This window comes from Myiozetetes cayanensis, unplaced genomic scaffold (assembly GCF_022539395.1).
Source record: "Myiozetetes cayanensis isolate MyiCay16 unplaced genomic scaffold, myiCay2020 scf7, whole genome shotgun sequence".
NCBI lineage: Eukaryota > Metazoa > Chordata > Aves > Passeriformes > Tyrannidae > Myiozetetes > Myiozetetes cayanensis.
In genome coordinates, this window is record NW_026087964.1 from 44,069,451 (window position 1) to 44,141,539 (window position 72,089).

Sequence of the window (72,089 nt, forward strand, 5' to 3'; positions counted from 1 at the left end):
GAAGTTTCCAGCCCAAGAAAATCCCACAAACAAACATTCCAATAGCTATTATAAAGTAAAGAATCCTTTATACATAACAGAATTTTACAATTGTGCAAAATCAACTCATCTTTATTGCCCACAAGAAAAAATACTTATTTGTATTCATTTCTAAATGCATTACAGCAGTGTTAACTACAGATTTGAAAGCATCAGTAAATGAGAGAATAGAAACCAGAGACAAATAAGAGTCAGGATGCCAGATGTCTATTTCTGCTCTACCACTTCGCTGCTTTGCAACCCTGGGTATGTTGCTTAACCTCCCCACCTCAATGAATCTATATGCAAAAGGCAAAAATGCTTTATCATTCACAGAAAGATTTTACTTCTGGTGCAGATCCAGACCCTGGACCCTTCTAGGGATCTGTTTGTGAAGATTTTGAGACAAGTTTTTTTTTCTCCCCAATGAGTGTGAACTCTACAGGATCATATTCAGTAGACTAGATGTTGCCATCAAAAAGAAGAACTGCATGGAAACTACATTCCTAAGATGCTGCTTTTAAGACCTGTGAGGTCTTGAGGGGGAGGACGATGCTGGTCCATGATGAAGCCCCAGATCACACTTTATTCTTAGACATCTCCAAGCAAGCAGAGGAGCCACTGGCATTTTCACCTGCAATTCAGTTGGTTTCTCACCCCTGTAGCTGCAAGAAGGGGAAGATGGGAATGGGATAGGGACAACTTTATTTGCCTGTGTAGGAGAGAGGAAGACAGCACACAGGATGTTCTTTGGATGACGGGATCTGAGCACTTGGGAGAAGATTCCACTCTGAAGCATATTTAAGTTCACTGCTAATGGGTTAAGAAAAATGAGATAATTTTTAACATACTACTTGTGAAACGATTTTCCTTTTCCTTGAAGTGCTTTAGCGAAAGATGTGACACAGATGCCTGTATTAGTAAATGCTGTTACTGGGAAACATGGCACTACATTACATCCATAAGAATGTAAAGTTGCCTTATGTAAATGACTATTTTAGGCATTTCAAATATTTCCATGCTTTCCTTCATACTAAAAACATCCATGAAGCATGTCTATCTTAAGTTGTTGATTTATTTATCTCTTGGTTAAAGATTCAACACAAATGGCTCATCCAGTGTTTCCAGGGATAATGAAATTAATCTATTCTTTGGCTCATTTTCCAAAGGGAGAAAAACACCTTCATCCTGCTGCAAAGCACTGGCCTGTGTGTGCTTAGGAGCAAGGATGTGAATTTGCTGAGAGGGGTGCTCTGGTGTCAGAAACATAAGCAGGGATGTGAATTTGCTGAAAGCATTACTCCGGTGTCAGGAACATGCCCTTTCCTTCCCTAAATATTATCAGCCACATTTGTGAAATTCTAGTTTGGACGTACTCTAGAGAGACTTCCTGGAGTTTGGCAGCTAAATTATCTGAAGCTTACATGTGTGGTAGCCCCCATCAGCTCACATCAAACTATGGCTGCTTTAGGAAACGTGTTACAAAGCCAAACTGCTGCAGTATGTCCCAGCCATACTGCGCTGATGGCAAGGCAGGGGCTGCTGCTTGCTTCACTTCTCAAAACCACCCAGGCATCTGTCAAACAGACCCGCAGGCTGTCCTGAACCCCAGCTGTCCAGCCCAGGCTCCACTGGGCTGGGCAGGCTTTTCCTTGGCCAGCTTGGAGGAACTTAAGGAGACTTTGTGGCCAAATGATGGCTGGAATCACCACTTTCTGTAAAGCAGAACTTGCCAAAAGAATTAAATAATCCAGGCCAGGCTAAAATTTAGGGAGGACTGAGTGCTTTCTCCATAGAGATGGTGGGGAACTAAACAATGTTTGAATTAGAAGAACACTCATAGCCAGAGACCATGAGAGAGAGCACAGACAAGGGCACCATGGCATTAGGAAGAACTGTGATGAGTCATATTCCCTCTGGAGTTTGTAAGTGTGAGTAGTGGACAATCAGTATGGCTAAGGAAGGTGACACAGGTTTTGGTACGAGAAGATTTTCCATTGTCATGGTGAAGAACATGCTGGCAAAAAGCTCAGCGTGAGTAATCCCCACTGCCTGCATCACCTCTGCTACAGCCATGCAAAGCCAGATGGTTGCTGCTTCCACCCAGGAAGGGCTCAGGGCTGAGGTGAGAGCAGCTGGGGCTGGCAAGGAAGCAGGGCTGTCACTATCAGCTGGTCTGGGAGTGACATGCCTCTGTCCCCAGGATTTTGCACACAGGAACCCAGTTTCAGTCCATCACATTTTTCATTCCCTCTGTATGGCAAGATAGGCTGCCTCAGTCTTTGTCTTGTTATCCGAGGAGAAGAAAACGTTGTTTTGCTACACAGCTGAGAAGCCTCAAGAGCGGTATCGGTGTGCAGCCTTCAGCTGCAAGGATGGTGCCTACATGTTCGGGACTGAGAGCACTTTATACTCACCCAGTGCACGTATGTGTCCCAGAGATGTCTCCAGGCCATGTTGGATCAGGATCTTGCTGTGCAATACTTCCCATGCCTGGCATGGAGCTGCAATAGGCCCGGGGATGGAGACCTAAAGGCGCACAATGCCTCTGCCAGAAGTCAGAATTGGAAGTTGGTAGCTTATATCTATACATGAGCAGTTCTATACCTATGTGTGGAGATTATTACTTGTTGTCACAATGGCTAGAGAGGGAGATGTGGGGAGCTGGAGTTTGGCAAGGTTTGTAATCAGTGCCACCCAGATCCTCATACGACAGAGCAGGAGATTATTGGAAGTGTTGGCCCTAAGGTAACACTCAGCAATGCAGTTTTCTGCAAAATCCTTCTTCAAACCCCATTTCATCCAAATATGTTACTAGTGAATAATGCCAGTGGAATTTTTATCATGTTATAGAAAGTATCTGAAGAATACAGTGCCACCTCTCAGATATCCCAGTTGTGTGGAAACTTCTTGACTTTAGCCTCTCTATGCTTACTTCACTAAGATAAAAACAAAGACAGTACTTTTCCTTTTTGTCTTCCCTTGGAAAATTTTATCCATCTGCTAAACTCAGGAAAATAGAGACAGGAACAAAGAAAAAAAGGAAAATGAAAATAAGCAAAAAAAATTAGATTGTTTTTCCCTTTAAAATGTTGAACATTTTAAAACCCAAATATTTTTCACCAAAAAAAAGGGCTCACATCTGTTATTTATAAAATGCCATTTTTTTATGTGTGGGTTTGTTTTTTTTTTTTTACTGTCTCCCATTCAGATGACAAAAACGCAAATCAGACACAAGAATTACATGTTGTACCAGTAAGTACTAGATTCCCTGAAAGAATATAGCAGCGATTAGTTTTTTTCTAAAGATTTGGCAACAGAGGTGTGTTTGGAAGAGGAATAGAAGGAACAGAGGCAGCTCGAGAACAAAGAGAAGGGTGATTAATAGAATACAACCCTCTTTATCTTCTTTGCCTCCAGATACCAAAAATATTCAGGTGAGCAATGAAACTGGCAAGTATGCTTTACATCCCTGATGAGAGTCTCAGTCAAATGAAACAGACTTTCAGATAAATCCCTTCTCTTCTTCAGATGAATATATTCAAAAAGGCACAATCTTGTCTGCTTGGGCACTAGACTTATTTTTAAACATTTATCTAGTCAGCATGCCAAGCTCCTAGATATGCTCACAAGCAAAATTCTTAAGCCCAGTGGTTTATAACGGCAGAATGGCACTGTTGTCTTCCTTGGGAAATGCATTATTTGGGCTGTGTCTGCACACAAGCTGTGTGGCTTCGACCACTCGGGCATAAGAACACAAGCACAACCATTCCCCTCTCCCCCAGATTGTGACTGCCATTATACCAACATAAAGACCCCATACCGATGTTGTTATTCCTCACCAGGAAAAGGAATGAATTGCAAGCACCTTCCTGCCACTGTAAGTGAATTGATACCAGGAGCTGTAGATGAAGTTAAAAGACCCCCGTTGTGCTTCCCCTGCACCAGGTCTCTCGCACAACTGACACAGTTACACTTGTACAAAATCTAGCTATAGAGCAGGCTTTCATGGACCAGGAGTCTTTACCCTTATTTAATCCACTTAGACTAACAGCAGTGCACTGCTAATTCACATGGCAAAGGGCAAAGGACTTTTTGCAAAGAAAAACTTTTTCTTGTAACAAAAATAGATGAATCCACTTTCCTACAAAGAATTGATTACTGGATGCCTTTGTGGATTTTGTACAGCAATCTGGTTGTGTGAACTAGGTGTAGTTTGGTGGATGCAAAGGCTTAACCCCCCCTTCCTCCAACCATATGTGGGAAAGGAAGGAATTTGTGTTTAAGTTTAGGATTGCAAAAAAATACAAGAGTTTTTTTTTTTTTTTTTTTTTAATCACATAACCTACTTGATTTTACACGATACCAAACATTTTAAAATAATAGCAATACAGAGCCCTCTGAAGTTTCCCTAAAACATTTGTTGTGCTAAGAATCTCAGTCTCCATTAACCTGGCAACACATTTTAATGGGAAACAAATAGAATCATAAATCTGTTATGTTAAGTGCTAACTTTGTCCTCTTAACATTACTGCTAATCCAAAGGAGCCTTGGTCCATAAAGAAGTTTCTTAGAAGATGGACAACTAAATTTTATGGCTTTTTTAAATATTAAAGGATTATGTACACTTTATGCACATACTTGTTTAAATTGGGTTTTAGGCCACTTAGGATTTTCACTAATTGAAATCAAGTATTTTGGAATCCAGGTTATTGCTACTGTCCCAGCTGTGTTAAGCTGTGAAAGGAATTTTTAGGTATGATGTGGTCTTCTATGTGCTGCTTACAATTCAATTATATTGAATTTGACCAAATGCAATAAAGACCCAATGCAATAGAGATAGGTGCTGCAATAATTCTAAGAGAACAGAAATATACACATATACACACAATGGCAGGTGCCGCTAGAAATGATAGAAAGCTGGAGGCGAGGCAAGTGAAAGCAATTTGTACCCATGTTTATTTAATTTTTAATCTCCTTTAGTATTCAGAATTTTCTTTCAGCAGTGGGAGATCTTTCAGCAATTGAATGAATATGCAAATATTTTAAAATTTCTAACACTAGGTGTACATAGGAGCTCAGTGACATTCACAGAGTTAGAGTTAGGTTTGTGCTTCATTGCTTTGTTGAAAGAAACAAACAGATTTTTTCCCTGCTCTCTTAGCAAAGAAGTTACATCAATATTAACAAAAAGACTTTCTGTATGAACTGATTATTAGTCACGATCTGTCAGTCTGTCAGATTTTGCTTCCTCCTTGCCTGACACCACATCCACTAAATCTCTATTCACCTGTAGGCTGAGGCAAGTAGAATAAACCAGGGCTTGATTTCTTTGTATAAAGGACTACCAGAAAATCTCAGTCTGCAAAAAAACCCAAAAAACAACCACACAAAAAAACCCCAACCTTGTGGATTAGTGGAGATTAAAACTATGGAAAGTTATTTTCTTCCACTATTCAATCACTTTTGAAGGTAGCTTTAAATCTGCACTCACACCATTCTTTTCAAATTTTCCTGTGAAAACCGAGATTTGATTTTCTTGACAGTAAAATGTCAGCAGCAGCAAAAACGAGGCTTTTCTTCCAGGCTGTGATAGAGATGAAAACTGAATAGCCCTTCTTTTACTCTTCCCTTCCTTGGGCTCAGTTTCTTACCCTGTGATAAACGGCACTTAAGTCCAGGCAGATCCTGCTGTATCACAAGCACGGCTTCCTCAAGCACGGCTTCCTCTGTGCCAGTGCGTGGCCAGAGTTTGGGGTAGTGTGGAGCCTCCTGAAATGCAGCAAGGATATGGGTGTAAGGCATCCATTTTGTGTGTGTCAGATCTGGAAAATAACAACTGATTTTTGTTTCAGTAAGGCATAGAGTCAATATCATCTCCAAAACTGTGGGGTTTATAATTTCTGCTCATAGCAATAATTTTGGTCTAATACATATTGGACAGGTTGGGAGGTGCTAGTGATGTTATCTCACATACTAACACATAGAACCTTTCAGCTCTCATCCTGCAAATTATATCACACAGTTGGTGCTCCATAAAAAGAAAGCTCCTCTTCAGCAGACCAGATGGCAAATTTAGGGCTTTTAACGATTGTATCCAAAACCCACCAGACCAAACAAACTCAGTGATTTTTGCACCCAGAGACTCTTCTCTGAGCACATGAAACAAAGATCCAGATTCTGCACTTAAAATAGATGCACAGAGCTGATCATTTTGCCTTTGTGAGGAGGGATTAATTCCTGGTGGCTGTGTCTTGCCTGTGGGACAGGGGTGCTCCACATTACTGCCCGTCAAGGAGGTTGTTCTGATTGCCTCCTAGCCCACAGACCCCCTTTCCTCCCTCCAGACTGGGCAGGGGGCAAAGCAGAGGAATCACATTCCCACATTTCACCCCAACACAAAGTCAAGACATAGCTGAGCCAGACAGCAGGACCCAGGAGCTAAGCAGTACTCAGGGTCAGACTGCATAAACACAGTCAGTATTAAATCTGTATTATTTGCTTTTGCTGCAGTGCCTCAGGTCTCTGAGAACCTTACTGTGCCAGGCACTGTATGAGTCCAGAACAAACTTACCCCGACATGGAATTTGAATAAGGACAGTATTGAACCATGACAGATTTAGAACACAGCTTTTAAAGATATCATTAAAAATATTTTAAACCCCTGTTTTTTTTGAACAACACCATCCCCCACTGCTTTAGAGGGGAGACCTTGTCAGGCACTAAATAAATGTTTACAGAAAGGTGTTTATGACCCAACATTAAATAATAGTTTAAGATGGAAATGTTGACAGAACCTGAGTGCTAGCAATGCTTCGCAGAATCTCGATGCATCTGGGAATTTATTTCCTTTTACAGCCCATGATAAAAAAGAGAATAGCTCTATCCATGTTTTAAAATTTTGCATCAAGGGCCAACCAAAATGATCTATAATCCCTGAAAACAGGAATCTCTACTGGAAACAGGAACAAAACCTCTACTGTAGATGTTTTAGCAGGAAAAACAATATAAAAATCATCTCCATATGTCGCATAGATTCCTTTTTCTGTTTACAGCTCATTGTTTCAGAAGCTGGGATTTTTAACTAGCACCGTCTTTTCATTTTTCTATTTCCCTTGTTTGTCTTTTTATCTTAAAATGTGTATTTGCTTCAGAAAAGTCTTCTTAATTTTGACCCACTGGTGGCCTGGCTAAGCGCTGAGCTAATATTGACTAATATTTCAAAATAAATTGCTCCCTCTAGTGAGATCACGGCAGAACTGATGTTTAGCAGATGTGTGACTGAAAACTGCTTGAATGTGTTTCTCCGAACCACTCGATTAAGCAGTTGGGTCATTATGGATTTGAGTCTGTGCTTCTTACCCCCACAAAACTCCAGATGATCTCAAGAGGAGACTTGCCTGAGCAAGGAGTGCATGATAAGGCCTTTTGCATTTAAGATAATAATATTTACAATGGCTTATGCCTCCTACACCATTAAATTCTTCCCTTAAAGAATGCAACAATTAACTGGCAGACCTTTGGAGGAGCACTGCTTGCAGAATGCTAAAGCCTTTGCTATGAATAAGTTTCATACAAACAATACTGTTATCACCATCTCCTTCATTTCTTTCAGCTCCAAGTTGTTTAAAAGAAATATCCAATTAAGGTAGATTTTACTCCAAATGCAAGCTGGATGTTTCAGTTTGCTTCCCTATATCCAGCAGCTTTAAAAGCAAAAAAAAAAAATTAATGTGGCATATTTTATGGCATCTTCAAAAGTCTTCTGAGAAAAAAGAAATTTAAAAGGAACAGCATTAGCATTCTTTTCATCACCTTCTAGCACGCTGGCATGGTAGTGTCAGAAGTAAAGCATTTCATAAGGAAATGGGTGCCCTTTCTCTTTTTGACTAATAGATTACTCAGGGAATGCTTGGGATTAAGTTCCAGAGAGGTCAGAACCAGGGTGCTGGGATGCTCCCCTCTAATTTGTGTGAGCTGTTCATTAGCAGCGTTATCCCAAAGCTGTCTATGCAGTCACTGAGTGCTGCAGACGCCAGCTCTCTCCCTGAGCATCTGAACCACACAGTCCAGGTAGGCCATCACCTAAAGAGGGCTCAGCCTCTCCTCCCTGCACACAGGGGCAGCGGCTTCCAGAGCAAACCCATGCTGTCAGAGAACTGGAAAACCAGCTACTGGCACCTTGTTAATCAGCCCATCCTGCTCTCTGCTCCCTTCTGCCCGCTGGCAGGGCAGGGCTGGCTGTGGCAGAGGCCTTGAGGACGTGCTGCTGGAGTGGCTGGCTGTGAACCTGCTGCCTGTCCCCACCTGCGGGATTAGGTCTGGGGGGCTCTCGGCAAAAGTTACCCACCAAAAGGAGCAGGCCTGGGGTGCTCTCGGCAGAGGTTACCCACGAGCACACCGACTTGATGCTGAGAGCAGCAGCGTGATTTCATTAGCAGCACAGCCTGATTTCATTACCAGGATGATTGGATTAGCTTCCGAGGAGTGGAGTGGCTGTAACGAGCGCGGCCCGGCCACCTACCCCTGCCTTCCCTCACGCACCAGCAGTGTGGGGCGCTTGACCTGCGGGAAGTTTGGGTGCTGCCCAACCTCATGCCGGGAAAAATGGGCACTGCAGACCGTGCAGGACAGGGATAGGGCCTTACGTTCTCCCTCCCATGGCCCTGCCTACTGCGTGGAGAAGGCACGAACACTTGGTAGCCTCCTGGCTCCCTAAGAGAGGTCTCTCTCACAGTGGTGACTTTGGAACAGCCAGGGGCAAGACGTGAAGCCAGAGCTACTGTGGGTGCGTGAGGGGCGCAGCCGCAGGGGATGCCATGCCATGCTGCACAGACCAACTCAGCTGTGGCCCAGAGCCCTGTGGCAGGGCCGAGCCTCCACCTGTGCTCTCAGAGAGAGGCTTTATACTTTAAAACAGTAAACCAGCAGCTCGACTGGTGTGAGATGAGCATGTGGAAGAGACCTCAGCCCCCTCAGACCGTGTAAGAGCAAGCCTACTCCATCAGAGGAGGTAAGTATGAGCGGAGGTAGGAGACGTGCCTGAATACAGGGACCTGGTGTTCCAAAACCTTGTTCCCGTCAGGCTAAACACTGCTTCACCACTGGGATCAAGGCTTTGTTCTCCACACCCTGTGGAAAATCAGTCATGGGAGGGACCCCATCCCTCTGGCAGCTTCTTCTAGCCTGGCTGTCTGAGGGAGAGGGGCTGCACCGTGTGTGCCAGGTGCTGAGAAGGCAGGTGACCAATGCCTTGCTGCTGTCCTGCCTGAGACACCATTCCCAGACTCACCCTGGCTCTTCAGCCTCCCTTTGTAATGCTGCAAAAGTGTCACTGAACTGCTGATGCTACAGACACTATTGTGACCCTGAACCTGGGTTCATTTTCTCTAAGCAAAGCTTGACTGGCTGGAGCAGTCCTCCAGAGGTCTGTGCAGAGCCATGTCTGCAGAAGAGTAGCCACCATAGGCAGTAGTGGATGAGTCCTTCTTGTGTACACGAGATAATGACTAAAGGCAGATGCTCAGGTTTCTTAAACAAATATTTCCCAACTTCTTTTCAGGGAGGAATAAAAGAACATATGACTCCCCAAAGCAGTGGATTAAAAAAACAAACATCAGCCTGTTTTGGAAATGTTGAGGTCTTTGTTGTGGGCTACTGGCAGGGCTGTGGGAGAACGTTGTCTCTAGGGGGAACTGGCTGTGCCATTCCCTGCCACACCTCTGACAGCCAGAGCTTGTTCTCAGCTGCAGCATGGGTCCTTCCATGGCCCATCAGCGTTTTGCTGAGCACAGTGAGTTACGCAGCATGATCGCAGACAGACGCTTTGATTCCACAATCTCTCAAAGCATAAGTGTGTGTATGTGTGTGTGTGCGTTCACAAAGAAAGTCAAGTTTGCAAGGAGATGTAATATCTTCCTCAGTTGCTATAGGTGAAATAAGCTAAAAAATAGCTGGCTTAGGGTGACGTAAAGAAGTTTATGGGCATTTATGATTGCTGTAAATTACACATGACTGTTTTTGCTAGGAAGCTTGTTTTAGTTGTAAACAAATGCTTGAGGTAAAATAGCCGTCATGCCAGAACCCAGCACACCTGTTGTATACAGACATCTATGCAAGCTCGCTGTAACTGTCTTCAGTTCTGAATGTTTGGCCTTTTGGTTCTTCGTGGCAGTGCCCACTGCTTTTTGAAACTTAACTTACATTTCTCCATTTCTGATGACAAGTGGCCAGTGGTCAGTAATGGGACTAGTGCCATTTAACATCTTTGTCAGCAACATGGACAGTCTGATTGAGTTCACTCTCAGAGAGTTTTCCAGTAACACCAAGCTGTGTGGTGCAGTCAGAATGCTGGAGGGAAGGGATGCCATCCAGAGAGTTCTTGACAGTCTTGAGAGGTGGTCTTGGGTGAACCTCATGAAGTTCAGAAAGGACAAGTGCCAAGATCCTGCACCTGGGCTGGGGCAATCCCAAGCACAAATACAGGATGAACAGAGAATGGATTGAGAGCAGCCCTGAGGGGTGTTGCTGGATGAGAAGCTCAACATGACCAGCAATGTGCACTTGCAGCCCGAAAACCAACCGTGTCCTGGGCTGCATCAAAAGAAATACGGCCAGCAGGTCAAGAGATGTGATTCTACCCTTCTACTCCACCCACATGATACCCCATCAGGAATACTGCATCCAGATCTGGGACACCCAGCATAAGAAGGGCATGGACCTCTTGGAGTGAAACTGGAGGAGGGTCACAAAGATGATTCAGAGGGCTGGAGCACCTCTCCTATGCAGGCAGACTGAGACAGTTGGGGTTGTTCAGCCTGGAGAAGAGAAGGCTCCAAGGAGACCTTATAGCAAACTTCCAGTACCTAAGAGGAGACTACAAGAAAGCTGGAGATGGACTTTTTACAAGAACAGGTTGGGATAGGACAAGCCATTGCTTTAAGCTGAAGAAAGGTAGGTTTATATTGGATATTAGGAAGAAATTCTTTATTGCAAGGTACTGGGACAGGTTGCTCAGGGAAGTTGTGGCTGCCCCAACCATGGAAGTGTTCAAGGCCCAGTTGGATGGGCCTGGTCTATTGGAAGGTGACTCTGCCCATGGCAGGGGGGTTGAACTAGATGATCTTTAGGATCCTTTCCAACCTGGGCCATTATGTGATTAAAATGGCCACATGTAATCTTAAAAAGTGATATAGAAGCTTATTTTACAGGTTGATTCTTATTTTTTTCATACCTATAAATTTTAGAATGCCATTTATTCTAGGTTAAGTAGTTTTATGTGAAGTTACTTAGAAGACCCTATGTGCCTAATGACCGGTGCTGTTCATAAGGTCTCTAATGCAAGTATGGGGCTATTTTGTTTATTTTTTGAAGATGTATTATAAATAGTTAAGGAACTGTTTCTGTAGGCATGCACGCTGTTTGAAGGCAGTTATAATTAAATGTAATGGCTACTAACTGTCACTAGAGGCCGCTCTTAATACGCTGTGATGAAGTAAAAACAGGGAAAAATTAACTGCACGTCTCCTATCTCCTATAAAGTAGACTTTTTTCCTTTCTTTAACAAGAGCGAAAAAATTAATCACAATGCTGCATCTGCATGGCTGTCCTATTTATTTGCATCGCTAAATACTCGTTTAACCATGAAATCATCCTAGCTATTATAATCCAGTACAAGGAAAAGCCATATTTCCCAGACCACCAGTATTCATTGTTTCTCTAGTGCACACAGAAAATAGATCAAAATTTTGGTATTGCATTTGAAGAAGTATTTGAGCAATAGCTCCTAATTATAGAAGGAAATTTTTTGTTTTGGAATAATATATTTCCCATAGTAAAAAATTAATGATACTTCATTAATATGTTTTCTGGTGCTTGCTTTTTTCTGTTCCTAATCTTCTCCATCTGATATGTCTTTGACAGATTGCATTCATCTCCTATGCAAGGAGTCCTAGCTAAAAGATAAAAATGCCTTCAATATTTTGCAAAGAACTCTTAAATATTTTCTGCAGAACTGTTAACCTCTAGGCCAACTATGTTTAAATAAACAAACAAAAAAATCAAGCTGTTTGTGTCTCTAGGACATGGGTGTCAACCTGCTTTGGTAATTTTACTGCCTCTCTGTTCCCGTCTCCCATTGTTTTCATGTTCATTTGGACAGCACAGAAGGTATCCCAAAATGTCTTTTTCCTTGGTAACCCCACCCATCTGTTAGGTCAGAAAAAGCAATTTCAGCCAAATGAGTTGTTCTCCATTCATTCAAAATGCAAAGATGTTCAAACATTTCTTGCCCTGCTCTGTTGTCTTCTAGCTGTGCATCTGTAGACATGAGTAGGGGACAAGGGGAGAGGTCAGTCCAGGGTGCAGAGCAGAGGGTGCCGTATTGGTGTGTTGGTGTAGCACCATGATGGAATGAATAATGCCAGATAAGACTTTTTTGGTGTTGTACCTGATTTCCTGCTCCTGCAACCTGATTTTAGCCATGGCTGACCTTCCCCTTGGTTGTGGTGTTTTGATGCTAATTTTGTGTTGTTGGCTGTGTTGGCTGTTCCATTTTTGTAATACTTGGTGTCTGACTCAGTGTTCATTAAAGCCAGCCCTGGCTTGCACCAGCTCTTCCGAAATTGCTCAATTGTGTGCAACTGTTTTGTGGCTAAGGTGATACCTGAGGGGGTAGTTTGCTCTGGTTTGCCTCCCAGTTTGCACTGGTTGACTTTTATGCCTGGAGCTTGTATTTCCTCTGTTGCAGTCTGGCTGGGGAGCTGAGCAACTTGTCTGTGAAGCCAGCAGTCTTGTTATTTTGGGGCATTCACTGGAGAGTACAGTTTTGTTTGTTTGTTTTACTCCTGAACTAGGGAGGAGGGGAGTGAACCTGTACAGCTTGAATGAACCTTTGTTTTCTGCTGAGGAAATGAAAAGTTGAAGTCTTGTCTCACCTGACACAGAAATACTCCCTTTTGCAGGACTGAGTCTTTTGGTTTGGAGTCCTTGAGGTGGTAGAGTAAAAGAAGGAATGTATTTACAAGAGCACTGGAGAGAGGAATGCCCTTACATGCAGTGGTTGGAGACCTTGTGTGGGAAGTGGAAGGCTTGGTGAATTATTGTTTCTACTGAAGAGAATTTTAAACCATGTCTGCCCTTTTAGGCTATTACTCAAACCACTGTACTGTTGAGTGGTGCTCCCTTACATTTCTAATTACTGGAGCCTATTGATTCAGAACTCAGCTTATTAGCAGCCTCTGTTGAAGATACCCATCTTTACTTAAAGTAATAATAAAGTATTCTGTTATAAAGTATTAATAAAATAGTGTGGCAATCCTGTGTTCTCAGATGCTCATGTGAAACACCAAATTAGGAAGCTATAATTTGCTTTTGATCGTGGCTGCTGTTTAAGTACCACGAGAGAATGTGAAAGACCAGTCCCAGTATAGTCATGTGGAAGAGTTTGTGTGCATTTCTGTGGGGGAGGCAGAGCTGAGCCTTGATCTGTTTGCTTTCTCTGCAAGTGCTTCAGCCCAAGAAAAAGTGGGGATGATGACTTTTCATCAGGGTTTATGTAACTTCAGGTCCATAGTGTTTTCTCCAGCTGAATTTGCTTAAGGAACCTGGGTGGGCCAGAATTTCAGTTTGCTGAAAGTGACTGTTTGCTAAAATAAATGAATCCAATCAGATTTTGGCTACTCACCAGACACCTGGAAAATCTGCCTCTCAGACTGCCACAGCAATGCCTTTGGCTTATAAGAACTTGACCTACAGCTTAACACCTTTTTTTGCCATGATGGTCCACAGCTTTTGCTCTGGCTAACAGCTGCATTAGCTACCCTTCAGACAGCATCCTGCAGTTGCTTGATTTCAGGCTCCCTCTTTGAGAAAGTCATGAAAAATAGCCCCAAGTTGCAGAGCTGCTACAGGTATGAGCTCTGTAGCTCAGCAGTATGCAGTTCCTGCTTGGAGAGGCTTCTTCGATGACCTGTGGTGCAAAAATGGATTTGTCAGAAGGCAAAACAGAATGGAAAATCTGGAATGGCAGAACCTCGTCATCTACGCTTGGCCTTGCACTCCTTGTAAGAAATCATATTCTGTGACCAGTCCCTTGTCCACTGCAAACTGTTGAAAAAAAATTTCAAAAATGTCAGAAAGGATATTTAGAAATCAGCTGGCAATTTCATTAATGTCCAAAAGGAAATTATCGTTGATGGTTTAAGCTGGTTGAAGGTTATATGGTAGATATCACGCATATAACTGTAGCATCTATTTCAAATTAACTTTTGATTCTTACTAAGAATAATGACCCTGTATCCCCAGCCTTCCTTTTGAAGAGTTAGGCTTCAGTCTTCTCTCATGCCTGAATCTCTTCCTTTCCCTGATTACCTGGTTCTTGAGACCATCCATACACATTGTTTCAGCATCATTAAACCACCAGCAAGCAGATACCAGCTGGGTAGCAGTCTCTGGTCACCTCTTTGTGAAGAAGAGAGGGTTAGTATGAAAAGGTTTTCTGCATGTGAGGGATTACTGAAAGAAATTGTGATTGCTACTTAGAAATGGTGTCTCTCAGATACTATGTCATGGTCAATTTTTTCAGAATTTGCTCTTCCCTCATGACTCTTTAGAATATACACTGGGAAGCCAGAAACTCTCAGACTTATCGGAACCATGTACATTTTAGATGCTTTTATAAATGTACTTGGGTACTTTTCTGAAATGCATCCTGGAAAAGTTCAGGTATTTGGGCAGCCTTACAAACCACTGTAGTCCCTGTGAGCTGGAGAACATTTCCTTTGTCTCATGTAGCTATATCTTTCTGTACCAGTTTTCTACATACAGGTCTACATTCGGCTGCCATAGGTGTGGATCTGAAATCGAAATACCTGCAGGTCAACTTGCTTCTGTCTAAACACTTGGGAAAGCAAAGGCTACCTAATTTGACTAATTTTCATAATTGGATACATATAGCAGAAGACAAAGTTTTCATCTGGCAGTATGGTATTGCTGCTGCTGGCAATAGGATAAGGTCCTATCCTTCAGACTCTGTTTCACAGGCTTTCCTGTGCCCATCATAGGTTAGCTTTTTCCCTTTCACCTTGAGTCCTAAAAAGCTGCTGGAAGATGCTGTCACCCAAAATGCCAAGAAATGGCACTGGTTATTGTGGGGTACTTTGTCATGTCTTATTTCAACAGACATACTATATGTATAAGGTAGGGGTCATTTCTTATGCCTGCATACTGTGTAGGGATCTTAACTGCTGTTCCAGGAACTGAGTTAGCTGGGGAGTTGTAGACGCCTTGGTGCTATTAATTTTTTGCCCTGTGCAATAATACAATGTTTTCAGTTGTTTCTTTACCTGAGTTATCAAGATAAAGCATTTTCATGTGCCTATCAGGCTTACAGCCTCCTGAGGCCCATGGGCTCAGGCTCTATAGGGTGCACAGCTGTGGCTGATATGAGAAGGATTTACAGAGCTGGTGTAAGGCAACACTGCTACAGTTAGAAGTGGCCCCTCTAACTTCACCACATTGCACTTCAATTACTCAAAGTGTTTCTCTGCCTCACTGTGTGCAATAACTTTTGCTGTGGTACAATAGGAACAGCAGAGCCTCAAAAAGCTGTGTGGATCTAAGGGGCCAGCTGGTTCTGCACTCCCTCACTTGGCTTTATCAGTAGAAATTCTTTCCTCGCTGATCGAATGACCGAGGGAAAATTATCTCTTTTTAAAACAGTTCACATTTCTTCGGATTCAGTTTCAAATTGGCATTCTTAAGCTTATCACAGACCATTTGTAAATGCACTAGTTCCTGACTGAAAGATTTAGCATGTACCAGATTTGTTATCCGTCTAGGACAAACAGTCTGAAAGAGGCACATGCCATACAGTACATTCTCCATGAGCCATTTAAAGGTAGCAAGAGCACTGCATAATCTAGAGGACATTATTTAAAATTGACAGAACCTTTACCCTACCATAAAAGCAGCTGCCTTCTGGGGCTTTTGGACTTAATTCCATGTCCACCTACCCACTTAAGATCAGTGTGGAAATCCAGCTAACCCTTCTATCAAAAGAACTAGCCAAGTGTCTCTCATCCAGTGTGGCTCATGCACGAAGACTGCACTTGGTCCCACCCTCTTTAATAGAATGAAAATCAAATGACAAGAGGCAAAACTCTGCCCCATTTATCCAGGATCATGAGTCCTGCAGTTGTTCAGGCTTACCCTCTGCTTCTCGTCCTCTGTTCGCCTCAGTGGTATGTTTCTGTTCTCTCTCTCCAGTTGACCTTTTTTTTTTTTTCTACTACAGCGATACACAATGCTACCAGTATGTGTCTTGTCTGAAACAGTGGTATGTCTGCATGATTTGGATGAAGGCTGTTTTAGCTATGGCTTTCCAGCATCATAGAAAATCTTTATTACTAGCTCTGTTTCTTTGATGAAAGCCTACTACTGTAGCTAACAATACTGGCCAGCCTGGGCCCGCTCAGTGGTAGTAGGGACTACATGTAACAAAGGATAAAAATCTCTTAAGGTAACTACCTAATCTTGTATCACTCCCACACTACTCATACTTTTCTTTCTATGGCAAATTATAGCAGATGTGCATGAATAATTAAAAAGTCAGTTCTTTTTGCCAAATTTCCTTAAATCATCTCTGAAAGGGAAAACAACTGAGCTATATGCCTGGATATCTTCATATTGGTTTTGGGCTGTTGCACATCATGGCCACCTGGAGTTAAAAACTTTCAATCCAAACATACTGACAGTGTAATGAAAATTTTTCTGAAATGATGTACTATTGTATAGTCAAAGTGATACAGTGTGCTGATAGTATTACAGTGTGATGCTACCAAACCATTTTGTGACCTTGAAACCAAGAGAGTTGTTGTTTGGCTTCTACTCCTTCAATTCACTCATCAAAAATGTAAAATAGTAAAATAGTGAGGTTGAGTTGTCATATGTTGTACTGAGTAGGCAGCTGCCCAAGGACAGTCTGGTCCCTGTGTGCTGACACTGCTTCACATTCACTGTCCTCTGTGTGTGAATCTGAGCAACAACAAAAACTGGAAGAAATTGCATGTCCCTTTGCCACCTCCTGACCTTAAAGAGCAGCTGCTATCTCTAGCAAGTTGTAATCACTGTTAGTAAAAATCTTGCCGTATTCTGTTTGCAGAAGGCAAATGACTGACCTTTTTCTTTGGAAAGTCTTGTGTTTTAACCCCAGTTGGCAACTCAGCCCCACACAGCCACTTGCTCACTATCCCTCAGTGGGATGGGGGAGAGAATTGAAAAAGTAAAATTGAGAAAACTTGTGGGTTGAGATAAAAACAGTTTAATAACTAAAGCAAAAGCCACAGATGCAAGCAAAGCAAAATAAGTAATTCCTTCACCACTTCCCATGGGCCAGCAGGTATTCAACTATCCCCAGGAAAGCAGGGCTCCATCACATATAGTGGTTACTAGGGAACACAGACGCCATCTCTCTGAAAGTCCCTCCCTTCCTTCTTCTCCCCTGCATCTCCATATGCTAAGCATGACACCATATGACATGGACTGTCCCTTGGGTGAGCTCAGGTCAGCTGTCCCAGCTTGTGCACCCCCAGCTTCCTCACTGGTGGAGTTGGATGAGGCCTTAACTCTGTGTAAGCATTGCTACACAATAAGGAAAATATCCCTGTTTTATCAACACTGTTTCCGGAACAAATCCAGAAAATAGCCCATACCAGCTACTGTGAAGAAACTTAACTCGTATATCGCAGCCCAAACCAGCACAACAGGACTACTGACTTGGTCACCAGGTTTGTCTGGGCTTGTTGCAGCTAATTGGGTGTCTAGGGAGAGACCCAAAACAGTACCAGCCCTGAGTCTTCTGTGTGAGTGGGGTAAAATGTTTCCATCTAGGACTGTATAAGCTTCTCTGCAGCCTTCTGTGCTGTACCAAGGCCCAGAGGCAGGCAGAGCCTGTACCCTGGAATTTCTATACCTTAAGGCTATCTCCTCTTCCCTCTGAATAGCACTGCAGGATGAAGAGAACTGTTTTTCCACACTTCTGTCCTTCCATCCAACTGCAGAGTTTCCTGACAGCTGTGCCTAATCTCTCCCAGTAGGGCTACCTACTTTAAGATGCTCTGCTATCCTGCTCCCAGGACATCCAGACACTGGCTCTAGCTGGTTATGTTGTGCTTTCCACTCAGGAGACCTGGGAGAAGGCAAGGAGACGCTTACTTTTGCCTCCCATACAATGTCAGGACACAGCACATGGAAATCTGGGAGCTCCAAAGCACCCTGGCTTCCAGCGTGGGAGGGACAGACAGAGCAGCCCCATGCCCTTCTCCAGCATCACAACAGCACGGGGATTTGGGACTGAGAGTTGTTTCTTTGTGTCTGTACTTCTGCAATAGACTGAATTGCAGCAGTGGGACTCATCTGCTCCCTCTGACTGCCTTTACCATTTTTTTCTGTTTTCTCAGAGGAGATAATAGATTTTTCCCCCTCAAAAGTCCCTGAGGCTATATGTACAGCATAGCTGGGCTGTGTAACAGCTGCTTTCTTTCCTAAATGTCATGCCATTTTAGAACTTTGTTATGAAAAAGGCTGAGACTTCAGGTAGATTTTTTAATTTTATTTTTCCATAAGAAAAGAGACAGTGAGTAAAGTATATGTTGTTTGCAGTATTGGCTACCCCACGTTCTTCTTCTTCTTCTTTTTTTTTTTTTTTTTTTTTTTTTTAAGAAGATTTAGAAATAAGACAAAAATAACCAAGACAACCCTTACCCTAAGCTACAGAATCACAACTAATAACATTGAAAAAGAAGCTGGTAATATTGATCCCTTGTGTACTGGTAGTTAAACTTAAAAAATCAATGGAGAGGAAAGCTTAACTGGCCTTTCTGAAGTATCTGTCAGAAAGCAAATCTAAATCCCAAATGTAAAATTTTTACAGCTATAAATATAGAGGATGATTTTCAGACAATGTTAAAATTACTGCTTAATTCCCTTTCCTTCAGGAGAAAGCTCCTATGAGGTGCACTTGGAAAGGAATCCCTGAGAGTATTAGATATACTTCTTTGTGAACCAAGAGTAGCTTTTCAGAGTGGTATGTGTAAGGAGTGAGACCAGAATGATCAGCAAGGACCTCAGTTCTGCCATCACCTCTGCCTTGAGTATCTTTAAATGTTTGTCCTGTTTGTTCAGGCAAAATCAGCTCTCAGAATATAAAGCTATTTGTGCTAAGCAACTACACAAATATTGCTCTGGCAGTGGTCTGCTGAGTTTTGGAGAAAAAAATATTAAAAAATACTTGGTCCTCTAAGGTACCTAGGTGAGAGATCCACATTGCTAAACATCTTTGAAGACCTGACTGCCTGGTCTTTTTAACAAAGTAAGACATTGAAGTCTTACTGTTCTTCTAGCCACGCTCGTATTTCCTCCTTGTTTTCTTTTAGCCATTCAATGTTGCTCTTCACCTGCTCAAGTGACTGACTCCTGGGCAATTCTCCTGCCCCAGCATTAGGATATTTTTCAAAGAAATTTTCCATCTGGAAAAGAGAAAAATAATTGATGTGAAGTAAATTATTCTGTTATTGGACTAGTGGCTCTTTACAGGGACATGGTCAAGGGCAACTTTGGCTGGGAGAGATATTCAAGCTCATGTTAGTAGCACTGAAATAGTTTTATAGTAACTCCTACTGCTTTACACAGTGGATGAAAGGTCAAGTTTCTGGGCCAGGAGATTGTTAAATATATTGACTTGAAACCAAGAAAAGTGCTCCACCATACCTGCCAAAGCTGGAGCTCAGTGTTGAAGGTTTGGGTAATAGTTACTATTCGACCAAGGGTTCTGTCATTGATAGTGAATCTAGAAAAATAATTTAATAAATGATGCTTGATACAAAACTATTGAAAGAGAAAAGACACGAGTAATTATTTGAAGCTTAAAGTCACAACTGTGCTACAATAAAACAGATACATTGAAATTTTAGTAATTTTTGAAATTCTTGAAAAATAGCATTCCTACAAAATATTTGTGCTGTACTTTAATATGTTTACTAATGGAGTGATCTCTTATGGTGGATTTTTTTCTTTTTTAAATAATGACTAATTGTCTCAAGCTGGAAATTAGGTATATTGCTGCCCAGCAATACACATACTGTCCAGTTCATGGCTCTAGGCTTGCCGTGTGTGCTGTTTCTGTGCCCCCACCAAGCACTTAGAAAGAAAACCTAAGGAAAGTTGAGTCACTCAAATAGGGATGAGTAAAGCTAAAAGGTTTGCTATTACTTCCACTGCCTCATCTGTATGTCTGCTGCCTGCTGTTACCACTAGATGAAAATTTAAAGAAAAAATGTATACGCTGTCACCCTGTTATGAAATCAGCAACAAGAGTGAAGACAAGACTGACTGACTAATTTCCATGCAATAACCAGATTTCTATGGCCTTGGTAGAATTTTCCATACTTCTTCATCACAATTTACTGGTAGAGATCACTTAGGGAAAGAATGGTTTTCGAGTTAGCAACAAAGTACTTTTTCACGGCAGATGGATATAACTGTGTTGAATATGCTTTCAGTTTTCATTTTGCAAAGGCCAATGATTATAGGTGTATAGTGAAAACAGAGAAAAGCATGGCATGTAACAAGATTTACAGATGGATGTAGTTTCCAGTTGAGTACCTGTCAACTAAGTATTGCCAGTTCAGCCGTATCCAGTCCCAGGCCATTGTTTTCCCATAGGTGTTGTATGAGATGTATCTCAGGACTGTGAACACATCTTGACTTTTGATGAGGCTAGTGTTGTAAATATATTTCAGATACCTAAGGGAAACACCATAAGAATTGATGAGAGCCATTTCCAAACAGGAATATTAGGGGTTTTTTTCTACAGCATTTTAAAGGTGAAGCACATGGATCTAAAACATAATTATGTCAAGAGATAATTGTATTGAAAGAAATCTAGGCAGTTAGGTGTCTCTTTAGAAAGTAGGTAAGGTTTATGTTTCTACTGGCAAATAGTCAAGTGTCATTATTTTTCCTATATTTTAATCAAGTAGGGAAAATAAGATTGGATCAGTCAGTAGTTCAGCCTGTTTGGGCAGCCAAGAGCCGAAAAAGTAGTAGTCCAGGCTATAATGATCTTACAGGACCATGAGTACACACACAGGTGGCTTGCTCACACTGACATCTGTGCTGTTTGTTTGGATACTTTTATCCATACAAAATTAAAATTTATTTGGGCAGAGCATGCCTGCAAGTGTTGCAGTTATACTTCCAGTTACAGCACAAATGGTTTTGACTGACAAAGCGGAGGGATTCCTCCAACGTGCACGTTTGCAGGGAGATGAATAACCTGGTCGTGGCTTCACAGCAGCAGCTGCAGAAGAACAACACCTTTTTAAACTGTTGTGTGATGGGATTAAGTATTGTCTTCTTTTTTCCTATGTGCAAGGGGCAATTTTATTCAATCCGTTTGCTCTTTTCTCCTTACTTGTTATTTTAATAGTAAATTAAGTGACAAATTTTCCATCTTTTAGGGGGGATTTTTTATTTTCTGCAAATACAGGCTGATCTAGCTAATTAATTCATGTCTGAATCATGTCAGTTATTATTTATTGAATGGCTTTAGATTATGGCTGTTGTGATCAAAAGAATTTAGAAATACACCTGCTTCCTACCACTATTTTAATTACTCTAACTCTTATATATTTACTCTTCCTGAACCTCTAATACTTCCTGGTTTCATCTCATTTAAACTTGGAACATTTTTAGGCAGAGACTGCTCCATCTTATTTAGGCAGGGCTCCAACACAGTGGTGAATGGCCCTGGTGAAGATGTTTGCCTGCATCTCAGCGACATTATACAACTACATGCAAAGTTATCAGATAAGCTGAAAGTAGCCAGTGTGTCTATGCAGAGCAACAACCTGGTGAGATACTTGCCCAGTCTGACAGCTGGACTGGCCTGGAGCAGTATCCAGACTCCTCCTCATCACTGCTATGGCAGCACAAGTACGATATTTTTTGTTCTAGCTCAAGTACCTCTGCACAGCACCTCAGGGAGCATTGCAAGTTCACATGGATGCCTTCATAGGACAGTTAGTAAAAATTATTCAAGGTTGTTTGCTTAATTTTGGCTACTGAGAAGGTAGACATCTAGGCTAAGCAAACTCCCTCTGGAGTCAATGGAGGGTGGCTGACAACATTCAAATGCAATTCTTCCCATTGATTTTAAGCACCTTTCCTGGTCTGAGATAAGCAGTGCTCTGGAGGTCCTGCCTCCCTTTACTGACTATACAGGAAATAGATGACTAATTTTCTCCTGATGCATTACTATTAGGCAGCTGAAATTGCACAAAGTGAAGGTGGATGAGCTGAAGCCTGTTGACTGTGTGCAGGAACCTACCATGTGTTCAATATCTTTCCACTAAATGAACAAAGCTTTTTTTCTGCTATATTACAGTCTCAGAGGGGGGTGTTAGATAACTGGTCTTGAAAGTGTGTTGCAATTCCTCATGCTGCGATCTGACAAAAATGGCAGGACAGAGGAGAGGAGAGGGGAGGAGAATGAGCAAACCAGTTGCTTCTGTAGGCAAAGAGAAATTTTTGTGTGTTTAAATCACCTGTCCAAAAGGGTGATGTTCTTCACTGATGCCAGGCCATATAGCAGCTTTTCTTTTTCTTGGGCTAATGTAGTTTCTTGGTATTTCCTGAACATGTAATTCCACGATGACTCATTGCCTGAGTTCTGCATCCCATAACGATATACTATGAGTCGGAGATTTGCAGCAATACTAAAATAAAGAAACAGTGCTTAAATATTCTTCTCCCTTTCCTGCTTGAAATCAGTGACAAAGTCACATGATGTGTTCTTCACCACGACAAAAGCTGTGAGCACTCACGTTTCTCCTTGTAACCATTTATTGAAGAGTTCAGAAGCATTGTTCAAAGAGTCTGTGTCACCCATACTGCAGGCAAAGTCTAGAACAGAAGCACGAAGAAGCCTTGAAAAGAGAAAGAGAGGGAGAAAGAGACATTTTCCTACTGCTTACCATTCTTTGAATCCATCAATAATGTGAGAAGAAAAAAAATAAGATTGTTGCACCTCTCCAAATGGCTTCCGGAATCATTCCAGTTCAGTTCATCCACAGTGGGTTTTACCAGAGAGCGAAAATAACGCTGAGGTAGAAAAAAGGGATTTGGTTAGTTTTGTAGATTTCTTTAAAGAATAATATATATGTGTTCATAGTTTATTCTCCTGGGGTACAGGAAGGACACACTGCCACAATTGTTTTCCACAGATGATGCTGAGTTCAGGGCATAATTGTTTTAGTGACCATTAAATCACATTCAGGATGTTAAGTCAACTAACAAACCTGCTCCCTGCCACATTAAGGTATAGCCATCCTTTGTGCTGAGGACAGGTGTCAGAGATTTTGCTGCCCTATATATGCTTCTTTATTGAATACCTTGACTAATAAATGTCTGTACTCTGCCTTATGATGATGGATTATAAAAATAATTAGGCGTAATTTCTATTCCCCAGGTGCATAGTCCTGAATGCAGAATCTAGATAATTCAGATATCACTACTGAGCAGTTTTTAGCTTTTTTTTTTTTTTTTTTTTAAGAGTACAGTGACTAAAAGTAAATACTGATAATTCAGGAACACTGAAAATCACTTGAACTTCAACATTATTTTTGTTACAAATCCTGAACTGTCAGATTCAGTGTTCTCATGTAGGAATGGTTTTTTTATTGTTTCATCACCTGAAAGATGGGATAGAGATTTGTATCATCTTCAAGCATGTTTGCAAGGTAAGTTACAGCTGATATAGCTCTATTCCAAGGCAAATACTCTCTTTCATTTGTTAGGTATTTTGTGAGGTTCAGGGGAACAGAGTAATCCACGAGTCCAGGTCTGTGGAAAAAAAAACCCAAAACATAACATCTGTTATTTTAATGAATTTGAAGAACTTGCTTATTCAAAGATATTAGATTTGCTATTTACTCTGGAAGGCCTGAAATAGTAAAGTTTGTGGGGGAAAAGTAGTCTGGAATGTAACTTGGAAGGTGTTTTCCAAAGAGATACTGAGGATCAGTGCTGATCAAAGCCAGACTGTAGGAATTGTCACTGTTGTGAGGAGACTGCTCACACTGTGCAGCAGCCCAGTGTGCCCAGAAGTGAGTAGCTCTTAACTGACTACATTAGCACCACACAAAAAGGAATTGCTAACTGTAGGCATCCTGAAAGGCTGAGGAGACTCAGACTTAGAGGCTGTTAAAGAATGTTGCTTAAAATTTATGTGTCAGCGTAGCTGCATACGAGAGCTAGAAGTTTCTGATCAAGTTTCTGAACAAGATAGCTGAGGTGGTAGGTAGCTAATGCCTTGGTATGCATTGTGGGCATGCCTCTGTCTTTCTGGATACCTAACTTCTTCTGGAGTGCTCCTATTATTGTTATTTACGTGATAAAAACACCCTCTTCTAAGACCTGTGCAATTAAAGCCTGCTTCTCTCTTGATTGCATTGGTAATGCAAGTTGCCAATGTATACTTAAAGTCACCCCTTTTGGAGGACAAGGTAAAGCAACAAAGAAATAAGTCTTGTACCAAATTCAGAAAACTTCTTTCAACCACCCAGGTTGAGTTAATTCTAATTATTAGGCAATGGAAAGTGAAAAATTTGTGTTGAAATCTCTGCAGAGAATTAGTTTACCTTGCTAAAGAAAAGGCATCATCCAACATCCCTGCACGATCAGCAGCTGAGAAGTTCTATGTGAAAAGAAGAAAGAGGGATCAAGAGTATATAGATTATTTGCAGGATAAAAACAGCATTTACAGACCTTTTCTAAGACAGCCACCAGATAGGTTAACATTACAATACTCACTTCGTGGTCTAGGCGCAGAAGAGAGGTTAGCTTGGCCCAGTTTTGATCATCGTAATTCACCCGATAGAATCCAATGTGGTCTGGATTGATGTTTAAAAAAGTATCAGGAGAAGCTGGTATTGCAATTCCTGCAAAACAAACCAACAAACAGGGATCAGTTTGTGCATCTTGTATGACACAGAACTCATTGGAGATTCCCTGACTCCAAGAGTATTATTTGGGTTTTATTAATATCAAAATAAGATCCAAACATTAATTTTATTTATTTACTTATTTTTAAATGGCTGTGAGGAAAGGTGAGTTATTATAGACTTTAATGAATGCCAGCACTTGTCTTAGAACAATGAATTGTGGTAATTACTTGGGCCACCTAGTTTGTTAAATTTAAAATGGAGATCATTGTGACTAGGGTGAGGATGGTGAGATTTAGTGTCATTGCAAGAAGTAAAAAATTGCAAATAAACAGGTTTTGCAAATGTATTTTTAAAAAGTTTTTCATCCTCATGTTTACTATTAAAGTTATATTTTATCCTCCATTAGTTTCATTTTTAAGTTTGCTTCAACTAACTTTTTAAGGGTTTTCTTCTCTATATTCTTTACTAATTCATTTTTTGTGGTTACAGATAAAGGAATTACACATTGAGTTTGAGACTTTCCTCAAGGACTCATGTTTAAGGATTTTCCTATTTAAAATGAATACTTGAAAAATGTTCCTTCCTCAGAATCTTGGACTGGTCCAGTTTGTGATGGCAGTAACGAAAGTTTTTCTATTGCTCATTGAATGCAGTGGTCTTTAATCTGTGGTTTTGAGGGTGGCTGCAGTTAAAAGCACATTTCTGTTTGGGTGTCTTATACAAAGTATTTCTAAAGGCATTTTTTCCTTACAGTTGCCGTTTGCCTTACTAGCCAAGAATTTTATGGATGTAGAAGTAAGTGTGTAATCACGCCTTTGCAGGCTTTGTCAAGTTAATAGCCCCTTGCAGCCCACTGTAATGTCATGGGGAAATTGGAGAAAGAAAATTCCTTTGTGCAAACTTCTGACTTGTATCATGACATAAAACTTTTGTTTGTTTGCTTTTGCGTGGATAATAAAAGCAACCTGGTAAAAAAAACAAACAAACCAAAACAAAACAACAGAACAAAACCAAATAATATTTTAAATAGGTAATATTCAAAAAAAACTTGAAGAAAAGATGAGCTGATTATATTTCTGAAATTCCAATATGTGATGTAACTCAAAAACTGAACAAATTTTCCCCCCCATTTTTGTCCCCTAGAGCTACAGAATGAGAAATTCAGATTTGACTGCATAATAGAACAATGATGAAAATTACCCATATAGGTATTTTCTCAGTCCTGAAATCAGCATTAGAAAAGATGTTTAATAATTTGTAGCTATTTTTCTTTGACTGAAATCAGATTGCCAGTTTACCATGCCACAGATGCATTCATCAGCCTTCCACTTCACCTCTTTTCCTATACTCAACAAAGGGCATATCTAAGTCCAACTGATTTTAGCATATTATAATTAAGAGTATGCTTAGATGCTTCCTTGAATAGGACTGTATTTAAATAGATGCTTAAGAACCATACTGTACTGTGCCTAAACTGACATAATGTGTGTAGAGGGGAAATAGTAATCTTATCACAGAAATTACTACCAACTTCAGCCCAACCAAGCTGTGTGCTGGTTCTTGGATCTGAAAACTGAAAAGTATGAAAGCTAATCCTGTGTTATATTTCTTGTAAAGGACACTGAAAAGTTTTATCCATTCATTATCCTTAAAAGAGAATAGGAAGTTTACCTGTAGAATCTGATGCATTGTATAAAGTGTAATTTGTTGAAGTCCCAAGTCTCCATTTCACTGGTATATTCCATTTGTAACTGAAATTATTTAAAGGGAAAGAAAATCAAATGACATTTGAAATAAAATGGTAAAAAACCCTCTCCAATATGTCCAGTATGTGGGATGGAGCCACAGCACAGCCTGACCAAGACTGTGGCCTGGCAGTCAGGGAAGTGGGACAGCAGAGTCAGGGAAGCAGAACAGCAGAGCACGCTGTGAGCATACCTGCACAGCCATCTGCATAGGCCTGCTAAAATTATTGAGCCCTTTTGAGCACTCAGCTGCTGTTCCAAGTTAACGTATAGTTCAATCCCAGGGAGATTTTTCTTCCATCTTAAACCCCTTGGTGACAAGTGCTGTGGGAAAATCTAAGTCATCTTAACAACCCTGGGTTAAGTGAATGGTCATTAACTCCCAGAAAATACAAAAATGAAGGTTATGGTGCCTCCTCTTGATAGAAAGATCAGTTGTTTTGTATCTGCTAAACAAAATATGTTAACAGATTTAATACGCTTCCAGGTTTTACTAGTTCTCTTATGGAGCTAACTGCAATGAAATTTAGAGTTGTCATTGTTTGACCAGAAGCTCCAGTACTGTTTTCTTAAGAGAAAGCCCATACATGATTTATTTTAATACAAACCAAATTTTTGTAAATGCATTTAATGAGGGTGTGTGATGACCCATCCTTAACAGGAAGGATTTTATTTAGTTTTCATGTTCCTGAGATTACATACATAAGGACTTTTCCTGAGCATAAGATATATTGGCTGTGTCCTTCTGTGTCCTAACACGCTGTGCCAAAGCTATGTATTTGCCCAGCAGCACTAGTTTAAGAGCACCAGTTTTTGAACATCCATTTCTTTGGAGTGCCAACATGCAGGAGAGGACTTTTTCAAGCCAAACAAGCTTGGAACAAGCCAGCAGCTTGAAGATTATTCCTGCAGGGTTCAGAGAATAAAGCATACACAGGACATGGAGTTTTCTCTGCTTAAATGAAACCCTGCACCCGCATGTGAAACAGGCCAGTTCCATCTGGGGTAGGATCTCTTTAGGAGCTTCTCATCCCCATCTGCAATGGTGGAAGGAGGAGGTTTTTATTTTTGGTGAATTGACTTTAGGCAGGGGAGTAAGTCTGTTACAGCATAGATAATATCAGCATTATAATATATATTATGGGGGGGTTAATTCATTTATAAAAACTGTATATTCAGAAAAAAACTTTCACTTTGGGGATAGCAGGGCCAATACACAGCTTGTGAACAGATTAAGGTAGGAACAGTGCTAGGATTTCTACTTTAGAAATGAGAAATCGTAATGTAGTGTAAATGCTGAAGTCAAGCATAAGTAGGATTCTGGAGTCTGCTATCTCAGAGCATAGTGCAGTAAGTCAAATTTTTTAATACAAGGAAGTGTTTTTGCCTGAATAGTCTGTAACAACACCCTTCAGATGGCATGGTGCTGTACTTTGAGTCTATGAAATCTTCTGCTTAGGTTGGGAGAAATGCAATGTTGCAAATACATGGTTAGTTATCTCATTCCCACTCTTTGGATACTCATCCAAAACTACCAATAGCATGGGCCTTCTCATTGGTCAAGTTTTTTTCTTTTTAATCAGAAGGAAATAGAGAGGTCACAACTGGTTTTTCTGTTTCTTCATTTTCTTCTTCACAGAATCACAGAATATTCTGAGTTGGAAGGGATCCACAAGGATCATCAAGTTCAACTCTTAAATGACTGGCCCATACAGGAATCAAATCCATAACCTTGGTGTTATTAGCACCATGCTCTAACCAGCTGAGCTAATCTCGGGGTCCTTGTTCTTGCCCTTTGAATTAAAAGAGCTAGTAGAAGTTAATGGAAAAATGCATTTGGGTGGATTTAGTTGTGCTTCATACTGGCCAGTTTTACTGATTTAATTGATTGGTCCAGGGTCCAGTTCAAGGAACAAAACCTTCTTAACATGGATTAGTTTGAATCTCTTTCACTGAAAGGTTAATGAAGTTGTAGTGCCTCAGAACGGGGGCTGGCTAAGAAACTACACAATGCCACATCTGAAAAATTATTCATCTGGTTGATGCCGTGGTGCAGCTGCACCATTTTTCTGTGCAGGTCCACCAACCCACAGGTAGAGTTCATTTCCCTTCAGGTCAGTCATCTGTTATTTAACAAATATACTCTAATACAGTATCCTACCTGTCTTGAACAGGTAGATGAATGTCTGTGGATGGCTGTCTGGTCACCTAAGAGCCCAAGATGGCTAACTTTGACTAGAGAACTATATTTTAAATGGGTAGAATTAAGCAATACGATCCTAAGGAAAAATAGCAAAAAAATAGCTCTTGATAAGGATTAATGAAATTTATACATGACCAGCTACTTCACTTTAATTCATGTTTTTAAGACATGCAGAGAAGACCCTGTATTGTATGTGAAGATCCCATGATACATTATAGATCCTACACCATATAGGAAAGGCAATAAACTACGGTTGTGTAAAATACTTGGGTCATGGTTTCTGGTTTCTGGACAGAGACAATCTTGTGTTAGTTTTCTTAGTCTGAGAGACTATAATTTACAGTGATTCAACAGATGACCTGCAATAATTTGAGCTGTCTGTGTGCAAATAAGGTTCTCTGAGAGATCCTGTCCAATTACTGCATTTCAGAAAGAAACCCTGAGACAAAGGGCTGATGTTGTCCTAAATTCGAAATATTTGTATCTAACTTCCTCCTGTCTTCCTTTTAAAATAAATGCTGAGAGCAAGTTTAGCAAGAATGAGTAAAACACAACCTACATGTATGTCAGATGAAAAGGGTATATGCACAGTATTTCTACCTGTTTTGAACAGACATTTACACCAGGAACTTACCCAAGATCAGATGGAGGATGAGAAGCATTTGCACTGGGATCCAAGAGAAAACGTTTCTGTGTAAGTACTGAATTATCCCCCATTTCCAAAACAGGGTAGCCCATCTGCCTAGTCCATGTGTCCATGACTTCCTTCACAGGTTTATTACTTGCCTATGAATGATGGAAGAAGGTAGCAGTAAAAATGAAAATTCAGTACACAGAGGAAAAAAAATTAAATATCTCTGGTATTGAGAAAAAGAAGAGCAGAAAGGGGCAGAGGAAAGAGCAGGTTCAGTACAAAAAATGCTCCATTAAGTCATTTTACGGTGCCTGTCATTGAAAGAATGAGTTGGAAACACAGACAAGAAATGAGAAGTGTGTGGACAGAAGACTGGCCAATAACATGGACAAGAAATACTGAGGAAGCTTTGAGGCCCCTTGCATGCTCTAAGATCTCTCCATTTTTTCTGAGGGAATAACTGAATAGGACAAAAAAGACAGCTAGACTTTTCAAAGCCAGAGTCTCTTTACAGTGTGCCCTGTTTTCAGGGTGAAAGAACAGTCACTATTAACCACCAGCAGCTGCACTAATGTAAAATTTGATCGTTTTGATTCATTATGTGGACTGTGAACGTCTGTCCTAGAAATAGCACCTGGAGAAAGCTGCCACTGTGTCCTCAGGATGCCACCTGTGAGGAAAGGGAGCTAGGGTTACTGTTTCCTTCTCCAGATGAGGTAGATGATATGGAAATGCAGAGCACCAGAGAGAAAGTAGAAAGAAGTCTTGCTGAGTAGGAAGAAGTCTGGGACTAAGGAGAAGACGGGAACTAGAAAAGAGACACAAAAGCATGACTTGGGTGATGTGAGTGTCCACAGTGGTGGAAGGAAAGGAAATAATATTAAGGAAGAACCTGGTAGTATGTAGGTGGGACTTTGGGGGTAATGAGATAGATGGAAAGAAGTAGCCCAGCCTCAACGAAAAGCAAAGATCAGAAAATAGTGGCACAGACAATGACCCAGCTGGGACTCAGAAGCTAGAGAGGCAGATAAGCACCAAAATTACTTGGGAATTGATACTATTGAGACCTTTCAAGCATCTGAATCTGGTTAGAGAAAAGGAAGATTATGGGGTGCACGTGTGTGGTGGATGAGAGGTGTTTTCACAAAATGAAATGAGTTCAAGGTGTGGGGGAAATTTTTGTGTTTCAGGCTGTTTGTAAACAAGGCCTCCTTTCTTGTTTCTTATTCCACTCCCACGGCCTTATGAAAAAAAAAGAAAGAAAGAAAAAAAAATATTTGGTGGAACTAAGATATGCACTGGGAGGCTGCCTATCTTGTGATCTCTTATTGACAGGAAAGCTACAGAATACAAAAAGTTAGAGAAACTGAAATCAGTGGGTATGATACAAAACATTTATTAGCAAGGGTTTGGATTGATGTAAAACATACCTCTTCCAGAGCTTCCCAAAATTGTTGTGTCTTGGCATTCTGGAAATGGTATTTCTTCAAATATGCCTAGAGAGAGGTAGAAGGTTGTGAAAGTATTGCCAGGTCTTTCTTTTTGGCTACGAAAACAGTACGCATATTCAGTTGTACAGAGAGTTCCAATCAGTTGCACAGAGTATCTACCCATGGGTGGTAGTGTTGTGAGTAGAAGGTTAAATGGATTAATATTCAGCTGATGAAGGTCCTTTGCTCTCCAATGCATCCCATAACGCTAAAAGTCAGCCTTTTCCAGTGTGACTTGTTAGTACAAAATAAATTTGTACTTGAAGAGCTGTTCGTATTTTGTTTGAAGGGACACCAACATACCCTGTTGCATATTTCTGTCTAATGTAAGAGGTTGTTTAGCAGCAGGAAGCTATTTCAGGAGATTTCCCTATCTGTGGACTCGGAGTGGAACTACAAAAGTCTAGTCACTTTTAAGTTGTGATCGAAACGACTTTTACAAGGAACAATGGTATCCATCAAAGTGTTGGCACCACCTAAACGCTATTCCTGTCCTATGTCTCACCTGGCTGCTCAGTGTTTTCCTGCCCTGTTACCTGACCCTGGCGAAGTTCAGTCAGTAGATGGTGCTGTTAGTTTCACTGTTAGCCACAGCTGCCTACGTTGATGCTCGTGAAGGCTGTGAGTGGAAGGGAAGTGCTTGGGCTCTTAGGGGCAAAGTGGCTGTATTTTCCCATCCCGTGTAACTGTCCCGATTGAATATATAGAAGCGGAAATAAAGGAAAATACAGCTGTCTTGTAGCAGCCTATAAAGGTGCTGCCCAGAAGGGAGGGAAGTAAGAGCAAGTGTGGTAAATATGCAAAACTTTGTAGAGACAACCGATGCTGGTTCGGAGGAAAGGACAGATAAACTTTCTCCTTCTGGGAGGGCTCCTTCCTCCCATTTTTTCATTCCATAATTTTGTAGCACCACATTTTTGTCTCCACAAGAAAAGACTATGAACTGTGCAACCCTTTTCTACTCCCTATTACCTTGGCTTTCTAGGGCTGGTAGTGTCCCTCCATCAGGGCACAGGTGAGCTTACCTGTAAATGTGTCCCTACATAACAGGCTTGTGTGGGTTGGAGGATACTGGCCATATAAAGCTGCAGACGTGCTTTACAGCTGAATGAGAGGATCCTAGCTGACAACAGGGTAAAGTGGGGTGGAATAGGTTTCTCCACTAAAAGCTGTCATGAATTTAGGTCCTCATTGGCAGGCTACCAAATCTTAATGCAGTTCACATTCCGGCTTCTGTGGGAGCATGGAACTTCTTCCCCTTCATGTACTCAGTACTGAAATTCATTAAATACTTTTGCTACTAATACCAGGATCTCTGATACTCAGTTTTTGAACAATGGCTTTGCTACTGAGATGGGCTGTATGTCCGGTGGGTTTTGGTGGCAGCCTTACCTGACAGCCTTTCTGGAAGATCTCTGGTGTAATCCAGTCTTGAATCATCCTGAGGATAGATGCACCCTAAAGACAAACAGAAAGGGGAGAAGGTTATTCCACACTGCTCTAACACTGGATTTCTGTTCACCTAAAAAGCAACATGTGAATGAGTATTCTATAAGGCAAAAATAGAAACCATCCATCACCCTAAAGAAGTGTTTTTTCTAATTCCTTTGTGGCATGGCACGTGCCTGCCTGGTGGAGTTTAATTCTGGATGTGGGAATTGGTCTTCAGCTGTGATCAGACACTTGTTTCTAAGTTCAGCCGTGTTTGGTGGGAGGGCTCCCGAGCCCTTCTGCTGGGGGTTACAGTCCTGCCGCTTTACCAGTTTGTGTGAGCAGGGCTCCCTGTTGCATTTTGAACAGGACAGTGGTGAGGGCAGCTGGGGAAGTAGCCCTGTCAGGGGAACAACCTGACAGAGGCAGTCGCTTCTGCTGAACATCCAACAGGTAGGGAACTCCAAAAATGCTGCAGTTCTGAGGCTTTACCCACTGGGGATGCCATCTCAAGATTAAGAATGAGATTTGCTGAGGACTGGTACAAGAGCTTTGGCCTCTTAAGCAGGGTAGAATTGGGATCAGAGAAGTTACTTGGATGTCACAGAAAACCCCCCTGAAACAGTTAGGGTCTTGAAAGAAAATGAAGACAGGAGAGGGAAGTAGAAGAGTCATGTAGAACAAAGAACAGAGTAGGCACAAAATAATGAAAAAAAAAAAAAGCAGTGCAAACCCAGTCTAAAATGCAAAATATGATTTTAGGATTAGCATGTTTTCATTTTCTGAACTAAATCAAAGGGCAGCTGAGACTCTAGTGCTACAAATGTTTAAAAATTTAGTTGTCCCATGAAAACAAGAATGTTATCTGAATTTTCAGTAAATTCCGTTTCCTCTTTATATGTGTCTGAGAATAACGACTGCACAAGTCATGGCAGAGGGACTGTTTGAACAGATATACCTCAAACTGCTTTCCAGGCTATTGTTGCAGAGTCAAGGTGGTCAGCAGATGACTGTTTTCTGATACAGAAATTTAATGTGTTTGCCACAGAACATGTTCAAAAACAATTCAGTAAAATTTAGAACAGATATCCATTACTGGTAATTATAAGGCTGCTTATGATTAATGGTGATCATAAGGCCCACGTGTATGTACTAGGTTACCTCAGTTCCTCAGCTTTGTCTATCAGCCACTTCTTATCTGAAATCACCTCTTATAAACCGTCCCCTCCCATTTATATTAAAATTCAGAGTAGAAATACACACTTATGCATGCATTTGGAAGTAGTGGAGATTTCTTTTGCTTCAGATTGTAATGTATAGTTAGTTCCCTGTATCTTCTACTACTGTCATTCCTTTCTTTCTTTCCATCCTGTCTTTCCCCTCTTCTTGCCATTCCTCTGTAGTCCATGATGGAGTGTGGAGAAAAACTCATCCTAACAAAATTGATTACAGGAACTCCAATGTTTTAATAACTTTCCTTTCTTTCAGCTGTTTTTGGGGAGGTTCAGGAAGTGACCTACTCTGATGGGGATGTGGGGGCAAGTCTTTATCAACATCCACATAACTTTTAGAGAGTCACAGTAATTGCCAAGTATATGACAAGATTTGTTTTTGGCAGAAATATGGAACATGAATCCTAAACTTCTTTAGCTGGGAGACTCTGAAAATGTGGGGGTCCAAGACTAAACTTCTAGTAGAACTTAAGTATCTGTTTTCTGAAAAGATTTGCAAAGTTTGAACTCCAAAGACTGAAATTCTCATTGTTACTTCAATAAAATCTTTGAAACTAAGAGAGAGGATTAGACTGGAAAAGAGGTGAGATGCAATTATTTTTTAAGAGCAGATTAAAAAAATTATATACATTAATTGTTTAGTCACAGGTCTACTCTAGTAGAGCTTTCCTAGGCATACAATGCTCTATGGATCATACAACAGTCAGAGGCTCCGTTACAGAATACACTGCAATGGCTCCATAGACCCTTAGGCAATTCATTAGAGTTTTAGGATTGTATGAGCCCTGTAATTGTTCTGGTAAGAGTAACAGAGAGCATTCCAAGTTACTCTTTATTTGTTTAGTGATGAATATTATCAGGAGAAGATTGTTTTTATAAGAAAAATGCAAAAGAGAAGCCAAAATAAAGCTAAAAAGAAACAAGTTGATTTTGTCACACATTTATATATAAATACCAACAGTAATTTGAGCTAAATCTACGCAAATACTTTCCCTTTCAAGCCAAATTATATCCCAAGCCAAATTATATCCCAAGCAAACTGTTCCCAAACAATGCACAAGTGCTCAAGTGTTTTCGGTTAAAAAAAAAATGAGTTCATGTAGCAATTATCTAGGCATGAAGAGTTGAGTAAAAACTAGGATTTTTTTTTTTTTCTCCATTGTTTTTTCAGACCCTGCAAAAGTATGTCTCGTGCTTAGCTCACCACTGACATACATTTTGGTCCAGAATATTTGATTTAACTCTGTATGTTTCATGACTTTTGTTAGTTTGATTTAAAAACAGTATTACACAGTGCAGGTTTTCACATGGTTTATGATCTGACCGTGAAGCATTTATGACGCAATAAATACTGGTTGTATTGTTGGATAGAGGATTTAACAACTGAAAACATAAAACTGATGGAAATGGATGGATCAAATATAGTTAATAAAGGTAGTAACTACATTTACAGACTGTAACACAGCTAAAGTTAAAGTGAACGCAATATATACTCTGTTTAGCTGATAATGGGAGCTTGGAGGGAAAGCAACAAGCTGGTTTAGTTTCATTTTTAAACCAACAACTCTAGTGGCAGAACCTACTGATACAGTGATTTCCCTGCAGCTCTGCATGCTGTGAGCAGGTCTGCATGGTGCATAGTGGCTGAACCAAGGCTCTGGCTGCACTGCTTCTCCCAACAGTCCCTTTTAACTGCATCATCACTGACAACATTTGGGAATGTCCCAGAAGAAAGGTTTGCACAGACACAGCTCAAATGAATCGGGATTCATGATTACAAGCAGCCCTTACTTTTGTCTCCTCTTCAAAACCTCCACTTTCTTTTACATCCCAAGTCACAATAGGAGGATATCCTACCTTACTGTAGGATATCCCATCAAATACAGAGGTGATTTCAGCTGGAGATGACACATCAACCACAATTGGGTGTGAAGACAGCAGAGAGTCATCCTTCAGTACAGGAAGCACATCGTCAATTAAAACCTGTTCAAGCTGAGAAAGAGAAGACATTAGAATAGAAACAAAGGCAGAAGTATATGCCTAACTTCTCAAATATGTAGCTTGAACTGCAACTTTTCTAGGAAGAGGCATTTGGAAATAGAATGAGATTTCATGCCCTCTAAAGAGGGACTTGCAAACTCCTGCTTTACATGAGTGAGGAGGGATAAAGTTTTTCCCTAGCTAAGATAAACTGCCTTTTGCAAATCCTGTTTTCCTGTGTGTATCAACACAGGGAACACACACAACACAAACACATCCAGGCCACTCTCCCTTTACACCCAGTAAGCAAAAAAAGAAGGCTGTGTTACCAATTTCAGCAGGGTGACAATATTTGTAAAGCATTATGGGCTTCTCTTGCAAAAATGGAGCTAGGTAGGAAGGGAGGAGGAAAGAAGGAGGCAGGGTTTCCTATCCCAAAGTTTATATTTTTTTTAAAGTAAGTTTATTTTTTGTTTTAATATTAGGTGGTCAGCAGTCAAAATCCCCATACTTTCTAATAAATATTGACCAAATAAGGCTAAATTTCAATTTAGTTTTCCTCTTCTAATACTCATTAGGATGATAACATTAAAACGTCTCTAGATCTTAAATTATTATGGTATCCAGATACAAAAAAGGGATTTTAAATTTTAAACTCAGTAATTAAAATTTTTCTCATGTAGTTAGAATCACAGATCCTCTACTTCAAAGTATAAAGTGACCCAGGAATGATTTTTTCTTGGCCTCATATAACATGGATCAGAGAAGATATTTATGGGGAGCAGCAAGGGAGGCAGGGAAAGCACCAAGTAGGCCTACTTCTAAAGTCACTAGGCTAAGGGGATAGTAGATTCCAACAACAGGCCCAACCTATGCAAAACCTTCCCTGCTTCCTTCCACAGGCATATGGTGTATATTTCTTAGTAGGCAGAATCTCATTACACCTGGACACCTGGGGGAAATAGGCATGCTGTGTGCTATCACATCTGTTTGGGAGAGGAGGAAGGAAAGAGCAAGAAACCTCCTCCGAATCTAACGCATGTTTAAGGCTACTCTCTTTGCAACCCCCTTAAAGCGTCTGGAGTTGGTTTTGCTGCACAGTGTGACTGTAGGCCATCCACTGTCACTACCTATTTTTACACTGCACAGATTAGAGATACATCTGAGTTGGAGCATTTGAAATGACAAAATGCTGGCAGAAGCTGAACGGGAGTCTGATGTTTTCCTTGACAAGTAGCCCAAGCTGTGGACACAGACCCAGGTTCCCAACCCTGACCAGACCAAATAACAATCATAAGTCCCATGAAGAGAGTACAGCTCAGCGAAATCTCCTTCTTTCAGAGTTAGACCTTTAAACAACCTTGCAAAGTTGCTAAGGCTCCAGAATCCATCTAGATGTTATTTACCATAATCATAACCAAACACTTGACTCACTTGTTAAAAAATAATTATTTTCCTTGCAGACTAAAACTTTCTTAAGTTTACTTTGACTAGGTAGAGGAAAAAGCTTAAGCCAACATTTTCTTTATGTTGCACTGCACTGTGTTAGTTTTCTACAAATACACTTTGAGTCTTCCTCATCCTTGCCTAATTTTTATTCCCTTCCGAAATGCTCCTCCCAGTCCCGCCAACCCTCTACAAGACAGAAATAATTACCATTTGCCAATCTGGTTCTGTTGCATTTGCTCCCAGGAACTCAAAATAACTGGCAAATCCTTCATTTAACCACAAGTCATCCCACCAGTCCATGGTTACGATATTTCCAAACCACTACAGTTATAAACATAAAGATATAGCGTTAGCTAAATAATAAATGTACATTTCAGTATATCACATCTCCACATACATTAGTCATTTGCTTACTTTTTCGTGTTGCCAGATGAACATTATCATAACTCTGGGGCTTAAATAGAAATTAAGGCCTTGCCTTGTCTTAAAACATCACTTTTATTATAAAATTGCATATTACTGAGGAGATTGCTAATGATTCATGTGCAACAGAAAATATATTTTTAGTTTTTTCCTCTTGATTTGATGATTTGTGTTTGTAAGGATATGTTTTCAGACAGCCTCCACAGTGTATAGCTGTCCTTATTTGCTTGCCCAAAAGAGACATCTGCACATGTAAATGAGTTCCTTTAAGATATTTCAGACAGATTTTCATAAACTGGCTGACAGTCCAGGCCCAAACATCTAACTTCCTGAGAAAAATTCCAAGGCAGTAGTCATGGTATTTTAAAGCTCTAATGGGGAGCAGTTTTAACATGATATTTTGCAATCAGGTTGTGAGCACACATAGAAGATCCTGAGATGAAGTCACTAAGAGTATTTTCAAGATTAAAATATTGTGACTACGTATTTGAAACACTCTAAAAATTAATCATGTCCTAAAATGTACCTGATGGACAAGCTCATGGGCTATCACAGCAGCTACCCTCTGTTTGTTGGAAGTGGCTGACTCCTCAGGATCGTACAGCAGGTTTGTTTCTCTGTATGTGATCAGCCCCCAGTTCTCCATAGCACCTGTCCCAAAATCTGGAATAGCTATTTTATCTGCATTGAAAGAAAGATAACATGATTACCACTGTATCCTTTAAGCCACTTAGCTTGTCCTCTCTCTGTGTATTTATAGCCTGTGTTGCTTATAATTTCTTATTCTAGCTTACTACTGTGGACTGTAGGCTACAGTTTGTATTTCAGAAGCAAGGAACTGGCCTACAGTAGATGGATGATAGCAAGTGCCCTGGCTCTGCTGAGATTCGTAGAGCTGGGATCAGTTGCCCTAGCTGAGGATCTGTCCTGTGAGGTGATGCTATGCCACCTTCTGTGAACATGTGCATCACATATTACTTAATTTTAGCTCCAGAAATCATACTAGTGAGGATGTGCTGCAGGCAGTAGATCTCCTAAAACTATTTGTAGCATAATGAGGCAGGACATTGTTTGTCACACTGTTGTATTAAAAGTATTTATTGACATTTTAACTGAAGTAAATCCCCCCTGTTGTGAACAGCATCTGTTTCTATGCCTGTTAATTTGTAGGGGTCACTCATTTATGGTCAGTAATCAATAGAGATTTAAATGAGAATTGCGGACTTAACTGGACTGGCATTTTGTTCTGCAAATAATGACCACAGCCTTTCTATGTGGGTTAGTGAAAAAGTACATATGGATTTAAAACTGAATGGAATGAACAACTCTCACCCCACCCTAAGAGAAGATAGGAATTACTTACTATAAATTAAACAACTTGATTACACAATCAAAGCTGATAGTCTGGCAAGGGCTTCAGTGATAGTCGAAATGAGGATCACAAGGAGAATGGCAATGCCAGAAGCAATAAATCAATGTGAAATACAATATTTAAATAAAACATTATGCAGAAACATATTTGCTTCATCAATTTTGACCTAGGTGACTTCTAATAATGAGCAAATAACATGGTAAGTCAAGATTCATGATCCAATAAATAGACACTGAGAAAACCAGTATAAAATCTACAAAGGTATCTATCTGCTGATACTTCTGATACTGCTGACCTGGGGATATCAGTCCACCCTGTAGTGCAGACAGGGCCTTATATATACTGTGCCTGGCAAAGTCATCAGGCTTTCGTGGAAATGAAAGTTTGAATGTGAAGCACAGGTGAGATATAGTCCCCATAATTACTCTGGACCAGTGTGTGAAAGAACATGTTGTACTGGTTTCCCTATTCACTTGTCACTGAAATGCAAAAAGATATTTACAGTAAACTCAGATGATATTTTGAAAGGAGGAGGTAAAAATCTTTTGTTAAAGTAATATAGGTTAGCCTGATGGTACAAACACAAATAATCAATAAAAAGTTTGCAAAGTACTATTACTTGTCTTCAAAGTTTTGGGTATTTTTTTCCCCCATTACATTGCTTTGACTTGTTTGCAGTTAGTGTTTTTCCATCCTTTTAATTTCATGAACCTAACTGAATTAACTCTTTTAACGTCTTAGGAGGGGGCATTTCCAAAACGCTGATTACATTCCCAACTTTATTAGTTCAAATTGCACAAATCAGATCCATAGTCCAGATATTACAAGCTAAAGGATGCCCAAATACACTGCTTTCTCTATGCTTGTTTTGTAACCATGGGCAAAATTTGAGAGTGTGCCTGGTCTTGTTTATTTCTGGGTCTTTATTTAGCCCAGCAGTAGAAACTACAAATTAAATGCTGGACCACATTCATCTTTCTAAGAAGTCAATACACACCCACTTTGCACTAAGGTTAATAAATAATATGACATACTCTCTGGCAGTTTACATCTTCACTTATCTCACTGCTGACTTTTGTCCAGAAGTTCCCATGGAAGTTGTACATATTTTTATGAAATTTCTGTCTCTGTTTTAACTCATGATGTTCCTTTGCTGATGACACCAGTGCTTGCCCTGTTTTTCCCCAAGACACTTTAAAATAACCATGCCAAGATCAGTGCTTCAGTTCAGCAAACCAAACCATGAAATCTGGGAACTAAACCATTACTGAGACCAACTCTCCCACCGTGACATTTAGGAACATCTTGAACTACACTGGCACAGTTTGAAAATATCCTGACACAACATCAGCAGTTAGCAACATAGTGCTTTCATACTGTTTTCCAGTAGAGCACAGAGACCTGTAGGAGCAACATAACCATGACACTGCATTAACAAAATGAAAAATATAAATATTAATAATTACCTAGTTTTGGAAGGGAATAGCTCAAATTAAAGTACTCTTCAAAGAAGTCGAATACATCTTTTGTTACATTTGCTGCATATTGTGCCGTGTGTATTTGCTGTGGCTGGGCATAAACTCTCAGCTGTAAAACAGAGACAATTAGAGCAGTTTTCAGTTAAAAGAAATCAGAAGGTGTCAAGCATTGAAAAGGCATTTATTGTAGAAAGCTATAACACAGGAGGTGTTCTGTAAAAGACATGGCCTGAATGCTGAATTCTGAATTCTGTTCCCTAACACATTTATTCAACAGAATTTTTCAAATATTGTACATAAGCCAACATAATCTGTGTACACTTTCCACAGTATACCTAAATTGTAAAACTGGCAAGACGCGTGTCCAGAAGATCACAGCGGCCAAGCTTGGAGCGGGGCCTGGATGCATACCAACCCCCACTTCCCCAAGGACTGGTTTTCTCCAGAAGGAAACCTGGGCAAGCACAGTAAAAAGGGATCCACTTGTTCTGAGCACTTGATTGATCTTGACTGATCCCATCAGATCAATCTTTAGGAGCATATCTGTATTGAAATGCATCTGAAGCCCATAGCACTTAAGTTTTTCAACTTCTTCCTATCTTTTGTACATACTATCATCACAGATTCCTATTGGCCTTGTATGTTTGAAGATCTTAAACCCTCTGAAGACAGTGTATTTACCAGACTTGTCACTCTCTTCCCAGATTCTGGCCCATGCAGGACCTTGGGCCATACAGCCCCCCAGTCACAGCTATGCTGCCCGCTAGGTTGCTGTGCCCTAGGAAAACACAGCCAAAAATCAGCTCTTTCTTTTCCCACCAGGCAATCCAGGAAAAATGGCATGTTTGGTAGTCCTGTGTGTGATGAGAGACCATTTCTGTTCTCCTCTTGCATATCTGAATGAAAAAAAATGGTGTGTTGGATGTTGACCTTTCCATCTCTGAGGCTTGGTGCCTGGGACTACTTTGGCTATTGCTGTCAAGCAACAGAAAAACTCAAGCTCTGTAGAACTAGAGACCTTATGGCATCCATATCCATGAGGAGGAGGTCTACAGCTTGAAAAAAACCTTTTGGGATGTTATCTCCACATTTTGAAGACAAAGTTTGAATTCAGAATTATGGAATCTCTTGAGGGTCTTTCCCTCAGTCTCTTTGTCCCAAAGCTTACAAGAGGTGTAGGCCCTAAATGTTTCCACCCTTCACTGGCCCTAAATATTTCCACCGTGGAAAGTAAGAGATCTCTATATGGAGTGAAGTTTCTGGTTTTAGGAAAAATGATCCATCTCATTTTGCAGCTGTGTGACTGTTATGAATGGACCACATTCATCTGGCTATGTCGGTGTGGCTTGTTTACTCCTCAGTGCTGTCTTACAGCCAGGCATTTAGGGCCCAAGCTGAGCAAAGGAGCTGGTCTATTTTAGGAGCTGTCTTGGAGTCTGACTACACATTGATCTCAATACCATGAAATTACACTTCCTCCAATGAGAGGGGAGGATGGGAAAGTGGTCAGAAATAAAGCTGGAATGAAAAAAACAAACCCAAAAAAAGCTTATGAGATTCAACTGGGAATTCATTCTAGCCAAGGGATTTCCCCCAGGGTCAGTTTGCAATTACAGTCTGCAATTTCCACTTCTGTAAGCTCTTTACCCAATTTAGCAGCCTTCAGTCCCCTAGCTGATCCATATTAATGGTTTCCAAAACCTTCAGCATCCACTACAACTGACTATGGGTCTCATTTGTATAATCTCCTCTGTGATTTTCCAAACCAGACATTTGGTACCTGACAGGTAATCAGCTCAGGAGCATTGTTTCCAGCTGAAGGCACATTTCCCACCATCGATTCCATTAATGTCTTCTTTAGGGCTTTCAGAGTGAATGGCAGAGTTTTTAAATAATTTACCATGCCATGTGAGCTGTATGTTCTTGCTGGTTTTTATGAAAGTAATTTAAGGATCTCATGGATACTTTCTGTTGGACTTTCTGTTGCTAGAAATTTACAAGACAACTATGGAATTTTCTTTTCAGTTGCTCATGAATCTAAATTCCTCATTGTTCAGCTGAGCCTCAAAGTTCTTGGACACATTGGAAAGGTGTTTAGGAAACCTTGGAAAGGTTAGAAGAACGACTTTCTAAATATCTGATTTAAAACTCTAAAGAGTATCTGGTTTTCCTAGGTAAAAGTAATTTTTCTTGACGTATACATGTACTTTTTATTGGTATTTTATATGTCCATGTTAAGAGAAAGGAAACAGTTATGATTTTAACCTCATTTAAACCCCAAGTTTTCTAGTGCAGGCAAGTCCTCAGACATTGTTTAGTGAACAGTATTAATAAAATATGTAGTAACTGAGGCCTGAATTAGAAGATGTTTCTTCAGGCAACCTCTGTACTGACACGAATACCCCTGCTTCTACACACACACACACACTTTAATTACCATGTTTCAGTGAATGCTGCCTTCTATTTAGAAAAGCTACAACCAGTCAGGAACATTTTGGGCTTTACTGTTTTGCTTGGGGAAAAAACCAATATCGACCTCAGCGCCGTACTCTGGAGCGTGGCACGGACAAGCAGAAAATGTAAACTTTTGCAATTAGAAAAGAGTGTTACACACTTCTTCAGTACTTTTTTCCCCTACCACATTATTTTCTGCACAAAAAGCTACAAAATTCTGCTTCTTAAAATAACTGAACTCTAGAGAATATCTATGGATGCCAAATAGTTCAAGTCCTGTCCCTGATAGTAAGTGGATCAACTGCATTGAAGAACAACTGGTTAACAAAATTGTGCAACTGGGTAGCTTAAAAATGTGCTCTTGTTTTGCAAATTATTCAGCCAAACAGCAGGAAACAAAGCATACTACATCTCTATCTCAAACCAAGCTCCATTTGCTTGTCTAAGTGTAATTTAACCTTAGCAATTTGTCAAGAAATAATGTAAGCATACAGCATGATAGTGTTTAGGGCACAGAGGAGGGAGACCTCAGCACAGCACTACCTAGGAAGTCTTTGCTAAGAACTGAATCAGAACCTTGGAGATTTCTACAAGGCAGATTTTCACATCAGTGGACAGCTTCAAGTAGGGAAGGATTGACTGAGCTTTTTTGGATAGGGAAACTCAGGAAGAGCTAACTTGCTAGGTGAATGGTGGCCCGGCTGGGGCTTTGTTATAGATTCCCTGTCCATTTGTGTCGCTGTCTCCAGAAAAGGAGGAAAGCACTGCTGGCTCAGGTGAACCATGAGACCACATGGAAAGAGGAAAGGAAGGGGCAGCAGCAATAGCATAGAGCCCTGGGATCATCCTCTGTGTCAGATGAAGGAAAAAACTAAACCTAATTAACAGCATGTTGAGCATCCCAGTCTAGATTTAGGCTAAATGAGGAGTTTATGTTGAGGGGCAAATTATATTTAGGATTCCAGTTTGTGAATCAACGTAGTGTCTTGTGATTTCTTTATCTCTAATCAGCTATATCTTCAGGAGATTTGAATCTAAGCAAGAACTAGATGGGACTGCCTGCTGCATCTAAGTAAAGGAGCTATTTTAACTTTATGGATTCAGATTCAAACCCATGCACTTCATTAGGGCACCTACCAAATATCCAGTTGTTTAGGCAGACACTATAGCTTCTATACTTATTTGTAAAGAATTTACACTGGGCAGTTTCCTGTAGCAGCCGTTGTAAAATAAAGAATATTAGAGACAACACATGATGGCACATAGCACTGTAATCCTATGTCTCTATGCCTGTGACAATATCAAATGCATAGATTCATATCTTTTAACCCACAGAAATCTATAAAGTATTTGTATCCATGGCCTGTGACTCTGCTGCACCCCTCGACTTGTAGAATCCTTCAGACACTGATCTTCGAGTCAGGGATGAGGTCAGAGAAATAATGCTTCTTCCTCATCTGTGTGCCCATAGGGGTGGCACTGGCTGAGATCTCACAAAGATGGGAGACAGGGAAGGACTGCAAAAACACTATATGTAGCTAATGTCAGAGGGACCACTGTGAACACCTAATCTGATAAAACAGGCTGCATAAAACAGGCTACAGGAAATGGAAAAATATGTTCCTGTTTTTATAAATTGAGATTTTTTTTGTTTTAAATGCAAATCAAGGTACATCTGTCATCTGAAGTATGTTCAGGTTGCAGCAGGACTTACAGGTTTCCCACTACGGGATATTCTCTCTTCATAGGCAAACTGGTGCACTGCAAAGCATACCAAGTAAGTGCTCATGGGAACTGACTTCTGGAAAGTTGTTCGAGTCCAGCCATCACCGAGTTGTACAGTTTGCTGTAGAAATGGAAGAATAACCAGTTTGATTTTTGGAATTGCAAACACATGCCAAAGAGGGTACAATATTTGTATGAAGGCTGCAACTACATGAGAATGATAAATCACCTCTCCAGGTTCACCTCCTCTGGCATCTCATTGCTGAAGGTGCGAGAACAGAAATGGTTTTCCTCTGCAATACTGCAATACATGAAATGGGACTTCATTTTTCTGCACTAAGTAAGTTTAATTTATTGTAATATTCATCAGGGATTTGAAATCTTTCACATGAACAGGAATTTTTCCAGTGTATGCTGCTGTGTTTTGTTCTTGCAATACTTGCATAAAATAACATCACTTTGGACAGATCAGAGAAGAGATTGAATTCTCTCTCTCTTAAATATACGCATCATGTAGGAGTCAGGGGTTGTAGAGATGCTACTTGGGATAAAGACCAGTGTCATGAATCTATCCTGAATTCTTTCTAATACAAGTGAACACTGTTAACTGCTGGGTGGCTTAAACGTACATAAAATGTAGTGCTTTCTTGATTTTCCCAAATGTCCTTAACTCTCAAATGATCTATATGGCCAAACTTTCATCCTGTTGTATGTCATTTATTCCATAAATATTTATTTCTGTTACTCATTTTGAGCTATTGTCTGATTTTTTTTTGTGCTTCTGACTGGATGACTAACTTAAAGAAGACAAAAGCAAAAAGAATAGAAAAGACATTAGCTTTCTAGAGATACAATACTTCATGAATTTTTTTTTATAAACAATACAAATAAAGCTCAGATGGTGAATGTTACAGGTAATGTGATTCTATGAGAAAAAACCTTTTTCACAGACATTCATAAACCTTTTTTTGACAGAGATATTCACAGTTTCCTTTTCCATTAATTGACTTATCTTGATATCTTTTTCTCTTTCTACAAAGTCAGGACTTAAGTGGAAAAAATTTTTTAAAAAATCAAATCCAGTGAAAAATGCAAATGAAATGTACAAGTTTCTGATTTTGCTGAGCTGGTTTTGCCATGCTGATTATATACCTCCACACCACAAAAACTGCTACAGGACGCGTAACACACAACATGCCCTGCATTTACAAACTACTACATTTCAATCTGTTGAAAGGATGTTTCCCAAAGATCTTTCACTACCAAGACCAGAGCTACTGATCTTGTGAGCACACCAGATATAAAAGTGCCCCACTATAATCCCCAGTCAAACTTGAGTATGAACTCAGCATAATCCGCATTTTCTTATCTGTACTTGGTTTTTTAGTAAATTAATTTAGAAACTGTAGAAGAAGCTTATTCTTGTATGTCCATTCTAGAGGCAAGGTTCACATGTCAAGGTGTAAAGTAAATCTCAAAGCCCACTAAATCTTCATAACATCTAGACTCATCCCCTTACCTTCCTTGGTGGTACCCTCCCTTATCTGAGGTCTGTGAGGAAAGGTACAGCACTCTCCTTTCATGTGTTGTTCATCAAAGTGCTTGGTCTCTTTTAGGTATCACAGAAATGCCTTTAATAACAATGGGGCAGAGCTTTAAATTTGCAAAGGGTATGGAAGGCATCTGTATTAGATTGGTAATGGTTATCTCTGCTGCATTTCTAGGAGAAAAAGTTTGGGGGACTAAATAAAACAGTACACGGTAAAGCAGACCTTTGTTTTCTGGGTGGGGAAGCAATTTGGGAAGATGAAAATGCCAAAAGCCTGGAGGCTGGAAGCTCTTTTTTCTTTCTTTTTTTTTTTTTTTTTTTTTTTTAACTTGGTACTTTGTCTCCCACTACAGAATATATTATTAGAAATTACACAATGGACTACACATTCAGTTGAACTATTCATTAGAAAATCTCTCATCTGAAAGCCATTCATCTTCTTCCAGAAAGCCCAGAGGTAGATAAATGATACTGTTGAATTTCATACAAAACTTGGAATTTGACACACTTGGTCCAGAAATGGATTATTTACGAAATTATAGACATGATGGAATGACAAGTGTCCACACCCATGAACTGACAGATGGGATTTCAGATCCTGTATCATTAAAAATAATAATCCTAGACTTCCTTGTTAGAAGGATTCTTTGCCATTAGATTGTGATCAGCAGACCCTCGCTTTGGACCATTATTTAGTTTTAGTGATCATTTTAGAGTTTCCACCTGAGAAAAAGCTGTCTTCCAGACTATTCTTTCTCAGAGTCCATCCAGTTTGACTGGAGAACCTGCCACCATCTATTTATAATTAGTAAGGAACGCTCACCTAGAATATCTGAATACAGGATCAGTTAGCTAAAGACAGGAGACACGTTTCATTTCTGCTTTGGATATGACTCTGTATTGCCATGTTGTGTCCTGGCAGACCACCATGAGTCCTAACCAACCAACCAGTTCTGTTCTATGGAATATTTATTAACCATTAGTTTTGCACTGTCCAGGCGGCAGAGTCTGTGAACACGCAAGGACCTTGCTATCCCCACCATCATTCCAGTGGCTTTGGAGAACCATTCCACTTAGGCAGCAGAGCTGGGAAATACATACCTGTACAGGCATGTTTGAAAGTGCTTGGTATGCATCTTGATGGATGATAGATATGTTGTAAGTTGCCTTTTTGTTTGGCTCGTCAAAACAGGGAAATGACTTCCGTGCATCTGTTGGCTCATGATCAGTAGCTGCAATGCTCCTTAAACAAACAACACATTGGCAAGCCTTCATTATATAGCTTTGAAATATTGTCTGTAATTTCTAAGCATATTTCTTTAGCAATTTCACAAACTAAATTCGACTACAAGTATTTGTGTGTACTTGTCCATTCATAAAAGCAGGTGACATCAGAAATGCACAAGCTGACATCCCATAGGCAAGTGTAACATGTAAGTCAAAGTCTGTAATCAACATTCTCTAGGTTTCAGAGGAAAAGCTAAAGCAAATTGCTTATCATCAAATATTTTTAGGAGCCAGGCAGTAAGATAGGCATGACCCTTCATGGATGGTAAAAATTTTGTTTACTCTCCTCATAAGCTGTTCCATTGATTTACGCACCTAAAATAAAATACTGATGATATCACTTGAAAGGAAATCAAGTCACTCCACACATCATTTATCCACTACAGCATATCTTGGTATTGGAGTTTTGAACGTATCCTGAGACAACACCTTGAAATTGTGTAAATGCCACTAAAATCCCATCCTGCCTCTGCGTTTCTTTTTCTGCATTTACCACATACAGCCTTCTGTTGGTGCTGTTACGCTTCCCTGACTCCATTAGTGAAACTGCTGGAGGAAGCATGGAAAGTTCAGCTGAACGTCCCAGTATATAACTGATGCTGTGCAAGCTGTGTTGGGGGTTTAGAAAGTCATCTCAGTTGTGCAAAATCAGCTGGAGGAGCTGAACAATAGGGGTCACGTAAAAACATAAGGTGAAGGTTGCTTATGTGTTTGCTTCTTGCAGTGACATTGGGCTTTCCCATTAACAAATCATACAGTGACAGAGTGTATTCTCAAGTGATTGATGGTGAAAGGGATCACAGATGCTTCTTCAATTAATCTGGAATGTCGAGCATTTTCTGACAGCACTTCTACAGCTGTTCCAACTATATTAAGGTAGTTTTCCTTTCCAAAAAGTAATTAAAAGTGTACACCATAAATTACAAATCTGCAGCAATCCTACAAGCTCACTTGACAATCAATTTTTCAATGTTTCTGTTGCCCTTGGCATTTCCCTGTGACGGTTAAATACTAAACTGGTCATTAGGAACTTGTAGCAGTAAGGGTCATTTACCAGTCTGACGGAGGTAATATGTCTGGGTTCTCTCCATTCATGTTCATTGGAATAGTAACTTAAAAGCGTAATGAACATTCACCTTAAAATAATTTCAGACTCAATACAGGTTTTTTGCTTGGTGCATTGTTTGTTGTCACTCTCTACTTTTTGTAGGATTTGAAAGCTATTTCACAATTAAATTAACTCCAAGCCTCCAGGGCAATGCTTCACAGCTATTGCTTAAAAAATTGGCTCTATATTTTGACACATTTATGTCTTGTTCCTACAGAGTGATAACACTGTGATATCTCTGTTGATTTATAAGGTGATAATCCATCTATCCTTGTATGCTTGTGAAGGCAGACAGATATTAGGAGTGCAAAACCTTAGAGCTACCATTCCTTTAGGCTAGATGATGAGAACTCCAGACTATGGTATACATAGAAGTGGCATCAGAAGCTCAAAATGTCATAATTTCCTTTCAAACTGCATAACAGGATTCCCAAATGAGGCATTCTTTTCCCTAAGCCTCTCAAGGATCCCAGACTTAAAGGCATGTTCAGCACATGTCTACCTGTTTTCAACAAAACGTAGTGGTAGATTTGAATTTAAGCAACAGCAGAGCCTGGATATGTGCCCAGTTTGTAAACAAAAGACATTATAGCAATGTTTTGGCAAACCTTTGCCTTCAGAAATAGACAGCTGGGGAGCAGCTCAGTTACTGGGAGCTGACTTCCCAGTTGTTATTAATTCTCTCAAAAGATCCTGCTGCTTCTAACACTGCACAGAAGGGAAGGTTGAGTAGGTTAATTACATGTTGGATTGCATTTTCACCTCAGCCGTCTTCTCTTTAACATTTGCTGTTAATAGACTTGATCATCATTCTTACCTGGTCTGATTTGTATTTACTTGCAACATGATAAGAATGGAACTATTTGGGTTGAAATTTTCCAAGAGTGATGTCTACCTCAGGCAAAGACAAAATAAAAAAGCTAACTCCAGTCAGCATTGTTTTTCAGTAGAAAGCCAGGGGGAAATGCAGTTTTACTAAACAATCAAACTCTTCCCTTGCCCTCCTTTCTTACCCCATCTATCACCTCCCCTCATGCTGCAGAGCAGCAGCTTGTTTGGTGGTTGCATTAATTTCAAAGCTATACTTATCACTATGATGTACATCACCTCTTCCATCCCCACAAACAATCTACCACATACAAAACATTTCAGAAGTCACCATTCACTCATTCTTATTAAAGCCCTTCTCAAGCCTAACAAACAAACTCACACGCTCAAGTTCCTTCCTGTATTGAGAGTTTTCAGTCTGCTGGCTAGGATCATCCCTGCAACTGTAGCTTCCAGCCAAGTAGGAACAGTCAAAGTGAGCTCACATTTTATACTTTATTTAGTTTATGAAGTTCCCCTTTCCTCCTGACATCAGATGCTTGGCTGCTGTCTACCTCTACTGTCTGGATTTGAGGGAAAGGCACTTATCTCTCCTGCTCTGCAACTCAGGAGACCTGTGTTCTGGTCCTGCTTTTCTGGTGTTGTGACAGGTCTGGAGCTATTACTTTAATATCTAGGTATCCTTCACCAATAAAAAGGAAGTAACACACCTCAGCTTAGAAGTATCATAAGAAGTTGCACTTCAGAACTGCTGTGGAGATGTCAGATACTCAAAGTATAAAACCAAAGCACCTTTGAAGTCAGAGCAATACTGAAGTCAGAGGAGGAGGAAAACAAGGGGGAAAGAGCTGTCTGGTGTTTGAGCTGTTCACTACATAGCTTCTTCGTAGATCAGATAACTATTTTTAACTAGGAAAAATCAGTGTTTGCTTTATCCTCTGCCTCTCAGATTTGCTGGTGTCAGTACCTGTCACTGCTGCTACTCCTGGCATTGCCTGTCAGTGGTTGAATGAAACTAATTTGACTCTCACTCATGACACCATTGTCCCAGGAGGGCAAACAAGTGCCATGACAACACATCAGTGCTTGTCTCCATATTCCTGTTACAGGAACTTGTAAAAGTCTAGCTAGGTTTACCTTCTGGCTGTAAAGGCTGGAATGAGTTACTTCAGAAATGTAAATACTGGAAAATGGATGAGTGTCCTCTCTATACATTAACTGTGAAGAGAAGCCTTTGAATGGTGGGCAACGGCTTTTTCAAGCTTTCGCTGGAGTGCTAATCTGGCAAATGGAATGGGTTAGCTGAACTGGCAGAGGCTTTGTAATCTTTCAATAACTACTGATATATTAATAAGGAAGAGATGGAGCACAAAAAAAACCCAAAATCAAAGATAACCTTAATTGTTTGGATTTTCCTACACATAATTTAAACCATCTGCAGGAGGGACAGAGAAGTTCTGGTTTGAATATTCCTCAGACTTACAACATCAAGGAGGTATCATATCAGGAAAACTATCAGAAGAGTATTTTACACCAAAATTTTTACCTTGGAGAGTGACAGGAAGAGAGTGGTGATAGTTGTATGCTATATATTGTACTACAGAGATAAAAACAGGCCTCTATCCTTCCAGCTCTCTGAGGGAGCAATTCAAGTTCAAAGGTTCAAAGGTAATCTGGGAGCAATAGAATTTGAAAAGGCTTTTCAGAAAAATAATAACAAACCCCTCATCTGTCCAACCGGCATTCACTAGTCAGCAGCCAAAGGGGTTTGAATACAACATCTTCCTTAGGGGAATGACAAAACTAAAGAACAGCCCAGAAATGTCAGCAAGTTGGTGAGAAGCAAGGGTGAAAAGCTGAAACAGGAATTGAACAGGTCCGAGCAAGTAGAAATTAAGTAAGTTTAGTAAATAAAAGAAAATCTGCTTTACTTGATCTCTCCGTTCTCAGTATAGGTGGTCCTATAAAACCCAACCAGCGAACCATTCAGCCAGCCTTGAAACTTCAGGGTGAGCACATAGGGATCACTTTGATCAGTGACAGGGAGCTCCGCTGCTGCCTTCATCACTATGTATTCCTGTGGGTTGTACTCAAAGCAATCACTCAGAGCAATCTGCTGTCCGGAAGATTTCTGGAGTATGGGCATTTCTGTAATCTTGGTCTCTCGCAGGTGAAGCCACAGGGAGCTGGTAGGTCTTTCCAAAATAATAGAAATATTGACTGTCCCACTGTAAATGTCTGCCTCCATTTCAGGCTTGATTTCCAGATCATAGTGGACAGGCTTGACATAAGTGGGCAGCCTAAAACCTGTCCACTCTCCAGTCTCATCTTTGGGAGGACAGGGACCCAAATCCACTGGGGGACGAGGCTGATCTGTTGTTGGTTGATTTGTTGTTGGTTGATCTGTTGTTGGTTGACCTGTTGTTGGTTGATCTGTTCCATCTGGAGTTTCCTGAGATTTAGGTCTGCTCAGTCCCACACCAAGCCCCACGGCAAGACCTACAACGACCACGACACCACAGATGATAGCCACATGCTTTGTCTTCATGCAGTACCTCTTGGACTTCTCATCCTCAAAATCCATGCCCTCCATCTCTGCTCCCGGTTCCACTCTCAAAGCAAAACATTAACTACAAAAAAAGGTTATTAGTCACTCCAACATTTGCATTCAGTAAACTCAGCAGTCTTGGTTTGTATTTTAATTGTGTAGCTATAGCTGTTCTCTGCCTGTCTCCCGCACCTCGCTTTCCACGAGACACTCAATTAATTAAAGACAACATGCACTTGGAGGAAATGTGAATGATCAAAAGAAGTGCAGCTGGGCTGAGAGAAGGAGGGAACTGACACAGAAGAACATTGTTCCTGCCGTGCTACCCTTATAAGCAGTGCAACCCCACCCCCAGCCCCTCCTGTTCTGGCCTGAGTTAAATATAAAACAGTGCTATGTTAATCAGCAGTCAGGACATGATCAGATGCCAAAGCTCTGTCAGCAGCTTTCAGAAAGAGTTTGCAGATAGAGGTGTAACTGTTCTAAATCCTCAACCTTCACCACTACCTCTTCCTTTTGTTCTCTGCTATGTCTTGTTTAGGTTTTTGAGGTTTGGGTTGGGGTTTTTTCCGTCTTACTAATAAAGATTTTCTTGAACTTCCACCCTAGAGGTTGTAAAACAACCAAACTCTCAAACTCTCAAAAATCCAGCAAAAATCACATACATCTTTCAATTGTTTCTCCTCTTTTCTTGGCTCATTTACTCTTTGCCAAGTAATTCAAGGCAGTCACAGACAGATGAATGCACACTGGAATGATAAATTTTGATCACTGACTTCAAACTTTAAAAGATGTCTAATTCCTCTTCCCCTCATAGGGCCAGTTTTCCAGGAGATTGATCATAACCATGCATGCAAGCTGGTAGCCTCAGATAGCATTGCTTTGTGGGTCAGCACAATTACAGTGCTGCCTGTGAACCCTTGCTGTGAGGGACACTTCTAAATATGCTATTATATGATTTGTGCACCAAAGATCTAATTTAGCGTTTATTGCTTGTCATCACAATGTGGCACTTCATTGAAACAAATTAATTGAATAGAGCCTGATTCTGCTCGAGGGAACTTATTGTAAGTAAGGTCTTACTAAGCCTGCAAACAAGATGTTGCTAATGCAGTATGAAACTGAGCACAGCAGTAGTCTTGGCCTTGTTGTTACTGGGTTAAAGGAAAATAGTGTAGAACAGAAACCTTAGTCCTTGGATCTCTTAATCCTGTTACTCCACTTAGGTAGCCCACTTGAGTAGATTTTTAATCAGGCACATCAGCTTGACTTCATGCCTCCTGTTTTGGTTTATAAGGAGACAGATTATTATCACTCTTTATATTAGTTACAACTCTGACTAGTTAGTCTTGACTTTTTAATTTTTTTTTTTTTTAGATGGATGAAGTTTTACCTGGATGGATTAAGTTAGGCCTTAGAATTGTTTAACACATACTGCAAGTGAGACGCACTGAATAGGGGAAGGAGCTTTTCTAGAAAAGACTTCACCCAGTCTGTTTAGAAATGGATCTGCTCATAAGTCTCACTTTGAAATATCATCAGCCACCACAGGGAACTTAAGTCACCCAGTTTGCATCAGCATTCTTCTAGCACACTGCTATTTATATAGCATCTTGTTTTAAAAGCAAGGATTTCCTACATGAACTGAGAAAAGTTTTGGGTTTTTTTGCAGTGAATCAAGTTAGCTCTTACTCATATATTTTCAAAAGTGAGAAACTGATGCAAAAAAAAAATCAAGCAGAAAGCTAAAAATCTGTTTCACATTATGTCTGTTTTTATTGTTTCCCATTTCTCTGCTGTGATCAAAACTAGATATGACATGGGAAACCAATGCCCTTTAATGGATTGGGTAAGAATTCAACTTCTAGCAACAGAGCCAGCACTGAAAATCATGATCTTAACATTTAAAACCACTTCATCTTTTCTTTTGTTCTGATTGGACAGGACAAAGAAAAAGAGCTACAATAGATTTTAAATAAGACATCTTTAGCCAGCGCAGACCATAAGTGATGAGACAGTAAATATGTCTTGATTTCAGACATGCTTTTTACATCATTTCCATTTGCATTCTCCTTAGCCATGAGCTTTTCTGTTACATTTTTAATCTGAAGATGAAAAATGCTGTTTGAGCTGAGAGGCTGCAGAGCAGGTTATTTACTGTAGCTTTGAAAAGACTTGCAGATTTTTTCACTGGTAACAATTACCTCCTTCAGGAAAAGCTAGAAAATATATGTAGATGAGCTGGTCCTAAAGAGCAAATACCCATGTATTTCTTGTCCTAAGCCTTGAAAACAACAGTAGTAGAAAAATCCATTCCGAGGTGTCAGTCAAGGGAGTGGTGTAGCTATACACAAGCTCTAGCATTGATCTTCTCTGTATAACTGAAGTTCAAACCTAGCTGCAGCCAAAACTAGATATAATATATTTCTGATAGTGGTAGCTATGAGCAGACTTACTCCTCCCAAATCAGAAATGTGCCTCGTTCCTAGCTGACACTAATAGAGTCGGCACTAAGCAGTGCTAAGAAGCGGCCCAGCTGCCAATAACCCATATATATGTTCAAGGACAAGCAGGCATCAAACTATTAGTTCCTCTACACAGGAGCAATGAAGGAGGGCAGAGCTCCCAAACGCAATGACAGCGTTCTCTCTGCTTGGCACTATCCAGAGAAAAAGGGGCAGGGAACAGGATCTACCTCCCCAGAGAGGACAGCAGCATGGCCTTCATCAACAAGATATAGGTCCTTCTTTCCCTTTCCCCTCAAGAATAAGATGATGAATCTCCAGAAGAAAGGGAAGTGGAAGAAAACCCACCCCATCTGCTTCAGTGCAAACCACAACCCTGACTGCAGGTAAGAGCTGGGCAAGTTTGGAATGGGTTTAGATTGCTTTAGTTTGATTTCTAGAAAACTGAAGAGATTTAAATAGTCTTAGCAGTCACCTGGACGATGCTAACACCTGACATTACTTGTTTGCTGTTGATTTTTGACTGAAGCAAATTTCACCTGAAGTTAGGATTTAGTTCTCAGTCTGCACTGAAGTTACCACTCTGGCTTAACCCTTCCCCTTCGGCTGCCTAAAAGGGAAAGGGGGCATGGTCACCCCTTTCTGTCGTGACATTGCTGGTGGGTACGTGGACATACCTGTAGAAGCAATACATGTATCTTTTCAGATAACTACCAGGACTGTAATGAATCCTAATTTTTATTCACAAATTGTCAGTCATTCCTTTCTGATATAATTTCCAACGTTAAGTATGCAAAATGGAATAAAATTTCTGCAAGTGACAGCCAGGATCAACACTAGCAAAGACCTGTTCTAGGCATTCAGGAAGATGTCACATACTACCGGGATATCCTTAATTGAAGCTGACAGTGAGGAAAGAGCTGCTCTGGAAAGCATCAAAGACATGAAAATAAATGAAGTATATTAAAAAAAAAAAAAAAAAGAGAGAGAGAGAAGTAAAGAAAAAACTCTGCTACAACTCACAACAAATGAAACTCCTATGAGCCAAGTCATCATTGGAATAATATGAAACACTTACCAAGCCTATGCCAAGGAGGTCTTTGTCTCACAGTGTCCAGGGACTTTAAGGCAACATGAGGGCAGCAGAGTCTAAGGACATCTGATTCCCTTCTGCTCTCTGAGCTGCCCTTGCAACAAGACTTAGGGATAATAAATGGATCCTCTCTGCCTCCATCAGGAGGAATTTGTCTCTATGCTAAAATAACACTCCTTGCTAGATTTTTCATTGCAAGAAATAAAAAAAAAAAAAAGAAGGCATGAAGCAATCTGCTGTACTGACTGTTTTCTGGCAGAACTGTACTTGCAGATTTCTCCCCTGTGGCCCCCTACAAAAAAAAAATCTTTAGGACATTAATTTGAGAAACAAGAAACTGACTGGGGTGTTCCACCAGGTCACAAATGAACAGTATCAGAACAAATTCCCTTGTCCAGTGTTTTCTTATGTCGATAATGACTGATTTTGTCTCCATCTTTTGGCTTTGAACATCCTATAGGAATCATTAATCCCCTGGAGTTCACAAGTCTTAGTAATTACTGGCTTGCAGTGGTACATGTTCCGTTCACAATATTTTCTATGACAGTTTTTGTCTCCAAAACAAGTTCTTTTGGTTTTGTCTTATTTGGAAGTGCAAATGTTTTGAACCTGATTTGAGAAAGACAGTCAGGACTTCTTCAGTCATAAGTGTTTACCCATTTAGATCTTTAAAATCTGTACTCAGCTGTGGGATACCATTGGCTGCAGTGCCTTGGGAGGACTGTGTTATTTCCTGCTGCAGACTGACAAGCTCTGTCTGTAACACACAAGTTGAAGTGCAGTGCAGTCCCACCGCTTATTCTGCGTTCTGCTGTGTTCCCCCAGCAGATCAGTGCTAGATGTTTTATTTATCACTAGGGCCGAGGCTGAAGGGAGTTACCTCAAAGCCTGTTCTCAAAGAAGTATTGTGAGTTACCTTTAGTAGAGGCATTATTTCCCTCCTTTCTTTTTTTCCTATTTCAAGTCCCTAGATGTAGATTCTGTACTTTGAAATTGTGAATGTCATCTCTTATACTATTTATGTAAACAAAGTAAGACAAATTGTATTCATTTGTTTTACTGTATTATATCATGTCCATGATATGATATCACATCATATATCATATCAAATGAACTCTTATAATAAAATCATAGAATAGCTTGAGTTGGAAGGGACCTTAAGGATAATCTAGTTGCAACCCTCCTGCCGTGATCAGGGACATTTTCCACTAGACCAGGTTGCTCAAAGGCCCTTACAACCTGGCCTTGAACAGTTCTGGGGATGGGGCGTGTTTCACCACCCTCATAGTGAAGAACTTCTTAATATATAATCTAAACCTACCCTGTCAGTTTAAAACCATTACCTACAGGCCCTTGTAAGAAGTTCCTTTGCAGCTTACTCATGATTATATGGTTTGATGTGGTATCATATCATATCATATCATATCATATCATATCATATCATATCATATCATATCATATCATATCATATCATATCATATCATATCATATCATATCATATCATATCAATTTCATCTTCCACTGCAGTGCTACCAAGATACTTGTGTTCTTTCATTCTAATCATTAACCTTTAATTAAAAAACAGAATAGTCTTGATCCCAGTGAACAGAGTTCCAACTTTCCAGTTCTATCATGCTTTATTATTTTTATGTTTTCATATCCTTTTACTTGTCAACAGAGGTCATTAAAATAGTTGCAGTTTATGGCTCTGCAGTCTTCAGCTTCTAATGTGAAATTTCATTTTTTTCTTTAAAAGCATGCCTGAGGATAGTTCTACTGTATTGACCAAATACAATTTAACTTATACGGACCCTTTTTTCAAACTCACTCAACATAAATCTTATTTAACAACTTCCTCAACTAAAGTGAGAAAAGCAACAACCTCTTACAGTGTTAGTTCCAGGATATGCTGGAACACCAGCTGGCCCACAGGAAAACCAAATACTGTAGTTTAGAAATTCCATGTGGAATTCCTTGGTGAACTTTTGGAGGTATTTTATCCTCTTAGAATGGAAAAACTTGCTTTCCACTCCCTTCACTTTGTTTTGTGAGTGAGTGTGATATCTTACAAGACCTTCTGTCTCCACTTGCAACCCAGGGCACAACTTTTAATCTGCCTGATATGAGTTGCAGTTCCCTGAGGTGCCACCTCTGCCCTTGAGCACTGCTGTGCCATTTGATATGCAGTTATATTGATCCATTTCTATGTCTAGATAGCAGAGCACAAGAAGAAAGGCATTTCAATGGAGGAGAGTTGTAAAATTTCCTTCCTACTTTAACTAGCCCCAGCCCAAAACTTAACCTTCAGGGCAGGCTTATTTGTATTTGCTTTCTGCTTCAGAAGCAGGGGAAAGTTCAGAAGCCAAGTCAGTGAAAACAAGTCATTAGACAGCCCAGTAGTGGTGTTTGCTCAGCATGCAGCAGATAGTACTAAACCCAAGCATGATACTACCTTCATTGAGCAGGTAACAGAGATTATTGTGGAAAACAGTATTTTCAGTTGAAGGATGTTTTGACTTACAGTAAATTTTGGGTTTCTCAAACTACTTAAAAAGACACAGTGGAAATAAAAAAGTCATCAAACTAACTGGCAAGGCAAACAAAATTCTAGGATCAATCATCCTTTTAATCACTAAAAGAGATTAAGGCACTGGATTTTGCACTCTTACAACAGTGTGCAGTGGGAGCAGTTTCACAGGAGTCAATAGTAAAATGCTAGAGAATCTGAAAAAAGAGCAGTTGCATATGATATAAGAGTGTAAAAATAATGATTAGCTTAGGTGAAGATAGTTTGCCTATACCATAATGTAATATCAAGGAATCTCACTGGACTTGCAAAGGCAGTAAATTTGGCACAGATTAAAATACCTTTTATCGTAATTTCACATATATCTCATTCATAGGGAGAGGCCATTGATGCTGTTCATGAAGCATCTAATGCAAGCCACTGAGAAGCTAAACAGTGAACCAAGAAGATTTCTGATCTGTTCCGCTCTATAAATTCGTGTGGTTCTTTGCTGCTGGAGGTGAATCAGAAATCATTCCAAGTCACAGAAAAGTAATTGTTCGTGTGATTTCCAGCACCGAAAAAGTCTCTTATATGAAACCAAGTTAATGGAAGAGGATACAACAGTTAAACGTTTTTGCTCGATTGGAGACAAAATCTCAGGGCAATTTTCTGCCAATGTGTATTTAGGTTACTTCCAAGTCTGTTACCTGTTTAATTTTCTTGGCCAGGGTGATGAAGCTGTTAAAAATGAAAACAATTGCAGTTGCATAAAATCTTTCATTTACTATAAAATCCTCTTCTCCCTCCCCCTCCCCGGCAAACAGGATTGTAGTTATATTAAGGCATTTCAAAATTAATCAAGAGATTGGCGAATGAACAAAAATCGAAAATTATAGGTCTGGCTTCCTTCCCTTCCACCCTCCCAGTTGAATCTCTTTGGCTGCAAAACAGGAATAGAAGAAACTATGTCTTTGGGACTTCCACCACATGTACTTCATCTGTTTTGCCCTGCATGCAGTATGTCTCTCTTTCAAGGACTAGCTCTGTTCTTCAGCAGTCCTTACCTCCCCACACCCACTGCCAGCAGCTGCTGCAGTGGTTGGGTAGAGCAGGAGATAGACAGAGATCAGTGGACTGATTCCCAGGCAAGTTCCTAAATTGCTCACCACACATTTTCATAAACAGGTGTGTATGTGAGGGGTGGTGAGGTATATGCACTGAAGTACCAGTTAGCAAGTTTGCCTGAAAGAGGTGTTGCATTGGGAAGAGGGCTCTGAAATGAGCAATATTTATTTGATGTTATTTGAGAGTCATGTCCTTCACTGCATGCTGAACAGACACTGTTATTGGGCGACTAATACTTAATTTTCATTTTTGACTTCCGAACTACCCTCTGCTTTTAAAGGAGAAAGCAGTCCTTCAGAGTAAGAATCAGTCAAATGTTTTCACACAGAAATAATACTACAAAATATGTTTTCCTATTTTAGCAAGCTCAAGCTGATCTGGGAGTAGGATTTTTTTGGCCAATAGTCAGTCCCCAGATCTAAATTAATTTTTATTATGACCAGCAGCAACCAAAATAATAGGTGTTTCCACGCCACATGAGGATGAGGACATCTTTACTCTTCAGGTATATAACAAGTTATTTTGAGCTTGTGTGCATCAGTACAGGTTGTGAAGGGCGTAAATGAACAGAAAAATTTAGCACTGAAGAAAAAGCAGCATAGGCAAAATCAAAGAAACACAGGAATTTCAGACCTTACAGATGATCAAAGCAATATTTCATCTTCCTTCTAAAACCAACTAAGGAGTCACATCCTTTATATCCAACACCAAATGGAGCCAAAGAGGCTTACAGTTAGGGAAATAATCAAATAGTGTCTTGGGCTATCTGGATCCAGTTCAAGGTTTTAACCCCTTGTCCAAAACCTTCTCCACTGATAATCAGATGTCAAATGAGATTGGATCTTATGCACCAATTCACTTTTAATTTTAATTTTGTAGGATCACTGCCTCTGCTGTCCTTGGAGAAGTTTAAGTACTGATGTTTTACAGGATAAGCTACAGGATGGGATATTGTACAGCCAGGTTTTTCCTGTAGAGCCTTCTTTCCTTTCTCAATTTAATTCACTTTTTTATTTTCCTTTTCCTTAAACCCCAACGATAAACTTTAACAGGAAACTTCCTTTACTAAAAAGAACTTTATTCAAAGAACTTTCAGCAATACAAGTCACAGATATACATCTGTGATATATATCCATGATATATATGAATATAAAAGACATTCTTTCTAGCCTCTATCCTGGTGTCTTTTAGAAACACACACCACAACTTGTATATGCTATTTTCAGGCTATTTCTGGTTCCTTCCAAAGTCAATAATACCACTTCTATTCATTGCAGAGAGACCAAGAAGTGCAGGCCTACATTTATTACTGCATCTGAGGGCAATGTTTAGACATAGGATGTTTGATGCTTCTTCCTCACAGAATTTTTTTCTATTTGTATACGTACATTCAAGAGCAGCCTAGTGGTTTTAGACAGAGTAGAGGCTTATTCCTTGCCCAGAGACTGTATCTGCCAGTAATAAATGCAAGAAAAAAGTTGGTCACTAAAAAATGGAAGGGGAGTATGAAGTGAAGTGATAGGACCACTATGCATATGCTATTCATCTTGATTGTTGTAATCCAACACACATAATTTGTGTTACATATAATTCATATTACATGACAGGCTCTCATTCTGTTGGTTTCCTTCTCATAACAACACGACTTTAAATGAAGTTCTTTTAAATTAAATAATTCCATTAAAATATCTGCTCAGCAGAGAAGAAAACTTCTTGAACTCTCAGACAAAGCAATTGCCAACTGCATTATCAGAACTCATATCTGTGGTGCAGTCAACATGTTTTTTGATTCTGATGAGTTGGGCTAAAGATTAAAAAGTCAAAGGACAAACTGTTCAGCATAGTTTTACAATCGTCATATCCTACTTTTCCAAGATTAGAAAGTTGTTTCTGAAGCATATACTTAGGATAACAACAAAACAAAGTGCAATGTATTGAACTCCTTCTCACACCTTTTAGTTCAACGTGATTTATAAAATGGAAATAACAATTTTTGGAGGACAATGTATTACTACAGGGATGCATATCAACAAAAAGGTATCTCAGAGACAGAACTTTTAAATAATTTTCTTAAACTTACGTAAAAAACTGTAGATCAAGTTGGCTGTGGTATAATGGCATCTCTGTACAAGATCTGAGTCTGTCTACTCCAGCTGGAGGGTCAGCTGGTTTTTTTTCAAAAGCTATGCCAGCCTCTTCCTTCCTTGTAGTTTGGTCTGTAATACCTCTGTCATTGATGGAGATGTACAGACATGGACTGTAGGAGGGAAAAAATGGGAAAAGGAACTAAAGCTAATCACAAGTTATGGAGTGACTCAAAACAATTCTGTCTTTGTAACAAAGTTGTTAATGTAAAAGAACACTGAAATCTGTTTCCATCCCGCAGTCCTTCCTTCTTACTTTTCTGATTTTCAGTTGCCCCAGTCCAGGACAGATACCCAAGTTGCTGGTATTCTGGGATTATTTCACCTAGATTGCAAAGGATTGCTTCTGATTATAAGAAACATTTTAACAGTGCTGTTTTACCTACCAGGTAACCCCCCACAAATGTTCTAAGCACAGAAATAGGCCTTTTTCTGCTTTGCCAGGGTGGGGGTTGGTTTTCTTACTTCTTATCTTCCTCTGAGAGAAAGCTGCACGTTTAGTACTGGAGAGAAAGAAGAGTTCAGAGCCTTGCCTTCAGGCAGACTCACTATACTTTAACTTGCTGCACAAGCTGTTCCCTACTGTCCTGTGGCAATATTTTGGCACACACTCAGCTGAGGCTCCCAGATTCACATGAAACTTTTTAACAAGCAGCCCAGTTTTTCATGTGCTTCCTAGTGAACTCAAGCATCTAATTTAACACTGAATCTCCAGAAAAAAATTGAATAACAAAAAAATGCCCAAACCAAACAAACCACAAAAACCCAAACACCAGAATTGTAATTTAATTTAATATTTTTGCGAGGAAAAAGAAATAAAACATAAGTAGTGAAAAGTCAGCACCTGCTTTTCAAGGTTATCATGAAAGCTCGTATTATTACATGTTGCAGCTCTACACTCCTGAAATCCTATCAGAACCAGTATCATACTCCTGACTATATCTAGGCTTGCAGGCAGAAATACAGCCTCATTTTAACAAAAAGATTCTGGTTATGCTTCCCTGATCATTTGGATTATTGCCACTGCCACACTGTGCTGGTTGCCTGCACTCCCCTTGTGTCAGCCCTTCCCTGCAGTATACAGCAAGACTCAGGACTTTCTGTCTCCTGCAATATACTGAAGAAGTCCTGCTGATGGGAAAGTTGTTATGTTGCTTCAGGTCATGCATATGGTCAGTAGCGGCGTCCAAACAAATTCTCTCTATGGCCTATTAGTGCCTTTTAGTTGATGACTGTAAATGCAGGGCTCAGAGGAGAGCTCTGCTATCTGACTCCGTCATTCCTCTGGAAAATAAAATTCAGCACTAATCCCACAGCCTCACCCAGGCCAGAGCACCCAGTGTAGCAGAGATTAGAGCAGTTCTCCCAGGTGGTGTATCCTGCATTCAGGCCTGTATCATAGCCCCTCTGAGTAGCTGAATTGAGTGCCGTCTGTCCCAATCAGTGATGCTGTCTGTCAATAGTGTCTGCTAACCAAGTCCTTGGGAACTAGCTCAATTCACACAGGCCATCCTTTCTACTGTCCCTGATTAGTTTCTGCAATGCTAAATATAATGTCTCCTCAAAGCCTTTGCATTCTTCTTTTGGGGTCAGTAAAGACCCTCACACATCAGTGCCTTCTTCCAGGGGGAGAACGATAAAACTCAGCTTGTCGGGTATTTTCCAGCACACGTCCACAGTTTTAGGAGTGTCAGAAATGGTTGCAACAAGGGAAAGAAAGTGCATTTATTCAGCAAATCACTAAAGCCGCCTTCCCCCTGGGAACAACATGAACTAGTCTCTTAAATACAGTTCTAAATCCCTTGATCTGCTGGGATTTACGACCTCACCCAGAAAGCAAGAGGTGAAGCCAGGCAATGACCAGGGAGCAGAGGAAACGACCTCAACTGCTCTGAAAAAAAGCACTGGGAAGAGAGTAGTCAAAGGAGGTGATGGCTAAAGAAACTTGCTTTCTTAGGTGAGGCCTGATGACTGAGGTTCCTATATATGTGCTGTGGAGGATGGATATATGTACAAATATTTCCCTAGTTGGGCAGTTAATGAAGCAACCTCGTTGGTTTTGGCTGGTCTATTTTTGGCACCTGCGTGACTCAATGACAGATATATAACACTTCAGATTCAATTTCCTCTTCCACATGCAGCCTCTCATGTGCATCTCCCATCAATGTAAAAGCAGCCAGGAGAGACCTGTGCTTATGCCTGTCCCCAGAGCTATGTGATTATTTCTACACTCTCTATGTACAATCAAATTCCAAAAGTTGTGAGCGAAAGTAACTTCACAGCATTGGAAATGTGATGCTGAGGGATTTTTGTATCAGATTATGATTTACCTTCCTGTTCCAGAATATGGAATCCCATGCTGCTTTCCTGAGTTGCCTATCTTGAAAAGGTACTTTTGCTATTCTCATGAGGACAAGCTTCCACTGTCTTCCTCTGTGACAACTTCATTGCTCATTTATAAATAGGAGCAGATGTTTCACTTATATACGAATGAAGAACGGGTGCAGAGAATAAAATTATTTCCTCTTGATTTAGTACTGTTTCCCTTTCTTCACACTAGCTTCTCTGTGAAGATAATCCACTCCACTGTTGGCCAGTCACTCAGACTGGAGTGGAAAAGCCAGGCTGTGCTCCCTCCCATCCATATTGCCCTGAAAATACCTGGATTTAACACTCCCGTTCTCCTCACTGCCCAGAAGCATAACACAGATGACTTTGCAGCTGTATGAAGGTGGCAGTGAGCAAGCCATAATCAATGTGCCTGGCTATGTCCTGTTTTAGACTTGTGCTGATAGATTTGCAGTCTTTTGAGTATAGGTAGCCACAGCTGTTGGTTCTAAGTGCAGCATGTTGCTGAAGTGGAAACTGAGTACTCATTTTCAGAGGGATTCCTGTACTGTAGTATTGCAATTAGTCTTCCAGTTAAACAGCTTAATAGTTTACTCAGGACTCACTAGTACATTTTGAAATGCTAGAAATGGTTCTATCTTATTACAGGTAGCTGGAGTGGCTCTGGTAGTTGTGAAATTGCACAGAATATCTCACTAAAGAGAGAACATTAGAGTTCTCACATATGAAAAGTGGAGCTAGGATAAAAAATAGACTGATATGAATGCTTATTACCACCAAAAAATTTTGAAAAGAGACCTTCAGCTAAATAACCTCAAAGCTGTATAAATAAGTCCCTAAGTTTCAAATGCTGTTTTATTGGGGAGATTGCCCAGTATTGTGACTGTTAACTTCTGTGCTTCAGGTACATCCTTCGGTGGTGGTTTTTGCTAAAAAAGCACCAAAAGACTAAAAGGACAAGCTCTTACTGAATCTGTATGACCTCTTATGTAACTCACGTTGCTCACGTGAGCAGCAGAATGATGTTTCCCTGCCATCCTATTCTGAAGTTATATGTTTAGCCTTGTTAATACTTAAGGTGCACTCAATCATTCCAGTTCCCAAATGTACTTTTTATGAACTGTGATACTTCTTTTTACCTAGTCATTTCTAGAGCTAGACTATGTTTCATTACTACATACCTTAAACTGTTCCATTGCTTGTGCCTGGTAGCTATTGAGTTACTTCTCTGGAATGAAAAAAGAACCTACTCCATTAAAATGCTCAAAATCCTGACATACACAGGAATCTTTTACAAAACAATATATAGGCACCCAAAAGTTTAGCTGTTCAGGTCCTCGGTAGTTATTCTGTTATTTCTAAGAGAAGTGCTGTACTTTCTAGAATATGACTCTGCGATTCCAGTTCACACTTTGCTGACAGTATTCCTGCTGTGATCATTTTTCCAAAGCAGTGAGAAGTACACTCATGTCAGTTGCTTTTTCATGCCATCTGAGGTTGTTTTTCTCAACTCTATTAGTCCATGACTGCCTTTGTTCAGTCTCTTGAGTCCTTTTCACCAATACACCTGTACAATAATTCTTGTCAAGGTCTTAATTTTGTCCTTTTTGTGTGTGTTTTTCAGTAAGCGATGGTAATGCATCTTGCAAAGAGCTTTCAGGAGGGAGCGCTTGCAGAAGAGAGTTGTTTAGTAGAGATGCTTAGAAGCCTTTGTCCATACCCAGGGCTAAAATACCGTCTTTAGTGGCAATTTCGAAATGGTGGGCAGTACAATGATAAAACTCTCACTCTTTAGGAAGAGTTCACAGGAAAAGCTTGCAGGCTTTTCATATCAGACAACACAGCAGGTAGCACAGCTGGGTGACGTGCTGGGTTCCAAGCTGCCAAAGCATGCTGTTACTCTGATCTAGCGAATCAGAAATATCATAAGTAGATTAATTTCCTGCTGGAGAAAGAAGGATATTGAATAAAGAAAGACTCATGTTCATATTGACCAACTGCTAGGATACTGAATGAGAGTGTAATCTGAGCAACGAGCAAAAGGAAACAGTGCTATGAAGAAGGGCAATGTGCATTTTATAGGAGCAGCATGAGACCTGTCTTGCACTGTTTTAAAGAAATAATAAAATTACTTGACATAGCATTTTTCTAAAGTTATGCTATAAATGATTAGTACAGTGCTTAGTTTTCATATTCTGGAAGTCTAAGTGCAAAAAGAAAAAATCAGTTTATCATAAGAATGTTGACAGTTATTAAAGAAACATTCACAATTCAGGAACCTGAATACAGTAAAATCTTAATACAAATTAAATCCAATGCTCCCATAAGATATTGTTATTGCTATGCCTGGGTACAAGACAGATATTACAAGACTTCAGTTTCAATGACCAGAAATTTTTTGGACAAAACTCTCAGGTCACATGGAATAATTCTTGTAGTATCCTTTACAGGACCAGGAGTGGAACTTGATAATCCTGATGGGTACCTTCCAACTCAGCATGTTCTGTGATTCTATGGTTTAACCTCTACCCAGCCCCTTCATGGCCTAACCTCCCATCAGAAAGAAGGGTACTAGAGCTCCCACTAACATTATAAACAGAAGAGCCAACATCCTTTGAGCCAGTTGTAAAATTGGTACAGCACTGTGACTTTTGAATTAATATTTGTTTCCACAGCATATGTATGGCAGCATCATGAGATGTCACACCCATTACTGGTATCTTACAGATCAGCAGCATATGAGGGCTTCTGCTGAGATTAGATACTTTTATGCAAGGTATTTAAAAACAAGTAAACCAATGACAGCTCCAAATTCCTAAGTAGCATGAACTGAAGACAAACCAATAAAAAGTAACATTGTGCAATAAAACAGAGCATAGCCTTGGAGTTTGACTACATGTAAGTGTTGCTGAAAACAGTTCTTCATCCTGGAAGTAACTTAGATTTAAGATTGAAATCCTTCCTCTCTCCCCATGCCTAATAGAAGGTTTGTAAAACTTTACGTAGCCACACAACAGATATTTAGTGTGTTTCAGGACTGTCAGGTTTTTCCTCAAACCCTAATTACTTCCTTGGCTGCAGTTTTGGACTTCATAGTTGGCTGGTTTTGATGCCAAGGAAGAAGCTATCATTCCTCAGAGAGAAAGCCATAGACTTCCTTGTTATAGCAGTAAAAGCTTAACCATCCTTTGAAGAAAGTCCCCACCCTTAAAAGGGAGACTTCTAACAGAGCACCAGGACACCAAAGGGGTGCTAACAGTGGTGAGGCAGGGCTCAGGTCTAGTGGAAAAGTCAGTCCACAGTGTGAGAGTCCTTGGCCAGGTACAGGCTATGACAGAATTTGAAGAAGGGAGTAAAAGCCCATCCTGACCCTATATAGGATCCAACAGGTAGGGATGTGGGTGAGGGTCTCAGGTGAGGCTAGTCAGGGCCATAAAAACCAGTTAGTGCGCTCAAGGCCTCAAACAAAGGTGAAAAAAGTGTTGATTGAAAAGCATTAAAATGGCTACTGCGTGTTGAGGCAGGGGAGGGTAGGTGAGATTCCACATTTCTAACACTGCCAAGAGATCTTAAATGAGGACTTAATTTGAGGAGGAATAAACAGGGAAACTTTGCCAAAGTGCTGATTACCATGATCAGCAGCAATGATTTCAAAACAAGGAAGGAAAAAGTCAAGTTGCAAATAGAAATGTCCTTAGCAAGAGGTTCCCTTAAGAAATGTAAAGTACCTTTAGCCATGCAACAATTACCAAGATCTAAATTACAGATGGAACATGCACCAGAGATAAGAAAATGCAAGGGCAGGAAAAGGTATGATATGCAAATTACTTTGATAGCTATTTGAAAAATGTATGATTGTTAGAGAAAGTTCTGCATGGCTATCGTATATGTGGAACATACATGAATCCAAAAAGAATTCAACTCCTTAACAACATTATGAACTGGGAATCTTGCATTCCCACTTGACTGATAATTCATGGTGGACTGGCCTATTCAGCACTGCACACAGCTGCATAGGGACACTCAAGCTGGTTGTGAACAACCTGGTAGGCAGAGTCACCTACCTAATATGCTCTATTGTCCTGTTTCAAATGAACTACCTTGATTATTCACCTGAGTGGGACAACAGTGGAAAACGTGTCAGTGACAATAAGAATTCAGGATTCCTTCAGTGTAGCCTTGCCACCTTTGCAGATGTAGAGACCACCACAAAATGTGCTTTTGCTTTGATACTGGAAAAGAATGAAGAGTTGGATACAATAGCTGAGAAACTGCCTTCTTGGCTGTTGTACCCACCTTTTCTGCTTTTCCCATCGGTGGAGCTGAAAGAGCGTGTGGATGCACATTGCAATTTCTGTCGGGCTGCAGAAGTGGCTGGATTGGCTGAGAGAATAGCTCTTCACAGTGTATGCCTCATCTGGGAGCCTTGGAAGTTGCGAGGATGTTGAAGGCATGAGGAAGACAGAGGCACCACAAAGCTTCTGTGAGTGAACCATGTAAATAGTGGCTTAAGTCATCTGTTCTGGGGAGAAAAAAGCTTTTTAATCTCTTAAGAGTGTGTTTAAGTTCAGGGTTACAGGAATAAAAGCTGCACAGGTGCAGTAGGACCATATGTCTGGTAAATTCCATGGGGGAATACCTTTGGGGGAGTTACAGTGCACACAAGGTATTAGCAACATGATCTGGAGAGGAGTGAATGGTTCAGCCCCTGGTACCTGCAGGAAGCAAGGACTATATGGATCATTCCTTTCAAAGGACTTCTCTGGGGGCTGTGATTCTGACAACCCAATGCAGTAGCTGCGGGAAGAGGAAAACAGATCCTGGATAATCCAAAGGGTGCTTCTTTGACCTCTGCTGCCTGAGTTGAAGAGTTGAATTGGGTACTTTATTGACAATCTGATTAGCAGAAGATGAGTGCTGAGTTTGCTTATGTGGCTGATAAGGGGTTGAGGAGACTCCTTGCTGGTGCAGGTCACTGTCCAAGGGGGAGTACGACCTCTCAAGGGTGGTGAATGCCAGAGGTACAGAGGCTTTTTGCTTCCTGCTAGCAAAACTGACAGTTGCTGATTATCACTACTGCTGTGGACTAGCACTGAATGTGCTCCTTTGTAAAAGGTAAAATGAGGGCTCCCTCAAGAGATCAGTATATCCCACTGCCCTTGTCTGTACTTTATGTTCCTCTTGAACCCTGCCTTCTTTTATACTAGACTAGCTGAAGGATGTGTTAACCCCAAATCCAAATGTAAGGGTAGCAAGAAAATCTTCTGGAGGCAGAACTTTGAATTTATACAGTTGTTGCCATACTAAAGCTTATTGTTAGATTCTTTAGACACTCTTACAGCACAATAAATACAGAGATGTTTGCAGATGCAGAAGGATATTTCTTATGTGTTACAAAGTAAGATATATACTCATGGCATCAAGTCAGTTTTTCTGTACTGTCTAAACCAAGTAATATTTGTATAGAACATATTTATATCAGAAAATTCCATTTACTTCTTTCATACTTTGAAGAGATATAGTCTAGGTTGAAAGGATGCAATGATGTTTAATTCAGAGTGTGTCTGTTTCTTAGATATTCTTGTGTTAAAGATCAGTATTATTGCTAATACAGGTCAGTCTTACAAATTTAACACAGATACAAAAACTTTAACAGAAGTGTAGAAGTTCATCTCAGGAATAGCCTCTACTGTTGCAATACTGAAATATAGAGAGAATAGTGAGATCAATCAGAGATTAGAGATTCCGTCTGTACTGTAATTTGGTGGTGACATCAGTTGTCAGGGAGAGAATCATTAACAAGATTAGTGCAGTAAAGATAATACCACGTATATGATATTTTATTACTCTTCCCCTCAAAAGCAGTAAAGATTATATCATGTATATGGTCTTTTATTACTCTTCCCCTCATGTGCACTAAAGATTATATCACGTATGTGATATTTTATTACTCTTCCCAGATAATGTGACAACCTTTAACCAAGTTCCCCTGGTGAAGACCAATTTAGATAAAAGAGGAAGATTGCAAGAAACTATCTGAGGCAAGGGTCTATTTCTTTGTCAGTCCACTTTCTTCTCTCCGACTTTGCAGTGTCAGGGCTCGAACAAGTTTCATTCACATCACTCTTGTTATACAGCCACTTTCTTTGGGGTAATGGCCTGGTGTAGAGGCCAGGCTTCTGATAGTCAGTCGTGGGTTAATCTAAAAACCTGGAATCCTGATCACAGGGGTATGAAAGAGACAGAGAACAAATTACAGGTAAATATTCTTGTTTGTGTTTCCAGGGACCCCAGTGAAAAACATTTTTCTTATTTTTAAAAGGGGTTATTAGTACTTGCTAGACTTTCACATCTTCAGTGGGTATTCCAGATGGACTCATAGTGGAATCCTATTGAAACAGCAGTAAGACCTTGCTAGGAAATAGCCAGGTCCTCTAAACAATGAAGAGAAGCAAAAGACTGATGGTGCATTCTTGCTGATTTTTTTTAAACAAGATCGCCAAAAATTCAGTGACAACAGTCATATTGACTTGAAGAGAAAGAGTCAAGAAAGTCTTGTTCAGAGAGGTCTATATCCCAAGCACAAAAGCTGTTTAAGTGGTGGGAGGCTTGTGTGTCTGAAATCTGCAAACATACAAATGAGATGAGAATTTTCCCAAGAACTCTTAAAGGCCCGGAAAATGCAAGATGCTTTTATCACAGATAATGCCTTTTCCTTCAGATTAAGCATGTCCTCAAGCAACCCTCTTACGGCATACAGTAGTGGTGACACATACATAATGACATATTCTGGAAGTCTACGTGGCTGTACATATTTAGCTGTTGGAGTTCATGTGGAGCCACACCCCTGGATACTGATTAACAAGAATGATTTGTAATAATTATTGTGGCCACAAGTATGAAGGATGGCACTGAGTATTCCTTACTGTTCATGCACAATAGAGCTGTCACAGACATTTTGTGGTCAGTATACTTTGAATATTATGTATCTTGCTATAATAATTGTAACATAAACATTCCTACATGAATATTTAAGAAACAACTTTTCTTTTGGTTTGTATGGCATTTGCATAATTATCTCTGAAATTCATGGCAGGTTCAAACTGTCAAGCCTATTTACATTGCAGTGGAAAAGTATTTACTGATCCATACAAATGTTACATTTGCATCTGCAACAGAAAATGCATACCTCTTCAATTTGCTGATGGGAAAAATTATACATCTGGTTAAAAAAACTTTTTCAGAGGCAGAGCTGGCATTTTCCATATCCCATTAATGTATGGGAAACTCTTCTTTCCCCCCTGGAATTTCAGTCAAATCTGAGAACATGTTGTTGAGGAAATTGAGTGGTGCCAGAATTTATATGAAGTACTAAACCCCGGGCTTCAAGCCATTGACATATAATAGTCAGTTTTAATTGGCTGGCCAAGTAACAAGTACAGCATTAATACAGGATTTAAAACTAGGAAAATGAAATAAATGGGACATTGTCTTGTTCTTTAAAGGGCTGGACATTTGGGGCCTCAAAAACAGTATCTGAGAGAGAAGGTGCTGAGTACCTGACCAGATTTAGTACTGGGACACTCAGCTCTCCATTGTAGCTGTTAAACCACTGACTGAAAAACTGGATGCAAACCTGTGCAGAGCAGTTCAGGTCCCATTGGGCTTACTAGCTTAGCCTCAGTAGAGACCAAATGGCGCAGCACTGGCCCAAAGCTGGCTTTGAGGGACCATAATCTTAAACCTGAGGGAACAAGGTGGAGCTATAGCCAAAGAGCTCTGCAAAAGTCAGGACAAGTCCAGATGGATTTGATACGTCTATGTTGGAGCTGGCCACGTCAGCATGATTGGAGCTCTCAGCTCTAATCGTTTAGAGAGATTCAGTGGTTTCCTTGTCATGCAACCGAACTCGATGTTCTGCTACCAGGAACTGGGGTGCTAAGTAGTGCATCAGTATCCGTGAGACTTGAAATAAAACCAGCACCACACGCTTCTGAACTGATTCTTCCTTTCTTGGCTAATAGGGATCTTAAGTGCTCTTGACACTTGCACACTACACCACTATATTTCTATCTTTAAATGGTGCCAGTGAAATTGCGTATTATTCATAAGAATTAGAATCATAGAATCTTAGCATGTTTTGGGTTGGATGGGACCTTAAAGACCATCTAATTCCAACCACCCTGTAGGGAACCTTCTACTAGGACAGGTTACTCAGAGTCCATCCAGCCTGGTCTTGAACACCTCTAGGGATGGGGAATCCACAGCTTCTCTGGGCAACCTGTTTCAGTGCCTCACCACCCTCACAGTAAAGGATTTCTTCACAATATCCAATCCAAACCTACTTTCCTGCAGCTTAAAGCCATTCCCCTTGTCATAGATCTACATGACCTTGTAAAAAGTCCCTGTCCTGCTTTCTCAGGCCCCCTTTAGGTACTGGAAGGTG

General features: G+C 40.2%; 1 protein-coding gene across 1 annotated transcript; it reads right to left on the reverse strand.

Moving 5' to 3' along the window:
- Positions 1-18,715: 18,715 nt before the first annotated feature.
- Positions 18,716-52,207, reverse strand: ENPEP (glutamyl aminopeptidase). Its single transcript, XM_050337648.1, has 20 exons — positions 51,342-52,207; positions 47,289-47,430; positions 44,628-44,759; positions 40,448-40,568; positions 38,136-38,290; positions 37,394-37,507; positions 35,615-35,749; positions 32,487-32,552; positions 31,035-31,100; positions 29,605-29,756; positions 26,694-26,773; positions 24,889-25,016; positions 24,717-24,772; positions 23,769-23,919; positions 23,105-23,178; positions 22,902-23,003; positions 22,623-22,793; positions 20,680-20,820; positions 19,786-19,864; positions 18,716-19,544 (listed from the first exon to the last, which is right to left on the reverse strand). Exons 1-20 carry the CDS (start codon positions 52,001-52,003, stop codon positions 19,404-19,406), a joined length of 2,868 nt encoding a protein of 955 aa, XP_050193605.1. The 5' UTR covers positions 52,004-52,207; the 3' UTR covers positions 18,716-19,403.
- Between the last annotated feature and the right edge of the window lie 19,882 nt (positions 52,208-72,089).

Excerpts from the sequence above, each read along its gene's own strand:
- ENPEP (XM_050337648.1), bottom strand. The coding sequence starts at position 52,003 with ATGGAGGGCATGGATTTTGAGGATGAGAAGTCCAAGAGGTACTGCATG. Across the intron at positions 31,101-32,486 it reads TCTTCCAGAAAGGCTGTCAG|GCATATTTGAAGAAATACCA; the intron begins GTAAGGCTGCCA and ends ACCTCTCTCTAG. Across the intron at positions 19,865-20,679 it reads TGGCAATACTTAGTTGACAG|ATTCACTATCAATGACAGAA; the intron begins GTACTCAACTGG and ends TTATTTTTCTAG.